Source organism: Hemitrygon akajei, unplaced genomic scaffold, assembly GCF_048418815.1.
Source record: "Hemitrygon akajei unplaced genomic scaffold, sHemAka1.3 Scf000097, whole genome shotgun sequence".
Taxonomy (NCBI): Eukaryota; Metazoa; Chordata; class Chondrichthyes; order Myliobatiformes; family Dasyatidae; genus Hemitrygon; species Hemitrygon akajei.
In genome coordinates, this window is record NW_027331983.1 from 1,879,810 (window position 1) to 1,951,898 (window position 72,089).

Here is a 72,089-nt window from a genome sequence, read left to right on the forward strand (position 1 = left end):
ATTGGTAAGTTCCAGTGTGACAGGGAGGTTATGGAGAGTTACTGGTTCAGGGCATATTTGTATGGAGTTCTGCATTGGTACGTTCCAGTGAGACAGGGAGGTTATGGAGGGTTACAGGTTCAGGGCACATTTGTGTGGAGTTCTGCATTGGTACGTTCCAATGAGACAGGGAGGTTATGGAGGGGTACATGTTCAGGGCATATTTGTGTGTAGTTCTGCATTGGTACGTTCCAGTGAGACAGGGAGCCTATGGAGGGTACAGGTTCAGGGCATATTTGTGTGGAGTTCTGCAGTGGTACGGTCCAGTGAGACAGGGAGGTTATTGTCGGGTACAGGTTCAGGGCATATTTGTGTGGAGTTCTGCATTGGTACTTTCCAGTGAGACAGGGAGGTTATGGAGGGTACCGGTTCATGGCATTTTTGTGTGGAGTTCTGCAGTGGGACGATCCAATGAGACAGGGAGGTTATGGACGGGTACAGGTTCAGGGCATATTTGTGTGCAGTTCTGCATTGGTACGTTCCAGTGAGACAGGGAGGTTATGGAGGAGTACAGGTTCAGGGCAAATTTGTGTGGAGTTCTGCATTGGTACGTTCCAGTGAGACAAGAGGTTATGCACGGTACAGAATCAGGGCATATTTGAGTGGAGTTCTGCATTGGTACGTTCCATTGAGACAGGGAGGTTATGGAGGGGTACAGGTTCAGGGCAAATTTGTGTGTAGATCTGCATTGGTGCGTTCCAATGAGACAATGAGATTATGGGCGGGTACACGTTAAGGGCATATTTGTGTGGAATTCTGCATTGGTACGTTCCAGTGAGACAGGGAGGTTATGGAGGGTACAGGTTCAGGGCATATTTGTGTGGAGTTCTGCAGTGGTACGGTCCAGTGAGACAGGGAGGTTATGGTCGGGTACAGGTTCAGGGCATATTTGTGTGGAGTTCTGCATTGGTACGTTCCAACGAGACAGGGAGGTTATGGAGGGGTACATGTTCAGGGCATATTTGTGTGTAGTTCTGCATTGGTACGTTCCAGTGAGACAGGGAAGTTATGGAGGGTACAGGTTCAGGGCATATTTGTGTGGAGTTCTGCAGTGGTACGGTCCAGTGAGACAGGGAAGTTATGGTCGGATACAGGTTCAGGGCATATTTGTGTGGAGTTCTGCATTGGTACTTTCCAGTGAGACAGGGAGGTTATGGAGGGTACAGGTTCATGGCATATTTGTGTGGAGTTCTGCAGTGGGACGATCCAATGAGACAGGGAGGCTATGGACCGGTAACGGTTCAGAGCAAATTGTGTAGAGTTCTGCATGGGTGCGTTCCTGTGAGACAAGGAGGTTATGGGCGGGTACAAGTTCAGGGCATATTTGTGCGGAATTCTGCATTGGTACGTTCCAGTGAGACAGGGAGGTTATGGAGGGTTACAGGTTCTGGGCACATTTGTGTGGAGTTCTGCATTGGTACGTTCCAACGAGACAGGGAGGTTATGGAGGGGTACAGGTTCAGGGCAAATTTGTCTGGAGATCTGCATTGGTGCGTTCCAGTGAGACAAGGAGATTATGGGCGGGTACACGTAAAGGGCATATTTGTGTGGAATTATGCATTGGTACGTTCCAGTGAGACAGGGAGGTTATGGAGGGTACAGGTTCAGGGCATATTTGTGTGGAGTTCTGCAGTGGTACGGTCCTGTGAGACAGGGAGGTTATGGTCGGGTACAGGTTCAGGGCATATTTGTGAGGAGTTCTGCATTGGTACGTTCCAGTGAGACAGGGAGGTTATGGAGGAGTACAGGTTCAGGGCAAATTTTGTAGAGTTCTGCATGGGTGCGTTCCTGTGAGACAAGGAGGTTATGGGCGGGTACAAGTTCAGGGCATATTTGTGCGGAATTCGGCATTGGTACGTTCCAGTGAGACAGGGAGGTTATGGAGGGTTACAGGTTCTGGGCACATTTGTGTGGAGTTCTGCATTGGTACGTTCCAACGAGACAGGGAGGTTATGGAGGGGTACATGTTCAGGGCATATTTGTGTGTAGTTCTGCATTGGTACGTTCCAGTGAGACAGGGAAGTTATGGAGGGTACAGGTTCAGGGCATATTTGTGTGGAGTTCTGCAGTGGTACGGTCCAGTGAGACAGGGAGGTTATGGTCGGATACAGGTTCAGGGCATATTTGTGTGGAGTTCTGCATTGGTACTTTCCAGTGAGACAGGGAGGTTATGGAGGGTACCGGTTCATGGCATATTTCTGTGGAGTTCTGCAGTGGGACGATCCAATGAGACAGGGAGGTTATGGACGGGTACAGGTTCAGGGCATATTTGTGTGGAGTTCTGCATTGGTACGTTCCAGTGAGACAGGGAGGTTATGGAGGAGTACAGGTTCAGGGCAAATTTGTGTGGAGTTCTGCATTGGTGCGCTCCAGTGAGACAAGGAGGTTATGGAGGGGTACAGGTTCAGGGCATATTTGTCTGGATTTCTGCAGTGGTACGTTCCAGTGAGACAGGGAGGTTATGGTCGGGTACAGGTTCAGTGCATATTTGTGTGGAGTTCTGCATTGGTACTTTCCAGTGAGACAGGGAGGTTATGGAGGGTACAGGTTCATGGCATATTTGAGTGGAGTTCTGCAGTGGGACGTTCCAATGAGACAGGGAGGATATGGACCGGTACAGGTTCAGAGCAAATTGTGTAGAGTTCTGCATGGGTGCGTTCCTGTGAGACAAGGAGGATATGGGCGGGTACAAGTTCAGGGCATATTTGTGTGGAATTCTGCTTTGGTACGTTCCAGTGAGACAGGGAGGTTATGGTGGGTACCGGTTCAGGGCAAATTTGTCTGGAGATCTGCATTGGTGCGTTCCAGTGAGACAAGGAGATTATGGGCGGGTACACGTACAGGGCATATTTGTGTGGAATTCCGCATTGGTACGTTCCAGTGAGACAGGGAGGTTATGGAGGGTACCGGTTCAGTGCATATTTGTGCGGAGGTCTGCATTGGTACGTTCCAGTGTGACAGGGAGGTTATGGAGAGGTACAGGTTCAGGGCATATTTGTGTGGAATTCTGCATTGTTACGTTCCAGTGAGACAGGGAGGTTATGGAGGGTACCGGTTCAGGGCAAATTTGTGTGGAGTTCTGCATTGGTACGTTCCAGTGAGACAGGGAGTTTATGGAGGGGTACAGGTTCAGGGCAAATTTGTGTGGAGTTCTGCATTGGTGCGTTCCAGTGAGACAAGGAGGTTATGGGCGGGTACACGTTCAGGGCATATTTGTGTGGTATTCTGCATTGGTACGTTCCAGTGAGACAGCGAGGTTATGGAGGGGTACAGGTTCAGGGCATATTTGTGTGTAGTTCTGCATTGGTACGTTCCAGTGAGACAGGGAGGTTATGGATGGTACAGGTTCAGGGCATATTTTTGTGGAGTTCTGCATTGGTACGTTCCAGTGAGACAGGGAGGTTATGCACGGTACAGGATAGGGGATATTTGAGTGGAGTTCTGCATTGGTACGTTCCATTGAGACAGGGAGGTTATGGAGGGGTACAGGTTCAGGGCAAATTTGTCTGGAGTTCTGCATTGGTGCGTTCCAGTGAGACAAGGAGATTATGGGCGGGTACACGTAAAGGGCATATTTGTGTGGAATTATGCATTGCTACGTTCCAGTGAGACAGGGAGGTTATGGAGGGTACCGGTTCAGTGCATATTTGTGCGGAGGCCTGCATTGGTAGTTCCAGTGTGATAGGGAGGTTATGGAGAGGTACAGGTTCAGGGCATATTTGTGTGGAGTTCTGCATTGGTACGTTCCAGTGAGACAGGGAGGTTATGGAGGGTTACAGGTTCAGGGCACATTTGTGTGGAGTTCTGCATTGGTACGTTCTAGTGAGACAGGGAGGTTATGGAGGGGTACATGTTTAGGGCATATTTGTGTGTAGTTCTGCATTGGTACGTTCCAGTGAGACAGGGAGTTTATGGAGGGTACAGGTTCAGGGCATATTTGTGTGGAGTTCTGCATTGGTACTTTCCAGTGAGACAGGGAGGTTATGGAGGGTACCGGTTCATGGCATATTTGTGTGTAGTTCTACATTGGTACGTTCCAGTGAGACAGGGAGGTTATGGAGGGTAGAGGTTCAGGGTATATTTGTCTGGAGTTCTGCAGAGGTACGTTCCAGTGAGACAGGGAGGTTATGGTCGGGTACAGGTTCAGTGCATATTTGAGTGGAGTTCTGCATTGGTACTTTCCAGTGAGACAGGGAGGTTATGGAGTGTACAGGTTCATGGCATATTTGTGTGGAGTTCTGCAGTGGGACGATCCAATGAGACAGGGAGGCTATGGACCGGTACAGGTTCAGGGCAAATTGTGTAGAGTTCTGCATGGGTGCGTTCCAGTGAGACAAGGTGGTTATGGAGGAGTACAGGTTCAGGGCAAATTTGTGTGGAGTTCTGCATTGGTGCGCTCCAGTGAGACAAGGAGGTTATGGGCGGTATACGTTCAGGGCATATTTGTGTGGAATTCTGCATTGGTACGTTCCATTCAGACAGGGACGTTATGGAGGATAAAGGTTCATGGCATATTTGTGTGGAGTTCTTCATTGGTACGTTCCAGTCAGACAGGGAGGTTATGGAGGGGTACAGGTTCAGGGCATATTTGTGTGGAGCTCTGCAATGGTATGTTCCAGTGAGACAGGGAGGTTATGGAGGGGTACATGTTCAGGGCATATTTGTGTGGACTTCTGCATTGATACGTTCCAATGAGACAGGGAGGTTATGGAGGGGTACATGTTCAGGGCATATTTGTGTGTAGTTCTGCATTGGTACGTTCCAGTGAGACAGGGAGGTTATGGAGGGTACAGGTTCAGGGCATATTTGTGTGGAGTTCTGCAGTGGTACGGTCCAGTGAGACAGGGAGGTTATGGTCGGGTACAGGTTCAGGGCATATTTGTGTGGAGTTCTGCATTGGTACGTTCCAATGAGACAGGGAGGTTATGGAGGGGTACATGTTCAGGGCATATTTGTGTGTAGTTCTGCATTGGTACGTTCCAGTGAGACAGGGAGGTTATGGGGGGTTACAGGTTCTGGGCACATTTGTGTGGAGTTCTGCATTGGTACGTTCCAACGAGACAGGGAGGTTATGGAGGGGTACATGTTCAGGGCATATTTGTGTGTAGTTCTGCATTGGTACGTTCCAGTGAGACAGGGAGGTTATGGAGGGTACAGATTCAGGGCATATTTGTGTGGAGTTCTGCAGTAGTGCGGTCCAGTGAGACAGGGAGGTTATGGTCGGGTACAGGTTCAGGGCATATTTGTGTGGAGTTCTGCATTGGTACTTTCCGGTGAGACAGGGAGGTTATGGAGGGTACCGGTTCATGGCATATTTCTGTGGAGTTCTGCAGTGGGACGATCCAATGAGACAGGGAGGTTATGGACGGGTACAGGTTCAGGGCATATTTGTGTGGAGTTCTGCATTGGTACGTTCCAGTGAAACAGGGAGGTTATGGAGGAGTACAGGTTCAGGGCAAATTTGTGTGAAGTTCTGCATTGGTGCGCTCCAGTGAGACAAGGAGGTTATGGAGGGGTACAGGTTCAGGGCATATTTGTCTGGAGTTCTGCAGTGGTACGTTCCAGTGAGACAGGGAGGTTATGGTCGGGTACAGGTTCAGTGCATATTTGTGTGGAGTTCTGCATTGGTACTTTCCAGTGAGACAGGGAGGTTATGGAGGGTACAGGTTCATGGCATATTTCTGTGGAGTTCTGCAGTGGGACGATCCAATGAGACAGGGAGGCTATGGACCGGTACAGGTTCAGAGCAAATTGTGTAGAGTTCTGCATGGGTGCGTTCCAGTGAGACAAGGAGGTTATGGGCGGGTACAAATTCAGGGCATATTTGTGTGGAATTCTGCATTGGTACGTTCCAGTGAGACAGGGAGGTTATGGAGGGTACCTGTTCTGGGCAAATTTGTGTGGAGTTCTGCATTGGTACGTTCCAGTGAGAGAGGGAGTTTATGGAGGGGTACAGGTTCAGGGCAAATTTGTGTGGAGTTCTGCATTGGTGCGTTCCAGTGAGACAAGGAGGTTATGGGCGGGTACAGGTTCAGGGCTTATTTGTGTGGATTTCTGCATTGGTACGTTCCAGTGAGACAGGGAGGTTATGCACGGTACAGGATCAGGGCATATTTGAGTGGAGTTCTGCATTGGTACGTTCCATTGAGACAGGGAGGTTATGGAGGGTACAGGTTCAGGGCATATTTGTGTGGAGTTCTGCATTGGTACGTTCCAGTGAGACAGGGAGGTTATGGAGGGTTACAGGTTCAGGGCACATTTGTGTGGAGTTCTGCATTGGTACGTTCCGATGAGACAGGGAGGTTATGGAGGGGTACATGTTCAGGGCATATTTGTGTGTAGTTCTGCATTGGTACGTTCCAGTGAGACAGGGAGGTTATGCAGGGTACAGGTTCAGGGCATATTTGTGTGGAGTTCTGCAGTGGGACGATCCAATGAGACAGGGAGTTTATGGACGGGTACAGGTTCAGGGCATATTTGTGTGGAGTTCTGCATTGGTACGTTCCAGTGAGACAGGGAGGTTATGGAGGAGTACAGGTTCAGGGCAAATTTGTGTGGAGTTCTGCATTGGTGCGCTCCAGTGAGACAAGGAGGTTATGGGCAGTATACGTTCAGGGCATATTTGTGTGGAATTCTGCATTGGTACGTTCCAGTGAGACAGGTAGGTTATGGAGTGTACCGGTTCAGGGCATATTTGTGTGGAGTTCTGCAATGGTATGTTCCAGTGAGACAGGGAGTTTATGGAGGGGTACATGTTCAGGGCATATTTGTGTGGACTTCTGCATTGGTACGTTCCAATGAGACAGGGAGGTTATGGAGGGGTACATGTTCAGGGCATATTAGTGTGTAGTTCTGCATTGGTACGTTCCACTGAGACAGGGAGGTTATGGAGGGTACAGGTTCAGGGCATATTTGTGTGGATTTCTGCAGTGGTACGGTCCAGTGAGACAGGGAGGTTATGGTCGGGTACAGGTTCAGGGCATATTTGTGTGGAGTTCTGCATTGGTACGTTCCAATGAGACAGGGAGGTTATGGAGGGGTACATGTTCAGGGCATATTTGTGTGTAGTTCTGCATTGGTACGTTCCAGTGAGACAGGGAGGTTATGGAGGGTTACAGGTTCTGGGCACATTTGTGTGGAGTTCTGCATTGGTACGTTCCAACGAGACAGGGAGGTTATGGAGGGGTACATGTTCAGGGCATATTTGTGTGTAGTTCTGCATTGGTACGTTCCAGTGAGACAGGGAGGTTATGGAGGGTACAGATTCAGGGCTTATTTGTGTGGAGTTCTGCAGTAGTGCGGTCCAGTGAGACAGGGAGGTTATGGTCGGGTACAGGTTCAGGGCATATTTGTGTGGAGTTCTGCATTGGTACTTTCCAGTGAGACAGGGAGGTTATGGAGGGTACCGGTTCATGGCATATTTCTGTGGAGTTCTGCAGTGGGACGATCCAATGAGACAGGGAGGTTATGGACGGGTACAGGTTCAGGGCATATTTGTGTGGAGTTCTGCATTGGTACGTTCCAGTGAAACAGGGAGGTTATGGAGGAGTACAGGTTCAGGGCAAATTTGTGTGAATTTCTGCATTGGTGCGCTCCAGTGAGACAAGGAGGTTATGGAGGGGTACAGGTTCAGGGCATATTTGTCTGGAGTTCTGCAGTGGTACGTTCCAGTGAGACAGGGAGGTTATGGTCGGGTACAGGTTCAGTGCATATTTGTGTGGAGTTCTGCATTGGTACTTTCCAGTGAGACAGGGAGGTTATGGAGGGTACAGGTTCATGGCATATTTCTGTGGAGTTCTGCAGTGGGACGATCCAATGAGACAGGGAGGCTATGGACCGGTACAGGTTCAGAGCAAATTGTGTAGAGTTCTGCATGGGTGCGTTCCAGTGAGACAAGGAGGTTATGGGCGGTTACAAATTCAGGGCATATTTGTGTGGAATTCTGCATTGGTACGTTCCAGTGAGACAGGGAGGTTATGGAGGGTACCGTTTCTGGGCAAATTTGTGTGGAGTTCTGCATTTGTACGTTCCAGTGAGAGAGGGAGTTTATGGAGGGGTACAGGTTCAGGGCAAATTTGTGTGGAGTTCTGCATTGGTGCGTTCCAGTGAGACAAGGAGGTTATGGGCGGGTACAGGTTCAGGGCATATTTGTGTGGATTTCTGCATTGGTACGTTCCAGTGAGACAGGGAGGTTATGCACGGTACAGGATCAGGGCATATTTGAGTGGAGTTCTGCATTGGTACGTTCCATTGAGACAGGGAGGTTATGGAGGGTACAGGTTCAGGGCATATTTGTGTGGAGTTCTGCATTGGTACGTTCCAGTGAGACAGGGAGGTTATGGAGGGTTACAGGTTCAGGGCACATTTGTGTGGAGTTCTGCATTGGTACGTTCCGATGAGACAGGGAGGTTATGGAGGGGTACATGTTCAGGGCATATTTGTGTGTAGTTCTGCATTGGTACGTTCCAGTGAGACAGGGAGGTTATGCAGGGTACAGGTTCAGGGCATATTTGTGTGGAGTTCTGCAGAGGGACGATCCAATGAGACAGGGAGGTTATGGACGGGTACAGGTTCAGGGCATATTTGTGTGGAGTTCTGCATTGGTACGTTCCAGTGAGACAGGGAGGTTATGGAGGAGTACAGGTTCAGGGCAAATTTGTGTGGAGTTCTGCATTGGTGCGCTCCAGTGAGACAAGGAGGTTATGGGCAGTATACGTTCAGGGCATATTTGTGTGGAATTCTGCATTGGTACGTTCCAGTGAGACAGGTAGGTTATGGAGTGTACCGGTTCAGGGCATATTTGTGTGGAGTTCTGCATTGGTACTTTCCAGTGAGACAGTGAGGTTATGGAGTGGTACAGGTTCAGGGCATATTTGTGTGGAGTTCTGCGTTGCTACGTTCCAGTGAGACAAGGAGGTTATGGCGGGGTACACGTTCAGGGCATATTTGTGTGGTGTTCTGCAATGGTACGTTCCAGTGAGACAGGGAGGTTATGGAGGGGTACAGGTTCAGGGCATATTTGAGTGTAGTTCTGCATTGGTACGTTCCAGTGAGACAGGGAGGTTATGGAGGGTACAGGTTCAGGGCATATTTGTGTTGAGTTCTGCATTGGTACGTTCCAGTGAGACAGGGATGTTATGGAGGGGCACAGGTTCAGGGCAAATTTGAGTGGAGTTCTGCATTGGTGCGTTCCAGTGAGACAAGGAGGTTATGGGCGGGTACAAGTTCAGGGCATATTTGCGTGGTGTTCTGCAATGGTACGTTGCTGTGAGACAGGGAGGTTTTGGAGGGGTACAGGTTCAGGGCATATTTGTGTGGAGTTCTGCATTGGAATGTTCCAGTGAGACTGGGAGGTTATGGAGGGTTACAGGTTCAGGGCATATTTGTGTGTAGTTCTGCATTGGTACGTTCCAGTCAGACAGGGAGGTTATGGAGGATAAAGGTTCATGGCATATTTGTGTGGAGTTCTTCATTGGTACGTTCCAGTCAGACAGGGAGGTTATGGAGGGGTACAGGTTCAGGGCATATTTGTGTGGAGCTCTGCATTGGTATGTTCCAGTGAGACAGGGATGTTATGGAGGGGTACATGTTCAGGGCATATTTGTGTGTAGTTCTGCATTGGTACGTTCCAGTCAGACAGGGAGGTTATGGAGGATAAAGGTTCATGGCATATTTGTGTGGACTTCTGCATTGTTACGTTTCAGTGAGACAGGGAGGTTATGGAGGGTACATGTTCAGGGCATATTTGTCTTGTGTTCTGCAGTGGTACGTTCCAGTGAGACAGGGAGGTTATGGAGGGTACAGGTTCAGGGCATATTTGTGTGGAGTTCTGCATTGGTACTTTCCAGTGAGACAGGGAGGTAATGCAGGGCACAGGTTCAGGGCATATTTGAGTGGAGTTCGGCATTGGTGCATTCCAGTGAGACAGGGAGTTTATGGAGGGGTTCAGGTTCAGGGCATATTTGTGTGGAGTTCTGCATTGGTACGTTCCAGTCATTGGCTTACTGAGAAATAATGGAAGAATAGAATCCAACGGGACTTTGCTTTGTGGATCCAGAACTGGCTTGCCCACAGAAGGCAAAGTGTGGTTGTAGACCTGTGATGTTCTGCATGTAGGTCGTTCCCCATTGGAGTGCCTCAGGGATCTGTTCTGGGACTCTTAGTCTTCGTAATTTTAATAGAAGACCTCGATAAAGAAATGTAGGGAAGTGTTAGCACGTTTTCTGATAACACAAAGGTTGGAGGTGTTGTTAATAGTGTGGAGGGCTGTCAGAGGTTATAATGGGACGTTGATAGGATGCAAAACTGTGCTGAGAAGTGGCAGATGGAGTTTAAACCAGATAAGTGTGAAGTGGTTCATTTTTGTAGGTCAAATATAATGCCAGAATATAGTATTAAATGTAAGACTGCTGACAGTATGGAGGATAAGAGTGATCTTCTGGACCGAGTCCGTAGGACGCTCAAGCCATTTGCTCAGGTTGAGTATGTGGTGAAGAAGGATTTATGGCGCACTGGCTTTCATCAATCGTGGAACTGAATTTTGGAGTCGGAAAGTAATGTTGCAGCTATACAGGACCTTGTTAGACCCCGCTTGGAGTACTGTGTTCAGTTCTAATCTCCTCACTACAGGAAGGATATGGAAGCCATAGAAAGGGTGCAGAGGATATTTACAAGGATGTAGCTCGGATTGGGGAGCATGCCTTATGAGAATAGGTTGAGTGAAGTCGGCCTTTTCTCCTTGGAGCGACGGAGAGTGTGTTACGTACTCGTGACACGTGACAGTGGTAAATTTGTCACGTGACTGGGGTTGAAGTTATACTGGACTTGAGGTAATGGTCTTGTGATGGTGGAGTGACGTCATTTTCCCGCCAGTAGAGGTCATGTGACAGTTTTTTTTTACAGGTTATAAAAGGAAGACGCACCCTGTGGGTTGGGGCAGTTCGTGGCCGGATTTGCCAAGTTGACTTCATGCCACTGCGTGATTTAATGTGATGACGCAGTTTAGTTAAAAAATGAAGTTTTATCTAATGCCTAAAATTTAAAAGGTCATTGCCAGCAGTTTCTTTGCTGGTGGAGAGTGAAGATAAGAATTTGGAAGATGAAGATCGAGGAGAATCGATTTTCGACGGTGGATTGGTTTCGACCTTATTTGATCCTCATTCGGAAGGATTTCGTTGACTGTTCTCGTGTTAATCTCTGCTGGGGATAGCAGGAGATTGAGGACAGAGTGTGGAGGAAGAGTTTAGTGCCTTTAAACCGTTACGTTTTATAAAAATTCGACGTGGGAAGAGTTCGACGCCGGGGATCGAAGGACAATGACCTGGAAGAGAATTTAAATCGCCTTAAAAAGTCTCTCCTTTTAAATGGACTGTGAGCTTTTGAACTTTCGGCATACCGCTTCAAAGAACTGTTTTTTTTTCAATACCGCTTTAAGAACTGTGAATCTGCCGCACAGCATCTGATTTCCGGTTACGTTAGTGTTTGTTTACTTTTGGGGTGTTTGTTTTCAGTGTTTAATAAACGTGTTATTTGTTATAAAAACCCTTGCCTAACTCATATATATTTATTGTTGCCTGAATACGTTACAAGTGAGATAAGACGATGTACAAGACGATGGGAGGCATTGATCGTGTGGATAGTCAAATGCTTTTTCCAAGGGTTGAAATGGTTGCCACAAGACGACACAGGTTTATGGTGCTGGGGAGTAGGTACAGAGGAGATGTCAGGAGTATTTTTTTTTTTACTCAGAGAGTGGTGAGTGTGTTGAATGGGCTGCCAGAAACGGTGGTGGAGGCAGATAAGATAGAATATTTTAAGATACTTTTGGATAGTTACATGGAAATTAGAAAAAATTGAGGGCTATATGTAAGCATAGTAATTTCTAAGGTAGGGACATATTCGGCACAACTTTACTTTTTCTATTAATCTGTTAATTTTTAATCGGGCTGAGGGTTATTTGTTCCGAATTTCGAAGGTCTCCCAGTTCGTCAGCAGGAAGAATTGAAGACAGTTGCCAGGGCCCGGCACTCCTGAGGTTGCTTCTTCTCCAGGAGAAAGGATGAAGGGAGAAACAATGCCGTTCCACTGAGACCGGCTTGACGAAGACACTTTTTTTGTGGTCACGATTTCGCCGAACGGAAATTCCAGCAAATGGGCTGGCCGCGATTTCCATGAGCTTCAGTTGAACATGGCACATTCAAGCCACACGTCTGCCTACGTGGATGTTCAGCTTCTACATCGCATCTTCCTTCGCCGGTCTCTCTGAAGTACCACTTAAGCTATTACAAGTGTATCCTTCACCCACCTTGTCCGGCTGAGAAACAGGATGCTATATCAGCATCTCTCTTCTTGGGACAAAGAGAGAGAGATCAGCTGGGCCTCCTTTCATACGTCTTCCATTGAACGAAACACTTCAAAATTGATAATATTATACAATCTCCACTCCCTGATCACGCTCCATCATATGCAAACGTCACTCCGTACAGTTCAGCCCACAAGCCGTCCGAACCCCAGCCGTCCCTGGGGATCAACCCTCCCCAAGTTCCACACCGTTCGATCCCCAGTGACTCACCCTCCATGAGGTACACACCGGTAGAACCCAGTGACTCATTCTCTGCGAGTTACAGACAGTCCGTTCCCCAAGGTACCATCTTCCCGAGTTATGCCAGCAACGCTCCCTCCTCAATTCACACACTTTCCCATCCCCAAGGACCCACCATCCGCGAGTTACACACCGTCTGATCCCCAGAGACCACGCTCCCAGGGTGCCTGCAAAAGGACTTGGAAAGATTGAGGGAATATGCAAAGAAGTGGCAGATGGAATAAAGATGGAGAGAAGTGTATGGCCATGCAAGCTGACAGAAGTTGTAACGACATGGGCTAATTTCTAAAAGGAGAGAATATTCAAAAATCATAGGTCCAAAAGGTTTTGGGAGTTCTCCTGCAGGATTCTCTCATGGTCAACTTGCCGGCTGAGTCGGCGGTAAGGAAACCAAATGCATTGTTTGTACACATTTCAAGTTCCAAATGCTTGTTATCATTTTGCAGTGCAAAATGATGGTTTGTCCCGATCCACTGCAGCATAAAAAAAGAATGCAGACAGGAAAACAATAAAAAAATAAAATAAATGCAAATAGATTATAAGAGCTTATGAACCCAGACTGATTTATGCACATAAACTTACGCAAATGTTAGGTTAATTTCGAGAGGATTGAAATGTAAAAGCAAGGGCATGGTGCGGAGTCTTTATAAGGTACTGGTCAGACCGTACATGGGGTATTGTGAGCAGTTTTGCGCCCCTTTTCTGAGAAGCCGATGTGCTGCTATTGGAGAGGGTCCAGAGGACGTAGACTAGAATGAACCCAGGAATAAAAGGATCAATACACAAGGAGTGTTTATGGGCTCTGAACTGGAACGCGCTGGAGATTAGCAGCATGAAGGTTCCTGGGGAGTGTGTGGCGGAGGGGGGGGGGGTTGCTGGAACCTATTCTATATTGAAAGGCCTAGATATTGTGGAAAGGATGTTTCTATGGTAGGGGGAGTCTTGGACCAGAGGGTACAGACTCAGGATGGAGGGACGTCCATTTTGAAAGGAGATGAGGGGAATAAGAATCTTCAGCCAGATGGTGGCGAATCTGTAGAATCCATTGCCACAGAAGTCTGTTGGATGCTAATACGCTGGGAATACTTCAAGCGCACTTTGATATTGACTTGATTCATCCAGGTGTCCAACGTTCCGGGGAGAAGGCAGGAAAATGGGGAGAAAGAGAAATAATAAGTCAGCCATGATGTAATAACGGTGCAGACCGGATGGATCGAATGACGTCATACGGCTGCTGTGTCTTAAGAGCAAACACTATCCGATCAGAAGGATGGGAACAAAACAGTGTTCTTGTCTGATGCCATGAAACCGTTGTGCCGTCTGATTAGGTGGTTGTTTCTTCTTCTTCTTCTTCTTCTTCTTCTTCTTCTTCTTCTTCTTCTTCTTCTTCTTCTTCTTCTTCTTCTTCTTCTTCTTCTTCTTCTTCTTCTTCTTCTTCTTCTTCTCCTTCCTCTTCTTCTTCTTCTTCTTCTTCTTCTTCCCATCTCTCCTACTGAGGCGAAGGCCGCCGTCAGCAGCTTCAAAAATGTGCCTGTCCTGGGATGGTCTTTCGGATTCCCCCACAGAGTACATCGCACATAGATATCTGCAGCAGCACATTACAAGGCCGACGGCTCACAATCTTGTGCAGACCATGCAACCTACTCTAGATGTTGGCTAGAATTTCCTTACCGTATTGCTCTCTATATTTCTAAGCTCCATATACCTAGCTAAGCGGCTCTTAAAAGACCCTATTGTATCCGCCTCCACCACCGTCGCCGGCAGTGCATTCCACTTAACCACCACAGTCTTTGCGAATAACTTACCCCTGACGTCCCCACTTGCATCTATTTCTAAGCACCTTAAAACTGTGGCCTCTCGCGATAGGTATTTCAGCCCTGGGAAAAAAGCCTCTGGCGATCGGACGATCAATGCCTCTAACAATCCAATTCGCCTCTATTCCGTCACCTTTCATCCTCCTTCGCTCCATGGAGAAAAGACCGAGTTTACTCAACCTATTCCCATAAGGTATGTTATCCAATCCAAGCAACATCCTTGTAAATCTCCTTTGCAATCTCTCTAATATATCCACATCCTTCCCGTAGTGAGGTGACCAGAACTGAACACAGTACTCCAAGTGGGGACGAACTAAGTTCTAATATAGATGTAACGTTAACTCATGGGTCTTGAAATAAATCCCACATTTGAAGAATACAAACACAATATATGACCTAACAACACTGTCATCCTGCATAGCAGCTTTGAGTGCCCTGTGGACGTGGATCCCAAGATCTCTCTGATCCTCCACAATGCAAGAGTATTACGTTTAATACTATATTCTGCCTTCAATGTTGACCCCCGGCCAACACTCCTGCTTTTGTAACTGGTCTTGGGAGTGGGGAGTTTATCTCATCTTGTGGAGGGAGAGTCCACCAAAGAAATTATATATATATTTGAAAAGATATATGAACAAGAAATTCCGCTGGTTTACAATTTGCATGTGCTTCTGAAGGGCTGAGATTGAATTTGCAATGATTTCTCGATGACAGTGTTAAGAAATGAATGTTAATGAGCTCCCCAGAAACCAGAAGTACTGAGAAAACATTTGAGCAAACTTGTTACAAACAAAACCTCTTTCTACATGAAATGTTGTAAGGGTATGGACATGTTAATTTTCACATGGAAAGCGAAGTCAGTCGAAGGAAGCCTGACAGTTTATGATTTCCATGGAAATTTTGAAAAGAAACTTACTGTTCATAGCTCTGGACGAGGGAGTATGGTGGCTCCACGATCCATAACAGGGCAAAAGTATAAAACATAAAGTTAAGTAACGTAATTCCAGACCTAGCCCGGAACTTATCATGCCTTTCGGTATTTGCATAAAAATGTAGGAGGGTGGATGGCAATATCCAAATGTCAGCATAGCTTGAGAGACAGTGTCGCCCGTACAAAAACGCGTTATCCACTCAAGGTTACACTTGGGAGGAAGGAGCAATGATTTCAAATATCCCTGTTTCTTCTGATAATTGCCTACAGTCAAAGATCTGGTATTTGTCTCAGATATTCCTCAGAAGATCACCGTCCGAATATCTTCACAATTGTTCATTGCTGTATCGATTTCACTTTGTCACCCTTGGTATGTCAGATGTTCTTTTGTAAAGTTTAAAAAAAAAAAAGTTACCCTTTAATTATCATTGACATGTGTCACAGATTATGATATACTAGCAGAAAGGTTGAATCTTTAGTTTTATTCTGAGGTAGCCACAGAGCTTGGATAAATTTGTAAAACTGCTTCAGAGAATGTACTTCAGCTGTAATATTGCATACATTTGTCGGTTTGTTGTCCTGACCAGCGTTGGCTGTTTCAGTTTCAGTTTTCTAAAACCTGCAGTTTAATGGTCACCATTCCCCTGCCTTTCTCGCTTCTAACACCAACACGACTGTCACAGGAGTTCCCCAATGTCATTGTGAGATTAAATGTGTTATATTTGAGCGCAGATGGTAAATTGTGCAGGAGATCTCCTTTCTCACTTTGGAAAGTCGTTGTTTTCAGATATAAACCAAAGTAATAATCCAGTATTCGTCCTCCAAGCGGTCATTTCAAGTGTATGCTCTGCAATATCGATAACTCGTATCAGTACACTCACACTTCTTAAGCTACACCGCTCCCACTTAAACCTACAGTATGTTCTGCTCCACAGTATTACTGCTGATTTGACGCCTTACTGAAACGTCGTACAACGCTTTCACCGTACAGGTAAATGACATTAACAGCAGGATACGCAATGTACAAACTAATATATTTGATGGGACTGGTAGGCTATTTGTTATGAAGATTAAAGATGATTAACTTGGGCAATGGATCAATGAACCCAACCTGAAGATTTATTCATTATGGAGACAGGTTAGTGAGAGGGAAAGAGCAAATTGCTTAATATTCCTAATTCGTGATGTTTCATTATATGTAAAGTGGGAGGTAAAATAAAGGTGAACTAAGTCACTAAGTCTTCCAACACTTTCAGAACTCTGAGGTGTGCAACATCTGGTCCTGATAACATCTGTCTTCAAGGTTTTGTCTTCACAAAGACCTTCTCTCTCGTCATGGTAACTTCACGCAGTTCATGCTCTTAATGCCTCCTGACATCGGCAACTTCCAATACACTTCCAGTGTTTTCCAGAGCGAAGACTGTTGCACAATACTGGTTTAGTTTCTCCGGTATTTCATAGTCCCACCTTGCTACATTTCTTACACCGTTTTCCAGCGGTTCAATATCCACACTCTCCTCTTTACTTGCAGTTTATGTATCTGAAAAAGCTTTTGCTATCCTTGTTAATATTATTCTTCAGTTTACTTCTGTTTTCAATCTTTACCTTAGTAATGACTTTTTAATTGTCTCTAACTGTTTTTGTTTTGAAAGCTTCCCCATCCTTCAACCCCCCATTAATCTTGCTCAATAATATGCCCTTTCTATTTTTTTTCTTTCATGTTGGTCTTGACAGCTTTGGTTACCCATGGTGGCGTCATATTTTCTTTAGAATACCTCTTCTTCTTTGGCATGTATACATCCTGTGCCTTCCGAATTATCTCCAGATATTCCAGCCACTGCAGATCAGCTGTCATTCCTGACAGTTTTCTTTTCCAAACAATTCTGGCCAACACCTCACTCATGCCTCTGTAATTCACTTTAACACTGATATATCACTGTAACACTGATACATCTGGCTTTAGCTTCTCCTCAAGGTTCAGGGGGAATTGGAACATCTTATCAGGCCTGATTCATTGCGCATTGCCCAGTCCATAATAACCAATATTCTAGTGGGCTCAGCCAGGACATACACTCAAAAGCCATCTTGTAAACACTCTAGAAATACCGGCTCCTGTAATTAAGCACCAGCCATGTTTCGCCGATATACCTGTTATTGAAGTCCTTCATGACAATTTTAACATTGGCCTTCTGGCATGCATTTTCTATCACCGTGTAGTCCACATCTATTCCACTGTTTCCGTCAGTTTAATTTTACCATTGCAGTTCCTTAGCCTTATCCAGAATAGTTCAACACCTTCTAACCCTAGGACACTCTGTTCTGGCACTGGTTCCCATTCCTCTGCAACTCTAGTAATCCTTCGTGCAGCACTAACAAACCTTCCCTAGTTCGGGTGAAAACACTCCTCTCAACACTGATCCCACCTTCCCTGGAAGAGAGACTAGTTATCCAGAAATCTTATGCACCTGGACCTACACCAACTCCATAGCCACGTATTAAAATGTATAGTCTTCACTAGATACTCTAGCATGTGAGGCGGGTAGTAATCTTGATATTACACTTCTGGATTTTCTGTCCTTTAATTTAGCAGCTACTCTCTGAATTCACTATGTAATACCTCTTCACTCACCATACCCATGACATTGGCACCCACACAGACCACGACTTCAGGCTATTCACTCGCCCATTTCAGAATGCTGAGGACTCGATTGAAAACATCCCTGACCCTGGCAGCCGGTAGGCAACATACCATCCAGGAATGACGTTCCTGTCCACAAACCCTCCGTTCTATTTCCCTAACTAACGAATCCCCTATCACTCTCGTATGACTCTTCTCCCCCCTTCTCCTCTGGGTCATAAAGGCAGACTCAGCTCCATGGACCAGACCACTGTGACTTTCCTCTGTTAGGTCATACCATCCGACAGTATCCAAAGTGAAATTTCATGTTGTTGAGGGAAATGGCTGCCGGGGTGCTCTGCGCTGGCTCCTTAACCTCGCCTGTCATCTTTACCGAGCTGAGAAGATATAAAGAAGAGTAGGAAAATGAAAACGCGCTTTTCTTTCCATGGCTTTCTCTGAGTCTGGCATCTCTTCGTTTAATTTTCGAAGAGCTAAAGCCTTAAGGCCGCCACTCTGACCATCTCCACTCAGATGCCCGCTCAGCCTTCTTTTAATTTGTTCTTATTAATTAACCTTATTCGCCGTTTGGTCGAAGAGGGACGGGGCAGTCCGCTGAGGTGCCTGTGTGCCTGCAACCACGGTACTTGACACGCAGCTCTGCAAACTCACCAACAGTGGCTATCTGGACAAGTATTCTGTATTGCAGGAAACTAGTGGCATATCCACCTGTATCTCAGTGAGATTACACCCCAAGAAAGCAGGGCGCATGGTGTTATAAACTTGGCAGAAATCAAAGAACACGATTCTCACAGTGCTGCCTGGATGGTAGTCCATATGGGCTTAAGTCTGTTGAAGCAGGAAGAAACTGGCGTATTCCACCCTAAGATGCAGTAAAGCAAACTTCAGGGAGTCCAGTTACGATGGTCCGGATGGGTGACCGGAGCAGTCTTTCTAATGATTTCATAAAATGAGAGGTTACTGCCTCTGGTCTGCATTTACTGGACGTGGTGGGACATGTCTTCTTGGGTACTAGAACTTCACAGGGTATTTTCGACAGCATGGAACCCTCTCCAGACTAAGGCTCAGATCAAAGATGCATTGAAAGACTTCAGCCAGCTGAGCAGCACACACATTGCGTGCCCGTGGACATAATCCATGGCAGCAGCCTTGATTGGCTCATGTCTGCTGTTCTCTCGCCTCACCTGCTCAGCTGTAACAGTCCATCTGTCTGTGGTCGTTGGCTCTACGGTGTCCTTGGAGAGAGACGGAGGGCGAGGGATGGGCTGGGGATTTGGATAGATTTGAGAGGGGAACAGAAGTCTCCTCATTAAAGCTGTTGAAAAAACAATTCAATTCTTTGGGCTGTCCCGGTCCCCCTTCATTCGTTTTCGTGCCAATCCACACATCCGTTGTGTTTTTCTGTTGTGGTAATTGTCTGGGAAGCATCTAGCAATTGTCAGCTTTCTGAATGATTATTCTGTGTACCTTTCAAGGAAACATCCCTTGAAAATAGGAAAACAAGGTGGTCAACAGTTCGTGATTTAGGAGAAGGCGATGATCTCATTTAAGAAGGCACCAGTCAGGTATTGCTGGGATACCGGAGGAGTGACTGCTACAAAATCAATGCAGACACACATTGAAAATTACAAATGCAGGTGAATATATCAAAGAACAACAACAGGAGAAAGACATAGGTAAATCAAATTATATATTTGCATTACGAAACACCAGGGCGACTCTAAATGAGGCTATCTGATGATTTTGCTCAACGTGTTTTGGATAAAGAGGGTAACGTTGATGTTACTGCACAAGGGATGTTAAGCCCTTAGCACAGTTAGAGAGTGAGAACACCGTCAGACGCCTGTAACGATTGCAAATGCTGAGCTGCAGACTGTGCCTTTGTCAGACAGTGCCAGTGGAGAAGGGATAACTGAGACAGTGTCACAGATCGATAAATGCTCATTACGATCAGATGCAGATTGAGGCAACTCGTTGCAGCGTCGTAAAACCCTCAGTGTTATATTCTGTCTCATTTCATTTCTGAAAATATCTGTCTGTGCGCCATGCCTCGGTTGAAAGAGGCTCAAAAGGAGCCCCTCCGCACCAGGAACAACCACGGCGTGTCCTCTGCACAGGGAACACTACAGCCTTCGGGAAAGAATAAAGATTCCCCAATTACAGTTATCTTGGACTCCCGCCTCTTCAGCACCATCACGTTCTACTGCAGTCCGGTCACCTGTAATATTTGACCAGCTTTTATTTTCTTTCCCTGTCAGCAGAGACACAAAATCAGATGAGTTGGCAGCTCTGTGACCGGAAACTCTCTGTTATTTTAAAATGGTGTTTTCACAGCATTTTAACGCTTTGAGAACAAAGGAACCTCTTCTAAGGACCAATTGCCAGTTCTATTGAATCAACCAGACAAAATTGTTTATTGCTCCTGCATGGTAGGCTTCACGTAGACTACAAAAATTCTAATTTTTCTGAAGGTTATATCGACTTGATACATTAACCATCTGTTTCCACATCTTTCGGATGACCAATTGAACTTTTTGAGACCATTTTTCTTTACTTCCGTTCGGACGTATGTAATAATTCGGTAGTCTGACCCGCCACTGCATATTATTCCCCGTGCATTACATCTTCACATTAGGTAGCATTAGTCAAGTCTGTTGTTTACATCCCGAGGACTTAAATGCAAGTACGCCGGTAAAGCAGGTGCTGATACTGGTACGAGCGTGTGCTCAGTGCAGTCAACATTTTCCCCATTTGTCAATCGGCGGGGAATGATTTGACTGAACTTCTCTACAGCTAACCTCTGGTTTCGCTTTATATTTCAGGGAATTTAACGGCGATTGTGATCTTGTCTCGTGGAAAATGTGGGCTCTCCAAATGTATCACTTGCTACCTTATGGGAATGACTGCGGCCGATCTCATTGTGGTTGTCCTTGCAGTTACTGTGCAGGACATCAATAATCTCTACTTGTACGCCAGCTTCTTGCACTTTACGCCGGTTTGCGCTCTGAACGTTCTGTTTAAATGTGGACTCTCCAAATGTATCACTCGCTGCCTTATGGGAATGGCTGCGGCCGATCTCATTGTGGTTGTCCTTGCAGTTCCTGTGCAGGACATCAATAATCTCTACTTGTATGCCAGCTTCTTGCACTTTATGCCGGTTTGCGCCCTGAACTTTCTGTTTAAATGTGGGCTCTCCAAATGTATCACTCGCTACCTTATGGGAATGACTGCGGCCGATCTCATTTTGGTTGTCCTTGCAGTTACTGTGCAGGACATCAATAATCTCTACTTGAACGCCAGCTTCTTGCACTTTACGACCGTTTGCGCTCTGAACTTTCTGTTTAAATGTGGGCTCTCCAAATGTATCACTCGCTACCTTATGGGAATGGCTGCGGCAGATCTCATTGTGGTTGTCCTTACAGTTACTGTGCAGGACATCAATAATCTCTACTTGAACGCCAGCTTCTTGCACTTTACGCCGGTTTGCGCTCTGAACTTCCTGTTTAAATTTCCAAGCCTGGACTGCTCGGTTCGGCTCACAGTTGTTTTCGCATTTGATTGTTACATTGCGATTTTCTGGCGGAAACTTCGGAAGCGACACTGTACAGAAAGAGTAGCTACTGTAGTAATAGTTGCGATTGTGGGAGTTGTGAGGTGTATCCTGTTTTAATTTATAGTGGAGCATGATGTAATAATTAACAATGTACCTTGGCGTTGCGTCCACATATCTGAAAACTTCACTTGATCAGTGTGGAAGGTCTGCGAGTTTGTTGACAGCATCACCTCACCGCAATTAAAGAAAATGTTTAATCTTTCTTTGTAACGGTTTTACAGCGAGACACATTATAGCGGCAAATAGGGTCCGCAAGGGACCCTGCAGTAATACTGAAAATCAAAAAGACCGTGGTGGAGAACCAGAGAAAGTCTATTAATATGTTGTTCGCTCTGTCGGGTAATTTCATTTTACTCTGGATGTCCTATTTAATACACTCTATGAAATGGCAAGCGGTGATTTTTTTCTTTTGCAGACAAATATTTGAGAACTTCGATATAGATCTTGCATCAATGTGGTGTTATGTTAAGGTATCTCAATACCTGCACCAACACTTGCATCTACGGCCTGACGCAGAGGAAGTTCAGAGATGAGCTGAAAAATGGGATGAGATATGCGTTGACAATAAATTGGTTGTTATGTAAGTAACAGTAATAATATCCGAGTCGAACTTGATTGCAGTTGAAAATGAAATTCCAAAGGCTTCTTTATTTTAGTATTTCAAATACCCAGGAATGCAGATTGAGAGAATTCGCAGTTTTGAGGAAAAGCACTCTAAGAAAATTGAAAAGGTAAGTGCATATCTGTAGTGGGAGATTGATAGCTTAACCACTTAATGACATTAATAACGAGGAATGGGTTCTGTATAAGGTGATTTTCCATCCTGGTAACATTAACGACAGCAGTTGAAACAAATTGCGCTCTTTAATAATTAATTTTATAATAATGATAATAGAAAACTTGGTAGTCCAGACTCTGCCCTAATGCCACATTTGCTGACGTGATTGTTACTTTGGTTGAAGTATGTTCCAAACTATCACAGACACTCGACTGTCACAAGGGCAGGGATGGCTTCAGGACTTTCTGTGCTTTAGGGTCGGGTGAAAGAGTGTACCAGAGTGTAAAGGGAGTGCTCTGCAGTTGGTGTAGACGGGCAAGGTGAACACCAAGCCATGGATGGCCGAGGAGGTGCGTGCGCTGCTCAGGACCCGCGACTCCACCTTCAGAGCAGGCGACAAGGCAGCTCTATTAACAGCAAGGGCCAAACTATGAAACTATTCTGCGCTATGAGAGGGAATTTGGAGCTTTTAACGATCTTTACCGAGGAGCCGTCGAACTTGATGATGTGGTTCGAGCTATGTGTTGCAGCACAGTCGTGGGGCAGCAGAGTGAACAGCAGTGGACTGAGCACGCAGCCCTGGGGGGCCCCTGGGCTCAGTGTGATGGTGTTGGAGATGCTGCTCCCGATCCGGACTGACTGCGGTCTCCCATTCAGGAAGTCTAGGATCCAGATGCAGAGGGAGGTGTTCAGGCCCAGTAGGCTCCGCTTTCCAATCAGTCTCTGAGGGATGATTGTGTTGAATGCTGAACTGAAGTCTATGAACAGCATCCGAACGTATGTGTCTTTTTTGTCCAGGTGGGTTAGCGCCAGGTGAAGGGTGATGGCAAAGGCGTCATCTGTTGAGCGGTTGGGACGGTACGCAAACTGTAGGGGGCCCAGCGAGGGGGGCAGAAGGGTCTTGATATGCCTCATGACAAGCCTCTCGAAACACTTCATGATGATGGATGTGTGTGCAACGGGACGGTAGTCATTTAGGCAGGACGCTGAAGACTTCCTCGGCACGGGGACGATGGTGGCGGTTTTGAAGCTCATTGGAACGGTGGCGCTGCTCAGGCAGATGTTGAAGATGTCAGTGAAAACATCTGCTAGCTGGTCTGCACATCCTCTGAGCACTCTACCAGGGATGTTGTCTGGTCCAGCAGCCTTCCGTTGGTTGACCCTGCACAGGGTTCTTCTCACATCGGCCACAGTGAGACACAGCACTTGGTCATTTATAGGAGGGGTGGACTTCCTCGCCGTCACTTCATTTTCCGCCTCAGAACGGGCGTAGAGGTTATTCAGCGCATTTGGGAGTGAGGTATCACCCGCACAGTCAGTTGATGGTGTCCTGTAATTGCTGATGTTCTGGATGCCCTTCCACATGCGCCGCGTGTCGCCACTGTCCTGGAAGTGGCTGTAGATTAGCTGGGCGTGTGCACGCTTTGACCCTCTGATAGCTCGGAATAGTTTGGCCCTTGCTGTTGATAAAGCTGCCTTGTCGCCTGCTCTGAAGGTGGAGTCGCGGGTCCTGAGCAGCGCACGCACCTCCTCGGCCATCCATGGCTTCTGGTTAGCGCGTATAGTGATGGTCTTGGACAGAGTAACATCATCAATGCACTTGCTGATGTAGCTGGTCACTGATGCTGTGTACTCCTCTAAGCTGGTGGAGTCGCCATCAGTTGCAGCCTCCCTAAAGATGTTCCAGTCAGTGTGCTCAAAGCAGTCTTGAAGAGCAGAGATGGCTCCTGCTGGCCAGGTTTACACCTGCTTCTGAACTGGACTGGAGCGTCTGACGAGCGGTCTGTACGCTGGGATTAGCATAATATAAATGAGGTTTGAGTAACCGAGGTGGTGGCGGGGCTCTACCCGGTACGCGTCGGTGATGTTTGTATAAGCAAGGTCAAACGAGCCCCACTCCCCCCGTTACATAGTCCACATACTGATGGGATTTGGGGAGCACTGACTTAAGGTTCATGTGGTTAAAGCCACCGGCGACAATAAACAGTCCATCGGAGTGTGCGCTCTGCAGTTCACTAATAGCCCCGTACAGTTCACAGAGCGCCTCCTTAGCATTAGGAATGTAGACCAAAGGTGAATTCCCGTGGTAAATAAAATGGTCTGCATCTAACAGCCACAAACCTCACTTGCGATGAGCAGTGTCTGGAATCCAGCACAGAGTTCTTACACCATTCCGTGTTGATGTAAATACACACACCACCACCGCGAGTCTTACCGGAGAGAGCTGCATCCGTGTCCGCTCGAAATAAGGCGAGCCCGTGTAGCTGAATGGCAGGGTCCGAAATTCCATGAGTGAGCCATGTCTCTGTGAAAACAAACGCAGCGCAGACTCTGTACTCCCGCAGAGTATTTCGTTGAAGTCGGATGTAGTCCACTTTATTGTCCAGGGAGCGAACATTAGAAAACAGAATGGACGGGAGAGCCGGCCGGCTCGGGTTCGCTTTTGCCTGGCTCGGACCCTTGCCTGCTTGCCTCGCTTCCGCTATCTCGCACATCGGTTACGATGTCTCCATCTCCGGTTACCAGCATCTGGGGAGTCCGCGGAATTTAGGCCCGTTCCCCTCAGCAAGCCGACGTCGCGTAATTCGGCCAGCAGATCTTTGTGGAGGTTTGTTTTTGGGCGATCTCTGTATTGTAGTGGTAGCTGGCGATAGTAGATAGCCGCTCTGTTATCCATGTGCCCTAATCGAAAATTGAGTATTAAACTTAAATTTGAAATTTAAATTAAAGTAACTCAAGGTTTGAAAGGCCGCTGCTGCCGGGCCCCACCTGTTACAAGCTTCAGTAGAGAGATGGGAGAGACTGCACACACAACAACTGTTGTCTGGGTGCTTCAGCTTTTTCTTTTCTTTTCAATAACCTTTTCACCGAGTTGCTTGGAGTGTTCTTTTGTCTTCTTGGTGCAGCTTTTGCCAGGACATTGACGCAACAGGGAATGGTCCCGGTGTAATTGAAACATCCTGACTGCACACAGTGATCTCCATTTAATTAATTATAGGAATTCTAAAACCAATTGGCTGCACCAGTGATGATTTGGTGTGTCATATTAAAGGGGGTGAATACACATAGAATGGATTTTTTATCACTTTGTAGATTTTATTCTCATTTTGACACGAAATAGTCTTTCTGTTATTCAGTGCAAAAAAAAATTAAACCAGTGTGGATTAATGGTGTTAAAAAAAGCATGAAAACTTTGAAGTTGGGTTTGAATACTTTCTGTAGGTGCCGTTACAGTAGGACCGATGTTGTCCTTGATCCTGCTGAATGTGTGTTCTCACTCCTTTATGTCTGCTGCCCAATGGAAGGTGTGAGAAGAAGGAATGATAGGAGCGGGAAAGGTCTTTTGATTATGTTAACTGCTTTCCGAGGGCAGCAGGAAATGCAGCCGGAGTCAATGGAGGGAGGAAAGTTTCTGTGGCAGACTGTACTATGATCACTAAGTCCGTCTCTACTATGACTTCAGAAATTGCCACACCTCTCTCATCTGGACTCAACATCATTTACAATTACCGAGCATACTCACCACGCTGATCAAGAATCCCTTTCACAAGAATCAGAATCGGTTTTAATATCACCGGCATGTGTTGTGAAATTCTACAACTGTTCCCATCAGGTAGTAGGTACGAAAGCCTGAAGACAAACACTCGGCGATTCAGGAACAGCTTCTTACCCTCTAACATCCGATTCCTAAATGGGCACTCAAACCTTACGTCACTTTGTCAATGTTGCGGAAAAGTTATTACTCGGGCACGAAGGGAGATCGCTTTTGAAAGTCTTTATTATAACATGATACGTATTATGGAGCGCTCAACCTCTTACAGCAGAGTTCTTGAGACTCTCCCCAAGTACACAGACTTTTCTCATTGTGCAGACATAGTGTATGCTATCAAAAGCTTCCAAGCATGTTTGTGAAATACAGAATGCAAGCAGATAATTCCTTTACTCAATAATCATGTCTCAGCACAGTACAAAATTATATAATCAGGTTACTATTTTCCTTATCTATTGGAAGCTACTTCTACCTGCAGCCTTGAAGCGAGAACAGTTACACAGTTCAAGTATAGAAGAAACAGAACATCACTCAGTCCAGGAGGAGTTGAAGGCTGCTGTGTAAAAAAAAAAAACCTCTTTAACCCCTTAGTATCTGGCTAATAACAACATTTCTTCAACAGTTCTCCTTGTTGATCTTTTCCAGATCAACAATCCTCACATGGTAATTTCTCCACTTCCTCATAAGTGGGTTCATATACATAGGGGAAGGGTCTTTACTTTGCAGGGTAGAACTTTTCGCCCCATCAGTGTACTTGGACTAGGACACTGGGACACCACCGGTACCTTAGGGCTGGTCGAAGTCCCTTTTATCAACTGACTACAGCCCATCCTCAAGAACCCACATACACAACACCCCAAAATACATACCACAGTCACTATTATAATTCCATGCATGATCGATTTTCCCGATCCGGGAAAGCATTCCCATAGCCCTTCCCACCGGTATCCTCCGCCATTAAATGTTTTCAAATTGTTCTCCCATCTTCCTCATCTCCACAACCTTTTCCAGCACGTGCTGGTTCAAGTCAGTTATATTTTCTGAAATATCAGGGATGTAGGTACAACATTCGTTCCCTATCATATTATCTTAATTGCTTCTTTCTCATACTCCCAAACAGTCCACGCTTTGGTCGCTCAGAAAAATTACAGTGATTGCATTATAAAAACAGCAAGTGAAAAACAGAGTATTTGTCAGGAGTGGGGCTCGAACCCACGCCTCCAGGTGGAGACCAGAACACTCGCGTTTACTAGGAAGCGACTTGCTCGAATTAAGTCAGGCGCATTAGACCACTCGGCCACCCTGACAGCCCCTGCAGTACTCTCTCCACATGCCAGATAAACAGCTGTATTTCGGAATAGTCTGAATGACTGCTTTGATGAGAGGGTATACATACAAGCGCACTCTATATCCTGGGATTTTAAATGAATATGGACGGGATGCATTTTCTCAGGTTGCCGAGCATGTGCGGAATCAAAGCGTACAGCATCACAGCACTGGAATTGTGCTGCACTCCGTTCAGGCCATCCTCCAGAGAAAGGATGACGCGGATTCGGAGAGTGTGCAGAAGAGCATCACCAAGATGCTACCTGAAATAGACGGTTTGTGCAATAACGAGAGTTTAGTCAAACTTGTTCTTTTTCTCTGGAGCATCGGAGATGAAGGGGGATCTGACAGACGTTTCTTAGATTTTCAGGCATAGATATTGGTAGAGCAGCAGATATTATCTCCGCTCCAGGGTTTACATGTCTTAAAACGATCCCCTCTTAGGGCATACATTTCAACCAAGAGGGGATCGTTTTAAACAAGATGTGCCAACACACTATCACTCTATGTCGGCAAGACCAAGGACTGATTGTTGTCTTCAGCAGAGGGAAAACCAAAGGTTTTTGAGCTAGTTCTCCTTGGAGGATCAGAGGCGGGGCGCGTATTTAACTTTAAATTGTTGGTATGACTATTTCCTCTGCTTTCTTAGGAGACTGCGGTGATTCAGCATGACATCAAAAACCTTGATGAGCTTCTATAGTTGTGTCGTAGAGAGTATATTGTCTGTCCGCAACAAGACGTGGTACGGAAATACCATACCTTTGAAGGAAAATCTTTAAAAAGTTAGTGAATTCGGCTCAGTCCATCACGGGAAATCACTCGCAAACATTAAGCAGATCCACATAAAACGATGTAATCGGAAAACAGCATCCACCGTCAGAGGTCGTCACCATCCTGCCATGCTCTTTTTGCGCTGCTGCCATCGGGTAGATGGTACAAGAGCCTCAGGACTCGCACCACCGCGTTCAAGAACAGTTACTACCCATCAGCAATCAGATCTTTCATCAACAGGTGATAATGTACGCTCACATACCCATCCATTAAATAATCTGACAACCAATGATTTGACTTCAGAAACTTTTATATATTGAATAGCTGAGTATGCCAGGAGGAGCTCAGCAGACCAGGCAGCATCTGTGGAAAAGCGTAAGCAGTCGACGTTTCGGGTCGAGATCCTTCACCGTGTATTTTTTTTTTCCTGAATAAATCACTCACCCAGAATTCGGTGTACGGTGACCTGTTGCAATACGATGAACAGTGTCCAAAACATAATCTTATCCTCCAACAGTTTTTCTAATCCACCTCAACAACCCAGGGTTTGTTTACAGAAACAACGTCGCCTCGATTGAACGCTTAAAGACAAATTTTGTCAGGAGTGGGATTCGAACCGACGACCCCAGACGTCGGAAGACTTTCATTCCTTGAGTCTGGCGCCTTAGATCACTCGGCCATCCTGACAACTTTTGATGTGTGTTTGAGAACGGAATAAATGCCTGATTTGTAAGAAACGTCATATCCACTCAACAACATATATCATCCTGTCAATCGGAAATGAAAGCGAGAGTGTTACAGTTTGTTCAGGTTAGGCAACTTCTGTGTAAAGAAAAGCTGTAAAATATTACAATTCGAAGACTCGTGAGACGCGTCTCGGCAAGAATTTGGGAAGGACGTTTGTTGAGATGGATGAGAACGCTTGGAAGACTCATCGCTTTCGCATTTAGGGAAGCGGAGAAATAAACGTTTATAGACAGGACTGAATCTAAAAACTGTGTGGGAATTGATCGCAACAATGTCAACAGAAACTGAACGCAGGAGGTTCAATTATAACCGGCAACGCTGCTTTACAGATGGATGTTGGAAAGTAGACTATAGGGCCCAATAATCTGATGAATTTGGAATAAAGCGAAGGTTCAATGACAGTCAGAATGTTTTTTCAGGTTTGTAGGTCAATGTTTAATCTGAGAATGGAGACGGAAACAGGGTCTTTTGGACGTTAGAGCAGCGGCCTTTCTGAGAGATGGGACGCTTAACAGAACGTAATTCGCTCAGGTTCTCAGATCCAGTGTTAAAGGCACAGAACACATGAAAGTAAGACAGGAGGCGGGGATACCTCCAGAGTTCCTGATGACGACAACCGCGAGAAGTGCACACAGCTGCAGCTTGTAACAATCCGCCCTATGGCGTGATGGACTAGGACAAACAGAGTGGTAGATACACCCACGGTGCAGAACACAGGGAACTGTGGGACAGTCAGGAAGAGGAAAGGATTTAAAGAGGCAGTGCAGACTATCCCTATGGCCATCACCATCAGAAACATCTGGATGCGGTTTGTGGTTGGATGACCTTGTAGGGAAAAGCCACAGCGGTCGGACCTCTGGCACTGAGTCTGGTTTTCTGACTCAAAAGGGAAGGGGAAGACAGATTCCTGGATGGTATGTTACCTCCCGGGTGCCTGGGTCCGGGACGACTTGGATCAAATCCTGAACATTTTTCAGCAGGAGCGTGAGTAGACAGCGGTCGTGGTCCATTTATGTACCAATGACATCGGAGTGACGACTTTCTGCAATGGAAATTCAGAGAGTTAGGCGCTGAGGTGGAGGGCAGGATCCTCGGGGTTGTGACAGCGACACGTGGCGCGTCCTAATGAGGCGAGAAATGGAAATATGATACAGATTAACACGTGGCTAAGGGTTTGGTATAGGAGACAGGCCATACGATTTTTCGAGTACTGATCTCTTTTTCAGGGAAGCTGAGACCTGTGGATAAAGACGGTTTGTGCGTGAACTGGAAGTGTAGTAATATCTTGTCGGATGGTTAGCTAGAGCTGCATGATGAAGCTTAAACTACATTTACAGGGGAATTGGAACCAGGGTGCCAGAACAGCTGGTACAGAAATTGTGCAGACATGTTGATAAGGTCTCACACAAAGTCTGGAATGCAATCATTGAGCAAGGTCCGACTAGTGGCCTGAGCTGCGTATATTTCAGTGGTAGAAGTATCTGAGAATAAGCCGGTGAACTCACTGCTTGGATCAAAACCTGGAATCATGGTATCTTAGCCGATAATGACACTGGGTTGCAGGAGAGTCTTGTCTGGCAGTTCAGTATTTCGGAGTTCCTTTGCTTCAGAAGTGACAGAACGGGATGGACTAAAGGAGGAGAGTAGAGTTAATAGTCAGGGAAAATTCTCGGCTGTCTTCCGTCAGTGCAGATGGAGAATTCGACTAATCCAGGTCCCTCTCCTCCGCGGGGTCGTTTAACGCGCTCAAAGGCCCGGACAGACGCACAATGGGTGAAACCCTAAACAAGGAAAGGTATGATCACGTTAATGGGGATAGATTCTAACCACCCAATGGTCAAGAGTATTTAGACGGCCAACTTTGTGGAGATATCGCTGTGTATTGTAGGAGCATTACGGTTGTGAGAGTAGGTGTTTTTAACATTCCGCACGTTGAATGCTAATTCCACACTTGTAAAGGACAAGATGGGTAGGTAATCGTTTAGGATATTTTTTTTCTTTTGTGCGTTGACGAACCAACGAGAGCGTGCGCGATACTTGATCTGCTATGATGAAATAAATGAGACAGGACAAGAGGTAGAAGGTTGATTTAACGAACACTTTGTAACTCGTGATCACAATGCCTCATTGGGGAAGGTCAATTTGGACGGTATTGAAAAACATTTAGCGATTGAGGCAGGATGTTTTCTGGTAAGTGGGACGCGTTCAGAAATGCAAATCAGAGCGTAGAAAGCTCGTATGGGCCTGTCAGAAATAAAGATAGAGACAACAAGAGTGAATAACCTTTGTTTTCAAGAGTAATGATGTTTTGGCAACTCGCTCCCGATGCCGGCGGAGACGGACGAGGTCCCTCATTGTGATTTGGCTGCTGTTCTCAGTAAAGACACATAGACCTCTGGGGGAGAGTTCGTGGTGTAGAGGACACTAAATGAGCCTAATTCGGCCGGCTTGTTATGTCTTCAAGTCATTCCAACAGATTATTGAGGCCACATTGTCCCCTGACGGAACCATGCTGTCTCTGGTCTACGTTATCATGTGTCTCCAAGTCCCCTGAGACTTCATCCTTAATGATTGACTCCAACATCTTCTGAACCGCTGTGGTCAGACTGAGAGGTTTAGATTTTTCTTGTCTTCTGACTCTCCATGCTTGAAGAGTGAAGTGATATTTGCAATTTTCCAGTCCTCCGAAAAAAATTCTAGAACCGAGTGGTTGTTGCAAGATCATCACTATTAACCCACCATGTCTTTAGCCAACGCTTTTTAAACTCTGGAGTGTACAGCATCTGGTCCCTCCAGTCTACCTTCAGACTCTTGAGTTAGTCACTAACCTTCTCTCCGGTCATGGTAAATTCACACACTTCATACCCCTGAGACCTGGAACTTCCATCACGCGGTTGGTGTTTTCCAGACTGAAGAGTGATGCAAAATACTATTTAGTTCGTCCGGTGTTTCGAGGTCCCACAGTGCTACATCTCCAGCATCGCTGTCAGCGATCCGATGTTCAATCTCGCTACTTTTCGTACTTTATGTATCAGAAGAAAATTTTGGTAACTTTGCTAATATTATTAGTCAGCTTATTTTCGTACTCTATCTTTACCTTCATAATGCCTTTCCAGTACTCCAACTTCCACCTAATATTGCTCAATTGTACTTTTTATTACTCAATTGCTCTTTTGCTTTTTAAGTTGCTTTTGAAATCTCGTATTAAGACCTAAGATGTAGGAAAGTAGTAGGCCATACGGCCTATTCAGTCTGCTTCGCCAGTCAATTATGGACTGATCCCAACTTCCATCATTCTCACGACCCTGTCCCTTCACCCCATAACCTTTGAGGCCTTGGCTAATCAACAACTCATCTATCCCTGACATAAATACACCGAGTAGTCTGGTCTCCATAACTGCTCGTGGCAACAAATTCCACATATTTACCACCCTCTGACTAAACAAATTTCTCCTCATCTCAGTTCTAAATGGTCGTCCTTCAATCCTGAAGTCGTGCACTCGTGTCCTAGAATACCCTACAATGGGAAATAACTTCGCCATTTCTGATCTGTTAAGACTTTTTAAAATTCGGAATGTTGATATGATATCCGGCTCATTCTCCTGAACTCCATGGAATACAACCCCAGAGCTGCCAAATGTTTCCTCATACGGTAACCCTTTCATTTCTCGAATCATTAAGGTGAATCTTCCCTGAACCATCTCCTACAGCAGTATACCTTTTCTAAAATAAGAGCCTCAAATTGCACACAATACTCTAATGTGGTCTCACGAGTGCCTTATAGAGCCTCAACATCACATCCCTGCTCTTATATACTATACATCGAGAAAGTAATGCCAACGGTGCATTCGACTTCCTCAGAAACGTTTCAACTTGGAGGCTAACCTTTAGGGTATCTTGCCCAAGAACCCTCAAGTCCCTTTGATCTCTGTATTTTGAATTCTCTCTCCATCCAAATAATTGTATGCACGTTTATTTTTTCCTTCAAAATGCATGGCCATACAATTTCCAACAATGCATTTCATTTTCCACTTCTTTGCCTATTCCCCAAACCATCTAAATCGCTCTGCGAGCTCTCTGTTTCCTCGACACTACCCGCTCCTCACTTATGCTGCACCGGTGAATCACCACTGGTAACCAGCACCCAGACCAGTCGCGCAGGAGTTTCCTTTCAGAAAATTATACAGTTTTTGTCCTATCTTGTCATGTGCCTGCAGGTTCTCCGTAATCTTATCCCTAACATCGATTCCGACAACTTCCCAACCACTGATAACTGGCTATCAGGCCTTCTTAAATAGTGAAATAACGTTTGCAATTTTTTTTGTCATCCAGAACGCCAGAATCTATGGATTCTTGAAAGATTATTTTTAATGCCTCCACAATCTGTAGCCTTAAAAATGTGGGTGTATAGCTCAGTGGAAGAGCATTTGACTACAGATCAAGAGGTACCTGGTTCAAATCCAGGTGCCCCCTTCAAAAATAAAAAAGTGACCACAGCGATGATATAGAATGTAATTTCATTTATTGAAGTTTAATTGCGCTAAGTGTGAGGTGCCAAATTTTGCTAGGACTGATCAAAATAGACCACACGTGGTAAATGGTCGGGCACTGAGGAATGCAGTAGAACAAAGTGATCTAGGAATAATGATGCATAGATCCCTCAAGGTGGAATCTCATGTAAATAGGTTGGTGAAGAAAGTTTTTGATATGCTGGCCATTATAAATTAGAGAATTGAACGTATTGGAATTGGGATGTTATTTTAAAATTGTACAAGACATTGGTGAGGCCAAACTTGGAGTATTGTGTACCGTTCTGGTCACCGAATTATAGGAAAGATGTCAACAAAATAGAGAGAGTACAAAGGAAATTTACTAGAATGTTTCCTGGGTTTCAGCGCCTAAGTTACCGAGAAAGGTTAAAGAAGTTAGGTCTTTATTTGTTGGAGCGTAGAAGGTTGAGGGAGGCCTTGATAGAGGTATTTAAAATTATGAGTGGGATAGATAGAGTTGACGTGGATGGGATTTTTCCATTGAGAGTAGGGGAGATTCAACCAAGAGAACATGAGTTGAGAGTTAAGGGGCAAAAGTTTAGGGGTAACACGAGGGGGATCTTCTTTACTCAGAGAGTGGCAACTGTGTAGATCGTGCCTCCAGTAGAAGTGGAAGAGGCAGGTACGATATTGACCTTTTTAAAAAAATGGATAGGTATATGGACAGGAAAGGAATGGAGGGTTATTGGCTGAGTGCAGGTCGGTGGGACGAGGTGAGACTAACCGTTCGGCACAGATTAGAAGGGCCCAGATGGCCTGTTCCCGTGCTGTAATTGTTATATGGTTATATGGTTAATCTCACCCGCTACTTTCGTCAGAACCTGAGGGTGCATTCCATCAGGTCCAGGAGCAGGTAGCTTCCTGAGCACCTTCTCAGTCGTACTTTTTCCTGCACAAACTTCACTTCCCTGGCGCTCCTGAATGTCCGGTATACTGCAGACGTCTTCTACTGAGAACACTGATGCAAAATAAGCATTCAGTTCCTCTGTCCTCTCTGCATCTCTTATTGCAATATATCCCGCGTCATTTTCTAATAATCCTATATCTACCCTCGACTCTCTTTTACCTTTAATGTACTTAAAACAGTTATTAGTATCTTCATTGATATTAGTCACCAGCTTCCTCTTGTAATCCATCGTTTCCTTCCAAATGACCTTCTTTATTTATTTCTGCAGGTTCTTAAAAGCTCCCCAAAGTTTTATTTTTCCAATAGCTGTGGTTTCCTTTTACGCCCCCTCTTTTGCTTTTACTTCGGCTTTGATTTCACTTCTCAGCCACGGTAGTGTCCTTCCTCCCTTTGAAAATGTATCCCTATTTTTCTTTCCTGCAAATGTCCCTTTCCAGTCAACTTAGGCCAGTTTCCCTCCCATGCCATTGTAATTTCCTTTATTTCACTGACATATCGACACATTGGATTTTATTTTTCCCTCTCAAATATCAATATGAACTTGATAATACTGTGATCTCTGTACCCTCAGGGTCCTTTAACCTTGAGCTCTCTTACCAGCTCCGATCATTGCACAACACCCAAACCAGCACAGCCGATCCGATAGTGGGCTGAACAACAAGCTGTTGTAAAAAGCCATCCCTTAAACATTCTGCAAATTCTCTCTCTTGTGGTCCAGTAGTGACGTACTTTTCCCAATCCGCTTTCATGTTAATATTTCCAATGATTATCATGACATTACCTTTCTGACACGCATCTTCTATCTCCTGCTGAAATTGGTTAACCAACAGGCTGTTTGGACGCCTGTATATAACTGCCATCAGGGTCCCTTTACCCTTGCCATTTCTTAACTCAACCCGTGGAGACTCTACACCTTCCAATCCTATGTCACCTCTTTTCTAATGATTTAATATTATTTTTAATACACAGAGCCACAGCACCCCCCCCCCCCGCCTACTAACCTATCTTTCCGATAGGCCGTATATCCTTGGACGTTCAGCTCCCGATGGCAGCCATCCCTTAGCCAAGTTTCAGAGATGGCCATAACGTCATGTTTGCCAATCTGCAGCTGAATTTTCAGATCGTCCATTTTATTCCTTATGCTGCGTGCACTCATCCTACTTAACAGCGACCTGTTCAAGCATATCAGCCTGTTCTAGTTTGCTCACATTTGTCAAGGTCTTTCTGAATCGTGAATACTGAGAGAAAGTATTCATTAATGACCTTTCCTACCTCTCCGATACCAGGCCCATGTTTCCTTTGTTATTCCTAATCGGTCCTTTCGTGACACACGTAATCCTTCAGTTCCCACATACGTGGAAAACGCCTTGAGTATTTAATCACCTTCCTAGCGATATCTTAACCCTTTCTAATCGTAGATTCCTTGCCCTCTAACTGTAGTAACGCGTCGCCCAGCGCATTTGTGCCGCCGGTTCTCCACACTCACCCGGCCAAGCACTGCCGCTTTCTGAGATCGGTTCTCTGCTGACCAAAACAATCCCGTCAATAAAGGGACAGCGGTAGCACTGAGGAACGTTCTCCTCACCTCTCTCTGTTTCACCTTTCAGTAACCAGGTCTGGTTCGTTGCCACTGGTGAAATGGATTGCCCACTCATGTGAGGACGAGCCGTGGATCGCCCGCCTTGCTTCGTATCAATCACCGCTTTCGGCACGCTCTCCACTAACAACGTGTTCCCATTCCGCTATTCAGTAATCACGGCACTGGCCTTTTCACCCAGCCTGGCCTCGGCATCCGGTAACCAACACGTGACGGATCATCACCCACTATCACAGTAACCGCAATGTGGCTAGATTAGGAGCCCAGTTCTCGGACTTCCGGCCACCATGGTCCTCCACTGACACAGGAACATCGGCCCGCGTTGATAAGGGAAGCAGCCCTGAGAAAACTGTGCCCATGTCGGGAACAGACAGATGTGTCCTGCCCCGGGGTCTTTTGCATCCCTGGTGCAAGTGTAAGATCCGAAACACATTATAAACCCCGGGCCATGCAGGTTGACGCGTAGGGTTTTGAGGGATGTTTGTGTCTCCTCGGGGATCTCAACTGGGGAAGATGAAGGCCACTGGACACTTCTGTCTCACCGCCCGGGTTGCCGGCGCTGGAGCGGTGCACACACTGGGCAGAACGGGCAGCGGGTGTGCGATGTGATCTGCCTCTGTCTCTATGTAACTACAATAATTCTCCTGTGCTCTGATTATGGGAAAGGGTTACTGTTTTCCGGTGTTCACATTCCCTGGTATCGGAACTGACTATACACTGATCCCGCTGATCGCTGCCCCGCCTAGTACAACCATTACTCCATCCAACTGCATGACTCAATAAAGCTGACGCTGTTTGCATTAAACTGGTCTCTGTTTCTTGACAGAAACTCGCTGTATTCGGTACCGGCGAGCCTTTGGGAAGGTCTGTCAATCTCTACCCAGCGCATAGAATAGCCTGCTCCCAGAGTTGACAATGCAGAGAATGTCACCAGTGGGATTTCTCTCAAGGGCCCGATGGGCTAAACAAACTCCTGCTATGATGATGTCACCTACCGTGGAAGTATTCTGGTCTGAAGCGATGGCTGAGGTGGGCAGAGTTTAGCTGAATATTAGTCGGTTGACAGACAGGGTCTCCCCCATTCCGGGGCAGAAGGCTTTCTCACACTCCTCCCCCTCCAGTCCCACGCATGCAAATCACCACGGGGTCATTCACCGAACCCGTCTTACACGGGGAACCCGTATTACCCGTCTTAGACAGTAACACCAGGAATGCAGGACGGGGCCAGTGGGTGTCTGGGACTCAGGGACATTAATGTTAACTGTGGAGAGAGGAGCATTCACTGCGGGACAAGGAGAAGATAGCTGAGAGTAAGGGCGCTCTGGATGGGGGGCTTTTGAGAGACGGTTGGCGAGCGTCTAGGGAGGAAGTGTCGTGAGGTTGTCGGTCGGATGGATGGAGGTGGGTATGGCCGTGATGGCGTTCGGAGAGACCGATCAGCCAAGGATCAGGGGGAGGGTGGCGTGGGGTTGACAATGGGTAGTGGAGGGGAGTTGGAGGTGGATATTGCGGAGAATGGCATGTGGCTGAAAGTGCGGAGATCAGAATCCGAACTAGGCTTAATATCGCAGTCCTATGTCTAGAATTTATTGTTTTCCGGCAACAGTTCAGTAAAATAATTCCTGAAATGTTTTCGTAAAATAAGTGTTTTAAGGTAAATATGTAGTTCTTAAACAGAGGGTAAATAGTGAGGTAGTGTAGAGGGGTCCATTCTCCAGTTAGAAATCTGGTGCTGGACAGAAAGAAACTGTCCCTGAAACTGGGGATGTGGGTCTTCAGACTCTTTCAACTCCTCAGTGACGGTGGCAATGAGAAGAGGGTATGTTCAGGATTGAATATCCTTAATGATGGATGCCCCGTTTCTAATCATCAATTTTCGAAGATGCCTTCGATGCCGGAGAGGCTCTTTCCCGTGATGCACTCGGCTGAGATTTCTGCAGCTGTTTTTATTATTTTCTTGGAAGTGATGGAAGTTCGGCCGGGTGATCATTGAAGGTTCAGGGCGGAGTTTTTGTTTTGGGAGTTTCACCGCCGGTGAGCACAGTGAGGGGCGCGGAAGTAAGACATAGACTGTGACCGTCAGTACACCGATATCCCGCTCCGACCTGTTCTCCCAGAGCTCACAGTAGGTCTCAGCAGAGGATGCCACTCGAGCCCTCCAAGCAGCCCCGCCATTCTCTGTGACGATGGGTATTCAAACCTGAGCAAAGCTCCTCGTCTGCACAGCTGACTTTGGCAATAAATTCCGCAGTTTCATCATACTCTGGCAGAATAAATTCCACAATTTCATCATACTCTGGCAGAATAAATTCCACAGTTTCATCAGACTCTGGCAGAATAAATTCCACAGTTTCATCACACTCTGGCAGAATAAATTCCACAGTTTCATCATACTCTGGCAGAACAAATTCCACAGTTTCATCACACTCTGGCAGAATAAATTCCACAGTTTCATCATACTCTGGCAGAATAAATTCCACAGTTTCATCATACTCTGGCAGAATTAATTCCTTTTCGTCTCCTTCCTTCTATTTTGAGGATGTTTTCTCCCAAGAATTGGTCCCACTGTCCAGTAATCTGAATCCGTGCGCCCTGCAGAAGTTCCTCAGCCACGTATTTACATGCCAAATTATTCTCTTCTCATCCTCCGTACGGTTCAGGGAGATTTTCAGAGGTAATAATCGTTGATGTCCTGTTCTGCCTTTTTTCACTTAGCATCATACAGTCTCTTTCCCACCTCCTTACTTGGATTATAGGTGTTGACATGTATCAAGATATCTGACTGCCTACACTTCCACGTCAATGCCCGAGACCCAACTGAGTAAACTTGACCTTTGCACCTGGGAGGGAACACACAATCCGGGTGTTTCTATGCACCCACGGAATCTCGACTCTGCTGCTCTGGCGTTTTAATCTCCTTACAACACCGCAGTCCTATTCACCACTCTTCCTAAAATAAATGAGGTAAATGATTGTTCACGGAGAGAACGGGTCAAGTAAGTGTGAAAGCTCGGAAACTTGTTCAGTAACAGGAGAGGTGGGAGTTTGGAGGTGACAGTGGTGGTGATTGGGGTCACAGGCGTTTGAAAAGCCCGATCTGCGGGGGTCCAGGGAAGAGGCGGCGTGTGGTTTCCGGTGGAAGAAGGCCTTGGTGCTGACGGTGGTGGTGATCGCTGGTGGTGGGGTACGTGCGTGTGGCTGATGTTGGGTAGGGGGTGTGGTGAGGATTATTAAGGTGATTATGCGGGTTGGTGTGGTTCGTAGAGATCGGTCAGAGAGGTTCAAGGGAGGGAGTGAAGTGTGGATGACGGTGGGAAGATCAGAATCAGAACCAGGTTTAATATCGCCGGCTCATGTTGGACAATCTGTTGTTTTACGTATGTATTAAAATACATAATTAGGTCTAATATAATTTAAGTATTTCAATTAAATATTTAGTTCTTATAAAGATGATAAATAGTGAGGTAGTGTATATGTGTTCATTGTCCACTCAGAAGATTGATGTTGGTGGGAAATAAACTGAGCCCAAAACGTGGAATGTGGGTCTCCAGGCTCCGTTTACTCCTTCTTGACTGTAGCATCCAAAGTAGAAAATCCTTCATGATGGATGCCGCCTTTCTGATCATCGCGTTTGGCAGATGCCTTCTGTGCTGGAGATGCTGGTGGCCGTTATGGAGTTGGCTGAGATTTCTGCAGTTGTTATTTCTTCCCCGAGGAAGTGATGGAAATTCGGCGGTGTGATCATTCAATGTGCAGGGAGGGTTTGCGGTTTTGGGAGATTCATTGCTCATCCTGCCCATTAATGCAGTGAGGGAAGTGGAGGCGACCGGCAGCTTGTGATTCCCAGTACCCTGACACTGAGTCCCTGCACGGTTCTCCCAAAGCTTGCAGTAGATCACAGCAGAGGACACCACTCGAACCCTGAACGCTGCCCTGGATAATCAAACCTGATCAACGCTCCTTGTGTATTCCGGGACCCCACTGACATCAGTTCCCCATCAGTTAAATATTCAGCTGTCTCCACTTTAACTCTTCCCCATAGACCGTTCCGATAACCACCACCTCCACTAGCTCGGGAGTTAGAAGATTCCGCAGATAAGCCCATAAGATACAGGAGCAGAACTAAGCCAATTGACCCAGCGTGTCTGTTTCGCCTTTTCATCCTGGCTAATTCATTTTCCCTCTCAGCCGCAGTCTCATGTCTTCCCCCGTTTCCCTTCACGTCCTACAATCAATCAAAGTCAGACTTAAATATACTCAATTAACTGGCCTCCATTGTTGATTATCACAATCAATTCCACAATTACACCCAGTTGTGGCTAAAATGAAATTCTTCTCCTCTCCATCCCTCTATTCTGCGGCTGTATCCTCCCAAGAAGAGATCTCACTGCCCTATAAATCTGAAACCCTGTCTCCTGCAGCAGTAACTCAGCCACACATTCATCTGCCAAATTATCCTTTTCTTATGCTCTCGGCCGTGTGGCACAGGAAGGGCTCCAAAGATGACTACCATGGATGTCCTGTTTTACCGCTTTCATACAAACAGATATATAAAACATAGAAACATAGACCTACAGCACAATCCAGACCCTTCGACCCACAAAGTGCTGCCGAACATGCTCCTATCTTAGAAATTACTAGGCTTAAACATAGCCCTCTATTATTCCTAAGCTCTATGTACCTATCCAAAAGTCTCTTATAAGACCCCATCGAATCTGCCACCACCACCATCGCCAGCAGCCCATTGCACTCACTGTCCAATCTCTGAGTTAGAAAGTTACCCCTGACATCTTCTCTGTACCTTCTCCCCAGGACTTTAAATCTTTGTCCTCTTCTGGCAACCTCCAGCCCTGGGGGAAAAAAAAACAATAAAAAACAAACCTCTGACTATCCAGACGGTCAATGTCTCTAGCAAATTAAATTCATCCAGCAATCTAAAATCTCTCCTCAGTACCTCTTTATCTTTTAAATCGATGTCATTCGCACTGATAGGTACGAAGACATCTGGCTGCCGACGCTTCCACTTCAGAACGCCATGGACCCGATCCGAGACATCTCTGCTCCGGGCACCTGAGAGCCAACAGACCATCCGGGAGTCTCTATCGCGCCTGCAGAACCTCCAATCTGCTCCCCGGACGTTTTATCTCCTCCCAACCCTGTAGTCCCCTTCAACACTCTTCGTGCCTGAGCGGCAGCACTAGATTCAGTGCCAAAAACCCGGTCTCTGCGACCCACGTTCCTCCTGTGTAGGCAGTCATCAACGGTATCCACAGTGTATTATCACAGAGGGGAACCGGCACAGATTACTCTGCTGTAGCTCCCATTTCCTTTCATTCTACTGACAATAACCCAGCTACCTCCTTCTTACAATCTAGAGACGCCTACATCCCTGTAGCTCCTACCTATCACCATTCTCTTGTGTGCCAAAATTCATCGAGCTACAGCGCAAGTAGTTTAACGTGTTTTCAGAGAAGCTACAGGTGGTTGCTTTTGATGGTAATGTGGTTATCTGGGAGACCATATCTGACGCACGGAAAAAAACACTGCCACCGGAGACATTCTCTCCGCACTATTGTGGTTACATGGACGAGGAATGAAGAATTATGAAGAAAAATAGAAACACACCTGATAATTAGCTCACCTAATTGCAAAATAGGGAGCAAGAAGACAGCCGAAATTATAAATCTTTATGTCATTCATTTCTGACGTTTCATGAGCTTCAACACAGGATTCCACGGGTATTTCACCGCATTCCTTAGTTCCTTCCGGAATTTGCTCTGGGTCAGGACGTAAATGCACGTATTAGAACAGGAACTGAGAATCTGCAGCATTCTGGATGTCGTTTCTGTGATGTAACGGGGATCAGTAACAGAATAAGCAAAACTCTTTGAAATCGTTTAATAGATAGAAAATATCACTTGTGTTACGCACAACAATATGAAGCTACCGGTAATGCTGAAGAGCAAAACGATGGATTTTCGTCGGTTCTCCATCTCCCGATCCCTCTCATTCTCTCCACTCATTTGTCCCCGGAGCCCCCTGCGGGCTCGACTGGCCGCTAGAATTCGTCTGACAGTCAAAATGTTGAACAACAAAATCAGAAAGAATGGGACTTACGGTGTAAAAATGCGATGAAATATCGCAAATGCAGCCCATGTGAGAGGGTTTTTGTAGCTCGGTGTAAGAACACGATACCAGGGAACACTATTAATTATTACCTTATGCTCTGATCCAAAACCCCAGGGGACATTCTACAAACAGGCCAGCACACTCATTGTCCCGATGACCACAGCCGCCGTTCTCTCGGTGCAATATTTTGTTTTCAGCTTCTTACAGCAAATAGCCAGAAATCGATCGACGGTGAAAGCGACAGTCAGCCAGACAGAGGTCGCAGTTCTCGCAAAAATCAACCCGAAACGGAATGTACACACGGGAGTTATGATCAGGAATGATTGGGGAAAATAAAACGATGCAGTCTACCACAGCAGCGGATCCGAGATAACGACCAGGATATCGGCCACTGCCATTCCCATCAGGTAGCGAGTGACACATTTGGAGAGACCGCACTTTCCCCGATACAAGCTTGCAATCGTCATCAAGTTCGCTGGAACAGAGGCAGAGAAAAGCAAGAACAGATAATACAGAGCAGAAACTAATTCAGCAGTTTGAGGGGATCCTGCAATATTTCCAGTTCATTGTCGCATTTAGTGAAATTGCCAAGAGATTGCACATGTCATCCAGAGACAGAACAGGATTTTGCACTGTAAAATGAAGTCAAAATGATGCCTATACTAATTCCGAAATTTGAAGTGGCAGTGGAAAACTAAAGTCCGGTTTTCACCCTCCTCAGGGTCATTTTTTTTTTTTACCGCTGCCTTCGCGTCACGTTGGATGAAATTAGTAAATCCGGACACTGATGGCGGGATTCATACACTCCGATGGCGCCCCCGTCAGCGGCAGAGCAGCCGGCGTGCGGAACAATGGCAGGCAATGTTCCAGCCAGAACAGAATATGTGAAAAACATTTAAATTGTCTCTTCTCAGAAACACCCACACACACACACACACACACACACACACACACACACACACACACACACACACACACACACACACACACACACACACACACACACACACACACACACACACACACACACACACACACACACCAGCAGAGATACGAAAGAGAGAACAAGGTCGGGTGACAACGGTCAAATGACGATGTTACTGTTGCTCAAACTGAAGAAAATCTACAGAAATGGGAGGTCCAAGGCAACACACAGTGAGAACAGGAACATCTCTGCTGAGAATTGTGTGCGTGATGATGCTGATGTAAAAGAATTTTGTGAGCATGTCAAAGCTGCCTGAGGTCAGACGAAAGTTGTGAAGAAAAATTTCAAGTTGCCAAGTAATGGGCAGTCTGGTTAAATAATTCATCCTGTACCTGTCTGTCTCTTCTACAGTGTGAGAACGTAAGGTTCATACACATTTCCAAATTTCGTCCAGAAATCTGGCACTGAATCATCATTTGTGATTATCTTCATGTTTTCTTCAATTTACATTTTACAAAATTATATTAATCAATGCACCCATGCACACACCCCAAACATGTTATCCCCAAGTACGTTATCACTCCATATCCACGTTTTTGTGGGTGTATCTGGGGGTTCAGGTGGATTTGGCGTGATCTTGATATGTCTACGGATGTGGCGGTCTCCTCATGGATTCTGAGATGCCTGGGGTTTTTGCTGCCAAGGCAGCCATCTCGTGTTTGAAACCATCCTGTGCCTGGATCATCCAATGTGTGGGTTGAGGTGTACATGAATTTCGGGGTGCGCTCTTATTTAGAGATCGGCGAAGATTTGGGGGTTCACACGGGTTTTCGTGATCTGTGCATATTTAGGTGTGTACTGTTGAGTATGGGAGTACACAGGGGTTTGTGGTGAGAAGCAAATTTCAGTGTGTCTGCCAATCTGTAAACAATTTTGGGGCATTTGTGAAGATTTATTTAATGTCGGGTCTGACATTTTCTGAACTGGTTGAAATGATTCCTGCTCTGAAATAATCCATTATGCGTTTGGAAGTGTCAGCGTGGTTTAGGTGCGCACTGATTTAGGGATTGCGCCGATTTATGGGGATGTTCTCGGAATTCTGAGATCTCACAGAGTTTTGGTGTCTGCGGATTTGGAGTTGTGACTTGTCTAAATTTTGCATCATTTACAGATACTTTCATAATAGATTTAGGACGTTACCTACAAATTTGCGAAACACAATAATTTACGAAGACATCATGTGTACTACTCGAAATGATCATTTTCTGGGATTATGTAAAACGCATTTGAGGTTCCCAGCGGGTTTGATGCACACGTGGATTTTCAATGTGCTCTTTCTTGAGGATGTGTGCGTATTTGGGGTGCACATGGGTTTGAGATGTGAACTTAATTGGAAATTGCGCAGACTAAATGGTTTCTTCCCCAATAAAGGAATGCAACCCGATTGGGGGTTTGTACATCTACACTCCATCCGCCGAACAGGCGGTATCTCCAAGTGGTCACCCATTTTATTTCCACTTCCCATTCCCATTCCGATATGTCCATTCATGAGTTCCTCCACTGTCACGATGAGGCCACACTTAGGTGCGAGGAACAGCAGCTTATAATCCGTTTGGTTAGCTTCCAACCTGACGGCATGAACATTGCTTTGTTAAACCTCTCCTTCACCATTTTTCACCCCTTTGTCACTCTCACTTAATATCTCCTTGCCCGCCATAGCCTCCCTATGGTCCTGCTCCCCTTATCCCATTTTTTTCTTTCCTCCATAGCCTTCTGTCTCTTTCAGCAATCAACTTCCTAGCACTTTGGGTCATCCATCCACCTCCAAGATTCACCTATCGTCTGGGGTTTCTCTTTCCCCTCACACCATCTTTCAAATCTACTCCGCTGCTTTTTTTTTCTTCAGTCCTGGTGAAGGACTTCGGCCCGAAACGTCGACTGTGTTCTTTTCCATAGATGCTGCCTGGCCTGGCATTTGGACTAATCCCGCCCACCCCCGCCCCCCTTTTTGATAGGTATTCAGTTATATGGGGCAGTAATGTACAACATACAAGACTGTATATACCTTTGATCCAGCTAATCGCATTCAGCCGACTCAAGGAGTTGGGTAAATCTCCAATTGAATTCCATGGACAGGGGAGGAAGTTAAAATATGGGTGTCTTACGAATGCATTCCTGTGAATGACCGGGACACGCTGCTACATTATCACACTGGTCGGTGTTAAGGCTCCAGGGACAACAACATTATCATCATGGTCAACGATGGTCAAATTCATGTGCACCCTCATACTCAGCAGCAGTATGCAAGTATCTCGAAAATGCGTGTGAGTCCCAAAATCTGCGCTTTCCCCAAGTAAGGACGCACATTCGATGGCCCAGACGAAGAATCATTTCAAACACAAAATGGCTGCCTTGACACTAAAAGCCCCACGCATCCCAAAGGTCGTGAGCATATCACCAAATCCGCCGACACACACAGATCAACCCAAATCCTTATGAACTCCCAGATACACCCACAGAAACGTGGCGACTCCATATTCGCCGACAAACCCCCAAATATACTATCCCCAAATGCGAGCGCATCCCCATATTCAAAAACAAACCCCAAAATCCGTGTGCATCCGTGTGCACCCCGAGACTCTGTGCAACCCATTTTCGCTGACACGCCTAATTTCTGCGCAATCCCCAATGCAGCGTGAACCCTAAACCCGCTGACACCCACACATGCCCATGACATTTTTCCGAGCAAGATACATTCGAAACAGTTGAGAAAATGGCAGACTCGACGTTAACAATCCGCACTCAACGCATTCGTGTGCAAATCTTGATCCGCCAACACACCCAAATCAATGTGTATCCCCAAATACGTGTGCACGGCCATGTCTGAGACTAAATTTCGAGTGATGTCGAAGTTGCTTCCTTAAATCTCACCGGCTGTTCCTTTTTCGCATTCGCTTCAAACTTGCAGAAATTTCTAAAAGCACAGCACAGTACCTTTAAATGTACATTTAAATTATGTTACAGTATTGTTATAACAATAGTCCGCAAAGTTACCCAGCGCTCCCGATGATCGGAATTTACTTTAGCAGAGTCTTTGCACTGATAAATCAAAGCTGCCCGCCATGGATCCACAAATCCTCTGCACATCACCAAATCAGTGCGCACTCCAAACACGCTGATACGCCACATACATAATAAATAATTCCAAAGCAGAATTCATGTCCAACAGTTCAGAAAATGGCTGTTTCGACATTTAAAATTCGCACCACTCGAAATTACGATTGCAACTGTTGATTGGTAAACAAACAGCCCCCGGAATATACGAACATCACAACCTCTAATTACATCCCCGTAATTGACTACAGACCCTCAAATTGGCGCGTATCCTCAAATCCTTGTGCATATTTGCCGCCAAACCCTAAATCTACACACACCCGAAATCAGTGCTCAAATGAGGATTTAACTTAACTTTATTTGTGAACTCAAATCCAAATTCCCAAATCCAAGTTCACACCACAGCAGTGTGCACCCCTTATTCTCCGACACTGTCCAATATCTGCGCGACCCAATTCAGTGCGCACCCCAAAATCACAAACCTCCCGACATGCAGTTAAGAATCCTTTCAGGAATTCAGAAAATGGATGCCACGACATTAAAAACCGCACACAGCCCAAAATGCATGTGCAACTTCAGATCCGCCAACACACTCAAATCTTTATCTCACCCCAAATCCGTGTTTACACCCACTTGTCCACAATCCCAAATCCATGTAATCCTTAAATATGTGAACCACCTCAACCAGGAGCGCACCCTAAAATCCATGTGAATATCATACCCGTGGAGAAACCCACTTGCACATTAGGTTATCCCAGATGAAGTACTTCATGTCAAATTTCAAATTAAATTTATTATTTACGTGATCTAAATGAAACATCTTTCAGAGTCGGCACACCTCCAAACCGCAGACACCCCAAATACGTGAGAAATCCGTGGGCATCTCCAAATGCAAATGCATCCCCTCAACTTCAAAACCGTGGACACACACACGCTAATAAGATTATCTCAAATGAATACCTTCAGACATTCACAAGATGACAAAGTCTGTGTACAACGAGCCCCACAAATGAATGTTGGGGTGTCAGCGTGTTTGGGCTGCGCATGGATTTGGTGATGCGCACCAATTCGACGATGCACATGGATTTGGTGATGTTGGCTGATTTGTGTTGCCTTTTCGATCATGACACATAGATTTGGTGAGATGGCGGATCAAAATTTACGTGCGGATTATTAATGACGAGGCTGCCATTTTCAAAATTGTTTTTATTGATTGTTGCTTCGGGAAAATCTGATGTACAAGTGGCGGAGTTCCCGGGTTTCGGGTGCGCACTGAATTGGCGATTGCGCAATTTTATTTTTTGTCGTCGAATATGGGTTGTTCGCGGTCTTGTGGTTCATATCCATGTGGTGCATGGATTTAGGAGCTTTCTGTAATAAAGGGTTTAGGGGAGTGTTCCGACATAGGGTGCGCACCTTTTCAGGGATAGCAAATTTAGGATAGTTGGCGAATATGTGAGTCTCCACATTTTTGTGAGTGCATATCGATTTGGTGACGTACGTGAGGACTTTGGGATACGTGGTGGTTTTTACTGATAAAACAGCCATTTGGCGTTTGCAATGATTATCCGTCTGGTTCATCTAATATGCCTGTGACGTGCTCTCGTATTTAAGGATGTGCGCAGATTTGGGGGTGCGGACGGATTTTAGTGATCAGTGTACAGTTCGGGATGTACCTAGATGGGTACCTCTCTCACCTAGATGGTGTCAGGGGTGCTGTGAGGATTACATTCCTGGACTTCTCTAGTGCCTTTAACATCATCCAGCCCAAGATCTTAAGGCACAAACTAAGGGAGATGGGAGTAGACTCTCACATGGTGGATTGGATAGTGGACTTCTTGACAGATAGACCTCAGTTTGTGCGGTTGGGAGACTGTAGGTCTGACACGGTGGTCAGCAGCACAGGTGCGCCGCAGGGGACCGTGCTCTCTCCGGTCCTGTTCACCCTGTACACATCAGACTTCCAATATAACTCGGAGTCCTGCCATGTGCAGAAGTTCGCTGACGACACGGCCATAGTGGGGTGTGTCAGGAATGGACAGGAGGAGGAGTATACGAAACTGATACAGGACTTTGTGTTATGGTGCAACTCAAACTACCTGCGTCTCAATATCACCAAGACCAAGGAGATGGTGGTGGACTTTAGGAGATCTAGGCCTCATATGGAGCCAGTGATCATTAATGGAGAATGTGTGGAGCAGGTTAAGACCTACAAGTATCTGGGAGTACAGTTAGACGAGATGCTAGACTGGACTGCCAACACAGATGCCTTGTGCAGGAAGGCACAGAGTCGACTGTACTTCCTTAGAAGGTTGGCGTCATTCAATGTCTGTAGTGAGATGCTGAAGATGTTCTATAGTTCAGTTGTGGAGAGCGCCCTCTTCTTTGTGGTGGCGTGTTGGGGAGGCAGCATTAAGAAGAGGGACGCCTCACGTCTTAATAAGCTGGTAAGGAAGGCGGACTCTGTCGTGGGCAAAGTACTGGAGAGTATAACATCGGTAGCTGAGCGAAGGGCGCTGAGTAGGCTACGGTCAATTATAGAAAACCCTGAACATCCTCTACATAGCACCATCCAGAGACAGAGAAGCAGTTTCAGCGACAGGTTGCTATCGATCCAATGCTCCTCAGACAGGATGAAGAGGTCAATACTCCCCAATGCCATTAGGCTTTACAATTCAACCGCCAGGAGTAAGATATGTTAAAGTGCCGGGGTTGATTGTATTTAATGTATTTAAGTAAACTACTTAAGAACTTTTTAAAAGCTATTATTAATGCTTTTTGAGAGGGTGATTTAGATGCATATCATATTTTTACTGAGTTAAGTATTGTATGTAATTAGTTTTGCTACAACAAGTGTATGGGACATTGGAAAAAAATGTTGAATTTCCCCATGGGGTTGAATAAAGTATCTATCTATCTATCTATCTATCTAGTTCTGAATATGGTGCTGCACACGGATTTGGGTTGACACGCAGATTTGTGTGTGTCGCTGATCTGCAAAAGGATTTTGGCGCACATATGGCTTGCTAACCTCGAGACGGTCATTTTCTGAATTGATTGAAATGTTTGCATCTCGGGTGTCAGCAGGTTTGGGATGCGCGCCGATTTTGGGTTTGCGCAGATTTAGGGCTGCTTCGCCATATATGGGTGGCAACTGATTTGCGATGCGAACAGCTTACATAGGAATAATGGAACTGTATTCACAGATCCCTCTGCTCTCCCTCATTCCTCAATTCCCTAACAATTATTGTATATGTCTACCCAGGTAGGTCCGGGTAAGTGCAGCGGCTCTTGGTCCCATCTAGATGGAATGTCACATTAAATTCCAACTGCAAAATGTTCGGTCCGTTTTTCCACCTGCTTCACTGACGCTGAAAGATTTCATAAACTACTTTGCTGTCCACTTACGCTCTGAACCCAGGTGTCACCTGCAAATCAAGTTTCTCATATTACAATGGACTTATATATTCTGTTCCTTAGAATGTTTTTCAATAAGTTTTTGGCGCACTCATATTTGGGAGTGTCGCTGGATTTGAGGTGCACACTAATTTGATTTGCGGGCAGTTTGCAGATTTGGGGTTGTACGCATATTTTGTCATTTCCTGAAAAGGTTTTGGGATAATCTAATTTTCAAGTCGATGTGTCCACGGGTTTCAAGTTGTACATAGACATGAGGGTACACACGGATTTGGAGGTGCGCACGGATCTCAGATTTGTTGTGTCTGCGGATTTGAACAGGTGGTGAATCTCAAAGTTGTTCCATTTATCGATAGAGCAACAGAAATGTCATTGAAGTTGCGTTCTTATTTAGTGACGTGCGCAGATTTGGATGTTCACACGGATTTGGTGATGTGTCTGGATTCAGCGGTGCATCGTCTAATACAGAGATGTACACTGATTTGACGATGTGTACAGATTCTGCGGTGTGTTGTCCAATACAGGGGTGCACACTTATTTGGGGATGTGTATATATTTAGGGGTGTACAAGCCAATACCGGGATGTTTACCGATCTCGGACTTCTCACAGATTTGTAATTTTTTATCGATTTGCGGTTGCGACGCATTTCAAGATTTTTTTTCTTTTATAGATACTTTTAAAATAAATGCACCTTGAACTTTCAACAGTAATCTTGTTATTTTATGCTGCAACCTGCAATTTTGTGAACCGTTTGAAAAAGCTCTTGCTCCACATATGGTATGCCTGGATTTGGAGCTGCACACGCATTCTGGGCTGCGTGCCGATTTTTAATGTTGAGGCCCATATCCTTACCCAGTTATATTCCGGCTGGATTTAGTCCTAAAACTGCTGGAGAAAGTGCGGAAAGTACAGAAGCTGTTTTCTCCCGGCAGGCATTAGTTTTTAGGGCCACGTGCTCCGGTCACGTTTTGTCATCCTACAAACTGATCCTTCAATCTCTTTGAATTATGGAGGACAGCAGGTGTACAAATGTCTCTCTCCAGCAGACTTCATCATGATCATCATAACTCCTGTATTTCTACTATTTTTTAATGCTTTATAATTGTACATTTCGATTTTTTATGTTTTATCGCCAAGCAGCAGTGAACCATCTGATTGGCCTTGCAGAATTCTCTTTGGGAACAAGTTGACTTGATCAGTATTTCTGATCGTGTGCTCACGATCACACTTAATAATAAAAAAAAATGGGCCATATTCTGAACAGTTTGAAATGATAACCTCATGATCAAGTGGATGTGTCAGCGGGCTTGGGTGCACAATGAATTGTGAATTGCGCAGATTTAGGGCAGCATCGGCGAATATGGAGGTGCATGCTGCTTTGGTGTGCCCATGGATTTGGAGATGCGCACGGATGTGGGGGTGTTTTATCAAATATGGGGGTGAGCACTGATTTGGGAAATGCGCAGATTCAGGGGTGTGGAGTGCAAATACGGGTCTGCAATCAGTATTATTGAGTGTACATGGATTTGGCGAGTCGCGCAGATTTAAAAGTGTTTACCTGAGTATTTACTCGTGTTGGGCACAGATTTGGTGATGTGCACAGATTTAAAAGTATGTTGTCCAATTTGAGGGGGCACACACATTTGGGGCACACATTGGAGTTGTGTCTGTCGCCCAATCGGCAGTTGAAATTACATTTTGGTGTGCGTGGGAATTTTAAATGCCCAAACTGACATTTTCTGAACTGTTTGAAATCATTCCTGCTCTGGAATAATCTATTTTGTATGTGGGGTGTCAGCGTATTTGGGAACGTACTGATTAGGTGAGGTTGCCAGACCTGGGGATGCGTTTTGGGTGTGTTGGCGATTCAGGATTTGTAAACGAATAAGTTTTGGTTTTCATGTGGATTTTTAACGACTAGGCTGCCATTTTGTGAACTGGTTGAAATGGTCTTTGCTTTGGGATAATCTAATGTGCATGTGGAGATGCCAGTGGGTTTGTGGTTCACACTGTTTTAGGGACTTTGCAGACAGGGCTGCCTTCACTAATATGGGGTTCACACGGTTTTGGGAATGCACATGAATCTGGGGATGCGGCATTTAGGGATCTGTTCTCGAATTTAGGGTCCACACGTATGTTACGATGTGTGCAAATTTAGGCATGCCTTGTCGAATATGGGGGGGGACACACGTATTTATTGTTAAACTGAGAGTTGCGACTCTCGGCCGATCTACAGTTCAAATCGTATTTTGGGGTACATGGGAATTGTAATGTCGAAACAGCCATTTTGAACGGTTTGAAATGATTCTTGCTCTGGAAAAATGTAATATATGTGGCGTGTCAGCGTGTTTGAAGAGCTCACTGATTTGCTGATATGCGCAGATTCCGGGGTGTGTTTTCAAAGATGGGCGTGCACATGTGTTTGGAAGACATATAGATTTGGCTGTGTTTGGCGGATCAAGGTTTGCGTAAGAATATTTGCCTGCGTGCAGATTATTAATGACGAGGATGCCATTTTCACATCTATCTGAAGTGATTCTTGCTCTGGGAAAGTCTGATGTGCATGTGGGAGTTTCAGCAGGTATGGGGAGCGCACTGAATGCGGATTGCGCATATTTAGTTTATGTCGGCGAAAACGGGAGTACACACGGTCTTGGTGAGGGCATGAACCCGGGGATGCGCACGGATTTAGGTGAGTTCTCTAAAATTGGTTTGCACACACATTTGCACACGTGCGCCGATTTAGGGGTGTGTGCTCCGATATGGGGCTGCGGATCTATTTGGGGATTGAGCAGATTTAGGGGTGTGTCGACGAATATGGGAGTTGCAAGGTTTTTGCGGGTGTATTTGATGGTTCAGACGGATCTGGCTGTGTCAGACCTTGGGATGCGTGCGGATAATTTAAAGTGCAGTTCGCCATTTTGTGTTAGGAGTGAATCTTCGTCTGGATAATTTCATGTGCATATGGGAATATGCGCAGATCTGGGGGTGCACGTGGAATTTAGTGATGTCCGCATTTTTAAGGGGGCATTTTAAATATGGGGGTGCACACGAAATTGGGTGACAACCAGATCTGGGTATGTAGGCCGATCTGCAAACGGATTTTAGGGGGCCTGAGAGCTTTTATTGCCGGGGCAGCCATTTTCTGCGATGAACCAGATCTTTGTAATAGCTGGCTCACTACGTTACGTACTAATCCAGGTTCGAAGTACGTCTGTCTTAAGTGTTGCAGACCTTTTGTGACATAAACTGACCTCGGCCTCGGAGCCACCGGGATAATTAACTGTGTCCAGTCTGGCCTTCAGTTTGGCGTTCCTTGTCCTCGTCTCTGCCTTTTATTCAATGCTACTTGATCACCTGTGGTTCTAGTTCCTTCTCCATCGCCCATTCCCCAACAGCAGGCATGCGCATACTACATGTTAATGCCAGGGCAGCTGCATCAAACTCCTCAGTTAGAATATTAAATCTCTTTCAGTACATGTATAAAACACGTGCTCCTTACACCAGTCGCACCAAATGTTGCAAGAGAGTCCAATAACGTGTGTATACGATGACCTCCAGCACAAATCGTTAGCCACGCATTTACCTGTACTGCCTTAGCATCTCTTCCCTCGTCAGATCACTAATCCGGAGTTGCTAGTTCTTAAGCCATGGGGCTTCGGAACCACTAAATTAACTTATTTGGAAATGTTGGGGGATCTATAGGCTTGCATAGCACGAATCCCCTGTTCCTCCACACTGCGATCAAATCTACCATATGTACTCTTTAATTCAGTTTAAAATTTTATTGTGTATGAACTTTTTATTGTGATGAAATTCTACGCTGTCCACAATATCACATAGGTGTCATTGATTCATTTAGAGATAAAGCGAAGAATAATGAGCCACGGCGCCCAGTAACCTCAATTTTACCCCAGCCTAATCGCTAAGTTGTTTTCTTTTTTTTTTTGTTTACCTTGTGAGAATACCCATAAATATCAGGGAGAGGATGTACAAATTCCTTCCAGAAAAAAAAAAACCGGAATGAACTCCGATTTCATTGCCCCGAGCTGGAATCGTCTGATTCTAACTGCTGTGCTACGTGGAGCCTCAAACTGCAAGTTACCAACCCACATATCCACTTCTTCTCTCAAGTCATTTACAAATATCAGAAAAAGCAGGGTTACAGAACAGATCTTTTGGAAATGCCCCATCTACTGCCAGCCCCATACTCACCTTGCCTCCCGACGTTCTGGATAGAGCTATTGTGGGGGCTCTTGTCAAACGCCTCACTCAATTCCATACACAGATCATCCATCTCCTTAATTTGTTTTGTCTCTCTCTCAGAAAGTCATTCAGGTGCGTAAGGCATGACCGTCCCCTCACAAAGCCATTTGACTGCCTGTGATTATGCTTCTACAATTATTTGTCAAACCTAACGTGAAGAATCTCCGTCAAACGTTTAGTCTCCATTGATGGCAGTAGTCACTGTTTTACAATTCCCAGGATTATCCTTACAACTTATTACCCATCTTAACCAAGCTTATATTTAGAGTTAATACTTCGGTCTTACCCGCTCATGATTAACATTAATAAACATCATTGACCAGCCACTGAAGGACTCAGATTGATACCTCAATTCAGCTTTCTCTGGATACTGTAGTATCTGAATACAAACTGCCGCTACCCCCAACATCTTTCTAATTGTATAAATAATTTACCCCCGATCGTGTTTGTTTAGAGAGACCCTCTAATTTCCCAGTTACGTCAATTCAAAATTAGCAGAACCTTTTTTCCATTAATTGTCAAGTTTCTGTTTCTATCACACTGTCTTTTTCAACCATTCGTTCCTTGTTCTTTGTCCAAGGTCAGTTCTGCGTTGGTATAGTCGAATATCTCGTTGACACTGACTAAGATTAGACCAGTCAGAAGCAAGAGACAACCTACAGACTCTAGAATTCCAAAGTACTGGAGGAGCTCTGCAGGCCAGGCAGCATCTGTGGACAAGTGTAAACTGTGGACGTTTTGGGCAGAGACCTTTCATCAGAATTGGATTTTTTTTCCCTCTCTCTCCAATTCTGCTGCCTGAGCTGCAGACTTTCGCCAGCACTTTGTGTCGGATTAGTTCATATCAGTTCCCATTTCGCTTCGCTATGCCTTTTGTTCTTGGGTTCACAGCATCGCCTCGTCCACCTAACACCGCTCCTCCACTTTCCCGATGAAAGCTAACATTCTGTTACAGGAAGTTAGTTCAAATCGGAAAACAGAAGGAAAAGCTACGGGTAGGGATAGAGGAGAAAATCAGGGTGTAGTAAAGGACGGGTAATGATGGGAGCAGGAGTGGTTACTATCGACGAAAGTATACTCCATATCAAGCTGTTTTGTCAGAATCGTGAAGAAGGGTTGACAGGTTCGCCTCAAGGCACAACTTAAGCGGGACGAGGGTGAGATGCAAAGGGGATTTTTCTGGGATGTTGAGTCTAGTGGTGCCGTTGCGATCGACTGTACATATTTGTGTAACTGTAAGGCAACACACACAAAATGCTGGAGCAATTCAGCAGATGGATGGCAACTTTGGAAATGAGTAAACATTCAACTATTCGGGCCGACAACCTTCATGATTGTGTGTGTGTGTAGTTCTATAGTTCGATCATGGACAGATTTTCTACTGCTTTGTTTGAAACTCTGTTCATCATTTAGTTTCTGTTATTTACAAGTGGGAGTACAGAATAGGAGCGTGAAGGCAGCTGAATTGTACTACTGCATGACATTTATTTCTATATTTTAATGATTTTCAAAATCCGATTCAGTGGGTATTTCACCACATTCTTGAGATCCTCTTGGAATTTGCTCTGAGTCAGGGCGTAAATACACGTGTTAGTGCAGGAACTGAGGATCTGCAGCATTCCCGCTGTCTCATCTATAATGTAAACGGGATTCATGACAGAATAATAAACAAAACTCTTAGAAATCCGTTGATAGATGTAAAATACCAAACGTGTTCCCCACAACAATATGAAACTACCGGTTATGCTGAAGAGCAAAACGATGGATTTGCGTCTGTTCTCCATCTCCCGGTCCTTGTCATTCTCTCTACTCTTTTGTCCCCGGATCCTCCTGCGGGCTCGACTGACCACCAGAATCCGCCTGGCTGTCAGAATATTGAAAAACAAAATAAGAAAGAATGGGACAAAAGGGGTTAAAATGCGGTGAAACATCTCAAATACCACCCACGAGGGAGAGTTTCTGTAGCTCGGTGTAAGAACACAATACCAGGGGATACCATCAATTATTATTGATCCCTCGTATACAAAGCCCCAGGGAACACACTCCAAACAGGCCAGAACACTCACTGTCCCGAAAAACACAGCCGCCGTTTTCTCGGTGCAATATTTTGTTTTCAGCTTCTCACAGCAAATAGCCACAAATCGATCGACAGTGAAAGAGACAGTCAGCCAGACAGAGGTCGCAGAGCTCGCATGAATCAGCCATCTAGCGATACTGCACACAGGAGTGATGAACAGGAATGATCGGTGAAAATAAAGCCAAGCAGTCCACATCAGGAGCGGACGCGAGATAACGACCAGGAGATCGGCCGCAGCCATTCCCACCAGGTAGAGAGTTACACATTTGGAGAGACCGCACTTATCCCGGGACAGGATCACAATCGCCATCAAGTTCGCTGAAGAGAGAGGGGAAATAGGAAATTGAGAAAATACTGTAAAACCCATTGCCGCAGTTTTCGGGGATCATGTAATATTCCCATTTTATTGCTGCATTTAGCGGTAGAAGGGTGAAGAGAGGGTCAAGAGCTGGCTGCTTTTACACATTAAAATAAAGTCAAATGATTTAAATTCGGTTTCCTTTCTGATGACCAGAAATATGAAGAGGCAGCGGACAGATAAAACTCGGTACCCTCAGAGTCATTTTTATCGGCTTCATCCGCGTCTGATATGAATGAAATGAATCAATTCGGACGCCGATGGCAGGATTCTTGCATTAAACAATCATCAGCTTCCCTGTGACTCCCTGTCCGCGACAGAATAGCCGAAGGGCACAACAGAAACAGGAATTCCCGGAACCACTCATCCAGACAGCAATAGAATATGTGGGAAAGCAGTTAACGTGTATTTTCTGAACTGTTTTCAGAGAGCCCCCATGACACGACTTTCTCTTACTCTTTCTATACAAGCTGCCTGAGGCTTTGTGTTTCTAGCATTTCCCGTGTTTGTTCCAATTCCAGCATTTGCCACCTCGCCGACTTTACAGCAGAACTTTGACTGAGGCAGCAGTCACAGCCTAGTCTGATACAGCTCTCAGATATACTTGACGCCCCCGACTGAATCCATCACAGGGAAGCCGGGAGAATAATTCAACATCCAGTAGCAGGCACGGTGACACAGTCAGATGTCTGTAGCGGTGTCAATGTGGATATATTATAATACATTTTACAGTATTTATAGTTATATGGATAATATAATACATTTCACAGTGTGGGTAGTTATGAATCAACACGTCGGTTTTGTTAATTGATCAGTAATGACGTCATTGTGTTGTCCTGCAACTGCTTCTCTTTCTGTCACATCGCTCACTTTTACTGAAAACCCTCAATCTTCCTGCTGCAACAGGGAGCTCCTCAAATTTGCTGAATCGTTACCACTAATCGATTGTTTGATCATGACTCTTACCTCACACAACCGCTCACATACCAATGCAGACAATCAATTAGCATCATCTCCGCGGCAGTATAAACACAATATTTGCAAATGCAGTGTAGCTGCTTCGAGACCAATAGCACAGAGACCAGAGCATCACATTATTGAACACAAACCGCTGGAGGATATCTGCCTGTCCCACTGAGGTCTTCCGATGTTGGCGGATTCGCTGAATTCTAACAGCGGTTTATTTTTAGTTCCATATATCAGAATCCACAGTCGCTGCTTTGGTTCCATTCCTAGAATGCCGAATACTAAGACTGGACATGCGGCAGTGGAAACCAGCGACAGAAACAATCACTATATTGGCATTAACTTCAATTCCCCCCTCCCCAACGGCAGCCGATACCGCAGCTTACCGAGAATTCCAAAGGCTGAAATAAAAGGATAGTAAACTTCTCCTATCCGCAAAAGGACTGGATAACCCATTTCCGTGATAAACTGCCAATTGTGTTGCTCCTGAATTCACAGCTCCTTCAGAAACTCTGAGCGAATGTATTCAAAACGGCCTTGATTTATAGAAATGGTCAGTCTCCGGAGATACGGTTATGCCGCTGACTGATTACAGTCACTTGAACAATCATGGTAATTCAACACCATTCATTGTCTCTGATGTAAATATTGGGCCGACAGAGACTAGTACTTCTAAATTCCTAGGCATTACCTCAGCGGTTGCTCACCTAGTGGAAAGAATGTCGTGTCTCCATTGACAACACCCGAAGCAGTCACATTTACAGATACCTTTTTTTTTTGTCCGCCAAATATCAATTTGTTAAAAGAGTTCAACGACTTCCGACGCCTAGCTTTTCTCCCTGTAGTTTTCCATATTCAACACTATAGATGTGGTTTCCTTTTACGCCCCCTCTTTTGCTTTTACTTCGGCTCTGACTTCACTTGTCAGCCACGGGAGTGTCCTTCCTCCCTTTGAAAATGTACCCTTATATTTCTTTCCTGCAAATGTCCCTTTCCAGTCAACCTTTGCCAGTTCCCCTCCCATGCCATTGTAATTTCCTTTATTCCACTGACATAGCGACACATTGGATTTGATTTTTCCCTCTCAAATATCAATATGAACTGGATAATAATGTGATCTCTGTTTCCCTCAGGGTTCCTTAACCCTGAGCTCTCTTACCAGCTCCGATCATTGTACAACACCCAAACCAGCACAGCCGATCCGCTAGTGGGCTGAACAACAAGCTGTTGTAAAAAGCCATCCCTTAAACATTCTGCAAATTCTCTCTCTTGAGGTCCAGTAGTGACGTGCTTTTCCCAATCCGCTTTCATGTTAATATTTCCAATGATTATCATGACATTACCTTTCTGACACGCATCTCCTATTTCCTGCTGTAATTTGTAAACCAACACCCCGGCTGTTGTTTGGAGGCCTGTATACAACTGCCATTAGGGTCCTTTTACACTTGCCATTTCTTAACTCAAACCGTGGAGACTCTACACCTTCCAATCCAATCGTATATACCTTGGACGTTCAGCTCCCGATGGCAGCCATCCCTTAGCCGAGTTTCAGAGATAGCCACAACGTCATGTTTGCCAATCTGCAGCTGAATTTTCAGATCGTCCATTTTATTCCTTATGCTGCGTGCACTCATCCTACTTAACATCGACCTGTTCAGGCATATCAGCCTGTTCTAGTTGTGCTCACATTTGCCAAGGTCTTTTTGTATCGCGAATACTGAGAGAAAGTATTCATTAAGGACCTTTCCTATCTCTCCGATACCAGGCCCATGTTTCCTCTATTATTCCTGATCGGTCCTGTCGTGACACACGTAATCCTTCAGTTCCCACATACGTGGAAAACGCCTTGAGTATTTCATCCCCTTCTTAGCGATATTTTAACCCTGTCTGATCGTAGATTCCATGCTCTCTAACTGTAGGAATGCGTTGCCCAGCGCATCTGTGCCGCCGGCTCTCCACACTCACCCGGCCAAGCACTGCTGCTTTCTGAGATCGGTTCTCTGTTGACCAAAACAATCCCGTCAATAAAGGGAAAGCGGTTGCACTGAGTAACTTTCCCCTCACCTCTCTCTGTTTCACCTTTCAGTAACGAGGTCTGGTCCGCTGCCACTGGTGAAATGGATTGCCCACTCATGTGAGGACGAGCCCTGGATCGCCCGCCTTGCTTCGTATCAATCACCGCTTTCGGTACGCTCTCCGGAAACAACGTGCTCCCATACCGCTATTCAGTAATCACAACAATGGCCTGTTCACCCAGCCTGGCCGCGGCACCCTGTAACCAACACGTGACGGATCATCACCCACTCTCACAGTAACCGCAATGTGGCTAGATTATAAAGAATAGACAATAGACAATAGGTGCAGAACAAGACCATTCGACCCTTCGAGCCTGCACCGCCATTCTGAGATCATGGCTGATCATCTACTATCAATACCCGGTTCCTGCCTTGTACCCATATCGCTTGATTCCCCTATTCCCCTATCTAGCTCCTTCTTGAAAGCATCCAGAGAATCGGCCTCCACTGCCTTCCGAGACAGTGCATTCCAGACCCCCAAAACTCTCTGGGAGAAGAAGTTTTGCCTTCACTCAGTCCTAAATGACCTACCCCTTATTCTCAAACCATGCCCTCTGGTACTGGACTCTCCCAGCATCTGGAACATATTTCCTGCCTCTATCTTGTCCATCCCTTATTAATCTTATAAATTGCAATCAGATCCCCTCTTAATCTCCTTAATTCCAGCGTGTACAAGCCCAGACTCTCTAACCTCTCTGCGTAAGACAGTCAGGACATCCAAGGAATTAACCTCGTGAATCTCTGCTGCACTTCCTGTATAGCCAGGATGTCCTTCCTTAACCCTGGAGAACAAAACTGTACACAATACTCCAGGTGTGGTCTCACCAGGGCCATGTACAAATGCAAAAGGATTTCCTTGCTCTTGTACTCAATTCCCTTTGTAATAAAGGCCAACATTCCATTAGCCTTCTTCACTGCCTGCTGCACTTGCTCATTCACCCTCAGTGACTGATGAACAAGGACTCCAAGATCTCTTTGTATTTCTCCCTTTCCTAACTATACACCGCTCAGATAATAATCTGCCTTCCTGTTCTTCCTCCCAAAGTGGATAACCTCACACTTATTCACATTAAACGTCATCTACCAAGTATCTGCCCACTCACTCAGCCTATCCAAGTCACCCTGAATTCTCCTAACATCCTCATCACATGTCACACTGCCACCAAGCTTAGTATCATCAATAAACTTGCTGATGTTATTCTCAATGCCTTCATCTAAATCATTGATGTAAATCGTAAACAGCTGTGGTCCCAATACCGAGCCCTGTGGCACCCCACTAGTCACCACCTGCCATTCCGAGAAACACCCATTCACCGTTATCCTTTACTTTCTATCTGCCAACCAGTTTTATATCCATGTCAATATCTTCCCCCCCAATGCCATGAGTTCTTATTTTACCCAACAATCTCCTATGTGGGACCTTATCAAATGCCTTCTGAAAATCGAGATACACTACATCCACTGGATCTCTCTTGTCTAACTTCCTGGTTCCATCCTCGAAAACCTCCAATAGATTAGTCAAGCATGATTTGCCCTTGGTAAATCCATGCCAGCTCGGCCCAATCCTATCACTGCTATCTAGATATGACACTACATCATCTTTAATAATGGACTCTAGCATCTTACCCACTACTGATGTTAGGCTGACAGGACGATAGTTCTCTGTTTTCTCCCAGCCTCCTTTCTTAAAAAGTGGGATAACATTAGCCACTCTCCAATCCTCAGGAATTGATACTGAATGTAAGGAACATTGGAAAATGATTACCAATGCATCCGCTGTTTCCGGGCCACCTCCTTTAGTACCCTAGGAAGCAGACCATCTGGACTTGCCGATTTGTCAGCCTTCAGTCCCATCAGTCTACTCATCACCGTTTCCTCCCAAATGTCAATCTGTTTCATTTCCTCTGTTACCCTATGTCCTTGGCCCATCCATGCATCTGGGAGATTGTTTGTCTCTTCCCTGAAGACAGATCTAAAGTACTTATTAAAATCTTCTGCCATTTCTCTGTTTCCCATAACAATTTCACCCAATTCATTCTTCAGGGGCCCAACATTGTTCTTAACTGTCTTCTTTCTCTTCACATACCTAAAAAAGCTTTTGCTATTCTCCTTTATATTCCTGGCTAGCTTGCGTCCATACCTCATTTTTTTTCTGCCCGTATTGCCTGTTTAGTTAAGTTCTGTTCTTCCTTAAAAATTTGCCAATCATCTGTCCTCCCACTTACCTTAGCTCTGTCACATTTCCTTTTTTTTTTAATGCTATTCAATCTCTGACTTCCTTTGTCAACCACTGTGGCCCCTTTCCACCCGTTGAATCCTTCCTTCTCCGGGGGATGAACTGATTCTGATTATTCCCAAGAATGCCTGCCATTGCTGTTCCACTGTCTTTTCTGCTAGGATATCCGTCCAGTTAACTTTGGCCAGCTCCTCCCACATGGCTTCATAGGTTCCCTGTTCAACTGCAACACTGACACCTCCGATCAGCCCTTACCCTTCTCAAATTGCAGATAAAATCTTATCATATTATGGTCACTACCTCCTAATGGTTCCTTTACTTCAAGATCGCTTATCAAATCCTGTTCATTACACAAGACTAAATCCAGAATAGCCTTGTCCCTGGTCGGCTCTCGTACAAGCTGTTCCAAGAATGCATCCCGTAGGCACTCTACAAACTCCCTATCCTGTGGTCCAGCACCAGCCTGATTCTCCCAGTTCACCTGCATGTTGAAATCCCCCATAACTACTGCAACATTACCTTTGCCACATGCCAATGTTAACTCCCTATTCAACATGCACCCATTATCCATGCTACTGTTTGGTGGCCTGTAGACAACACTCATTAGGGTCTTTTTGCCCTTATTGTTCCTCAGTTCTATCCACACAGTCTCTACTTCTCCTGATCCTATGTCCCCTCTTGCAAAGGACTGAATCTCATTCCTCACCAACAGGGCCACCCCACCCCCTCTGCCCACATTCCTGTCCCTACGATAGGACGTATACCTTTGTACATTCATTTCCTAGGTCTGATCTCCCTACAGCCATGTCTCTGTTATCCCAACATCATCATAGTTACCCATTCGCACCTGAGCTTCAAGCTCATCCGCCTTATTTCTGACACTTCGTGCATTCAGATATAGAGTTTTTAGCCCATTTCTCCTCTCTCTGTTTAAATCGCTGCCTATTGTGCTTAACCCAGCTCCCCGAACTCCCTTAGGGCTATATGCCCCTTGAATTTTGTTGTCCTTTCTAAATTTACTTATTCTTTCAGCACGTTTAACTCCATGTTCCGTCAGACCATCCCTCTGTACATGTGTCCTCCTTATCACTTGTTCCGCCTCACCTTACTCTACTACACACTTAATGTTCCAGAACCGTGTAGTCCCCACCTGTCCTTAGTTCTTCATCTCGCTATCTTCTCTCTAGCATTCTGGATCCCTGACCCTGCAAACTTAGTTTAAACCTCCCCCCCCCCCCCCCCCCCCGAGAAGCACTAGCAAACTCTCCTCAGTTCTCGGACTTCCGGCCACCATGGTCCTCTACTGACCCAGGAACATCGGACCGCGTTGATAAGGGAAGCAGCCCTGAGAAAACTGTGCCCGTGTCGGGAACAGACAGATGTGTCCTGCCCCGGGGTCTTTTGCATCCCTGGTGCAAGAGTGAGATCCGGAACACATTAAAAACATCGAGTCACGCAGGTTGATGCTTGGGGGTTTAAGGGATGTCTGTGTCTCCTCGGGGAAAGCATTGGGGAAGATGGAGGTCACAGGTCACTTCTGTCTCACCGCCCGGGTTGTCGGCGCTGGAGCATCGTCTAATACAGAGATATACACTGATTTGACGATGTGTACAGATTCAGCAGTGTGTTGTCCAATACAGGGGTGCACACTTATTTGGGGATGTGTATATATTTAGGGGTGTATAAGCCAATACCGGGATGTTTACCGATCTCGGGCTTCTCACAGATTTGTAATTTTTATCGATTTGTAGTTGCGACGCATCTCAAGGTTGTTTCATTTATAGATACTTTTAAAATAAATGCACTTTGAACTTTCAACAGTATCTTGTTATTCTATGCACCAACCTGCTATTTTGTGAACCGTTTGAAATAACTCTTGCTCCACATATGGTACGCCTGGATTTGGAGCTGCACACGCATTCTGGGCTGCGTGCCGATTTTTAATGTTGAGGCCCATATCCTTACCCACTTGTGTTCCGGCTGGACTTAGTCCTAAAACTGCTGGAGAAAGTGCGGAAAGTACAGAAGCTGTTTTCTCCCGGCAGGCATTAGTTTTTAGGGCCACGTGCTCCGGTCACGTTTTGTCACCCTGCAAACTGATCCTTCAATCTCTTTGAATTATGGAGGACAGCAGGCGTATAAATGTCTCTCTCCAGCAGACTTCATCATTATCATCATGACTCCTGTATTTCTACTATTTTTTAATGCTTTATAATTGTACATTTCGATTTTTTATGTTTTATCGCCGAGCAGCAGTGAACCATCTGATTGGCCTTGCAGAATTCTCTTTGGGAACAAGTTGACTTGATCAGTATTTCTGATCCTGTGCTCACGATCATACTTAATAAAACAAGGCGGCCATATTCTGAACAGTTTGAAATGATAACCTCATTTTCAAGTGGATGTGTCAGCGGGCTTGGGTGCACAATCAATTGTGAATTGCGCAGATTTAGGGCAGCATCGGCGAATATGGAGGTGCATGCTGCTTTGGTGTGCCCATGGATTTGGAGATGCGCACGGATGTGGGGATGTTTTATCAAATATGGGGGTGAGCACTGATTTGGGAACTGCGCAGATTCAGGGGTGTGGAGTGCAAATACGGGTCTGCAATCAGTATTATTGAGTATACATGGATTTGGCGAGTCGCGCAGATTTAAAAGTGTTCACCTGAGTATTTACTCGTGTTGGGCACGCATATGCTGATGTGCGCAGATTTAAAAGTATGTTGTCCAATTTGAGGGGGCACTCACATTTGGGGCACACATTGGAATTGTGTCTGTCGCCCAATCGGCAGTTGAAATTGCATTTTGGTGTGCGTGGGAATTTTAAATGCCCAAACTGACATTTTCTAAACTGTTTGAAATCATTCCTGCTCTGGAATAATCTATTTTGTATGTGGGGTGTCAGCGTATTTAGGAACGTACTGGTTAGGTGAGGTGCACAGACCTGGGGATGCGTTTTGGGTGTGTTGGCGAATCAGGATTTGTAGACGAATAAGTTTTGGTTTTCATGTGGATTTTTAACGACTAGGCTGCCATTTTGTGAAAAGGTTGAAATGGTCTTTGCTTTGGGATAATCTAATGTGCATGTGGAGATACTAGTGGGTTTGTGGTTCACACTGTTTTGGGGACATTGCAGACAGGGCTGTCTTCACTAATGTGGGGTTCACACGGTTTTGGGAATGCACATGAATCTCGGGATGTTGCATTTAGGGATCTGTTCTCGAATTTAGGGTCCACAAGTATGTTACGGTGTGTGCAAATTTAGGCATGCCTTGTCGAATATGGGGGGGGGGGCACACGTATTTATTGTTAAACTGAGAGTTGCGACTCTCGGCCGATCTACAGTTCAAATCGTATTTTGGGGTACATGGGAATTGTAATGTCGAAACAGCCATTTTGAACGGTTTGAAATGATTCTTGCTCTGGAAAAATGTAATATATGTGGTGTGTCAGCGTGTTTGAAGAGCTCACTGATTTGCTGATATGCGCAGATTCCGGGGTGTGTTTTCAAAGATGGGCGTGCACATGTGTTTGGAAGACATATAGATTTGGCTGTGTTTGGCGGATCAAGATTTTTAGGTAAGAATATTTGCCTGCGTGCAGATTATTAATGACGAGGATGCCATTTTCTCAACTGTCTGAAGTGATTCTTGCTCTGGGAAAGTCTGATGTGCATGTGGGAGTTTCAGGAGCTTTGGGGTGCGCACTGAATGCGGATTGCGCATATTTAGTTTATGTCGGCGACAACGGGAGTACACACGGTCTTGGGGAGGGCATGAAACCGGGGATGCGCACGGATTTAGGTGAGTTCTCTAAAATTGGTTTGCACACACATTTGCACACGTGCGCCGATTTAGGGGTGTGTGCTCCGATAGGGGTCTGCGGATCTATTTGGGGATTGAGCAGATTTAGGGGTATATCGACGAATATGGGAGTTGCAAGGTTTTTGTGGGTGTATTTGATGGTTCAGACGGATCTGGCTGTGTCAGACCTTGGGATGCGTGCGGATAATTTAAAGTCCAGTTCGCCATTTTGTGTTAGGAGTGAATCTTCGTCTGGACAATTTAATGTGCATATGGGTATATGCGCAGATCTGGGGGTACACGTGGAATTTAGTGATGTCCGCATTTTTAAGGGGGCATTTTAAATATGGGGGTGTACACGAAATTGGGTGACAACCTAATCTGGGTGTGTAGGCCGATCTGCAAACGGATTTTAGGCGGCCTGAGAGCTTTTATTGCCGGGGCAGCCATTTTCTGCTCTAAACCAGATCTGGCTCACTACGTTACATATTAATCCAGGTTCGAAGTACGTCTGTCTTAAGTGTTACACACCTTTTGTGACATAAACTGACCTCGGCCTTGGAGCCACCGGGATAATTAACTGGGTCCAGTCTGGCCTTCAGTTTGACGTTCCTTGTCCTCGTCTCTGCCTTTTATTCAATGCTACTTGATCACCTGTGGTTCTAGTTCATTCTCCATCGCCCATTCCCCAACAGCAGGCATGCGCATACTACATGTTAATGCCAGGGCAGCTGCATCAAACGCCTCAGTTAGAATATCAAATCTCTTTCAGTACATGTATAAAACACGTGCTCCTTACACCAGTCGTACCAAATGCTGCAAGAGAGTCCAATAACGTGTGTATACGATGACCTCCAGCACAAATCGTTAGCCACGCATTTACCTGTACTGCCTTAGCATCTCTTCCCTCGTCAGATCACTAATCCGGAGTTGCTAGTTCTTAAGCCATGAGCCTTCGGAACCACTAAATTAACTTATTTGGAAATGTTGGGGGATCTATAGGCTTGCATAGCACGACTCCCCTGTTCCTCCACACTGCGATCAAATCTACCATATGTACTCTGTAATTCAGTTTAAAATTTTATTGTGTATGAACTTTTTATTGTGATGAAATTCTACGCTGTCCACAATATCACATAGGTGTCATTGATTCATTTAGAGATAAAGCGAAGAATAATGAGCCACGGCGCCCAGTAACCTCAATTTTACCCCAGTCTAATCGCTAGGTTGTTCTCTTTTTTTTTTTGTTTACCTTGTGGGAATACCCATAAATATCACGGAGAGGATGTACAAATTCCTTCCAGAAAAAAAAAAAACCGGAATGAACTCCGATTTCATTGCCCCGAGCTGGAATCGCCTGCTTCTAACTGCTGTGCTACGTGGAGCCTCAAACTGCAAGTTACCAACCCACATATCCACTTCTTCTCTCAAGTCATTTACAAATATCAGAAAAAGCATGGTTACAGAACAGAGCTTTTGCAAACGCCCCATCAACTGCCAGCCCCATACTCACCATGCCTCCCGACGTTCTGGATCGAGCTATTGTGGGGGCTCTTGTCAAACGCCTCACTCAATTCCATACACAGATCATCCATCTCCTTAATTTGTTTTGTCACTCTCTCAGAAAGTCATTCAGGTGCGTCAGGTATGACCTTCCCCTCACAAAGCCATTTGATTGCCTGTGATTCTGCTTCTCCAATTATTTGTCAAACCTAACGTGAAGAATCCCCTTCAAACGTTTAACCTCCATAAATGGCAGTAGTCACTGTTTTACAATTCCCAGGATTATCCTTACAACTTATTACCCATCTTAACCAAGCTTATATTTAGAGTTTGTACTTCGATATTACCCGCTCACGATCAAAATTAATAAACATCATGGACCAGCCACTGAAGGACTCAGATTGATAACTCAATTCAGCTTTCTCTGGAGAATGTAATATCTGAATACAAACTGCCGCTACTCCCAACATCTTTCTAATTGTATAATTAATTTATCCCCGATCCTGTTTGTTTAAAGAGACCCTCCAATTTCCCAGTTGCGTCAATTCAAAATTATCTGAACCTTTGTTCCATTAATCATCAAGTTTCTGTTTCTATCACACTGTCCTTTTCAACCATTCTTTGCTTGTTCTTTGTCCAGGGACAGTTTTGCGTTGGCATAGTCGAATATCTCATTGACACTGACTAAGATTAGACCAGTCAGAAGCAAGAGACAATCTGCAGACTCTAGAATTCCAAAATCCTGACGGAGCTCTGCAGGCCAGGCAGCAGCTTTTCCTCTCTCTCCAATTCTGCTGCCTGAGCTGAAGACTTTCGCCAGCACTTTGTGTCGGATTAGATAATATCAGTTCCCATTTCGCTTCGCTGTGTCTTTTGTTCTTGGGTTCACAGCATCGGCTCGTCCACGTACCACTGCTCCTCCACCTTCCCTTTGAAAGCTAGCATTCTGTTACGGGAAGTTAGTTCAAATAGGAAAACAGAAGGAAAAGCTACGGGTAGGGACAGAGGAGGACATCAGCGTGAAGTAAAGGACGGGTAATGATGGGAGCAGGAGTGGTTAATACCGAGGAAAGTATTCTCCATATCAAGCTGTTTTGTCAGAATCGGGAAGAAGGGTTGACAGGTTCGCCTCAAGGCACAACTTAAGCGGGACGCGGGTGAGATGCACAGGGGATCTTTCTGGGTTGCTGAGTCTAGTGGTGCCGTCGCGATCGACCTGTTCATATCTGTTGTATAACTGTAAGGCAACACACACAAAATGCTGGAGCAATTCAGCAGATAGACTGCAACGTTGGAAAACAGTAAACATTCAACTATTCGGGCCGACAACCTTCATGATTTTGTGTGTGTTGTTCTGTATTTCGAGCATCGACAGATTTTCTCCTGCTTTGTTTGAATCTCTGTTCATCATATTATTTCCGATTATTACAAGTGGGAGTACAGAATAGGAGCGTGAAGGCAGCTGAATTGTACTACTGCATAGCATTTATTTCTATATTTTAATGAGTTTCAAAATCCGTTTCAGTGGGTATTTCACCACATTCTTAAGATCCTCTCGGAATTTGCTCTGAATCAGGGCGTAAATACACGTGTTGGTGCAGGAACTGAGGATCTTCAACATTCCTGATGTCTCCTCTATAATGTAAACGGGATTCATGACAGAATAATAAACAAAACTCTTTGAAATCCGTTGATAGATGAAAAACACCAAACGTGCTCCCCACAACAATATGAAACTGCCCGTTATGCTGAAGAGCAAAACGATGGAATTCCGTCGGTTCTCCATCTCCCGGTCCTTGTCATTCTCTCGACTCTTCTGTCCCCGGATCCTCCTGCGGGCTCGACTGACCACCAGAATCCGCCTGGCTGTCAGAATATTGAAAAACAAAATCAGAAAGAATGGGACACAAGGGGTAAAAGTGTGGTGAAACATCTCAAATACCACCCATGATGGAGAGTTTCTGTAGCTCGGTGTAAGAATACAATACCAGGGGAAACCATCAATTATTATCACAGGCTCGTATACAAAGCCCCAGGGAACACACTCCAAACAGGCCAGCACACTCACTGTCCCGATAACCACAGCCGCCGTTTTCTCGGTGCAATATTTTGTTGTCAGCTTCTCACAGCAAATAGCCACAAATCGATCGACGGTGAAAGAGACACTCAACCAGACAGAGGCAGTAGTGCTCGCATGAATCAGCCATCTGGCGATACTGCACACAGGAGTGATGAACAGGAATGATCGGGGAAAATAAAGCCAAGCAGTCCACGTCAGGAGCGGAAGCGAGATAACGACCAGGAGATCGGCCCCTGCCATTCCCACCAGGTAGAGAGTTACACATTTGGAGAGACCGCACTTTCCCCGGGACAGGATCACAATCGCCATCAAGTTCGCTGAAGAGAGAGGGGAAATAGGAAATTGAAAAAATATTGAGTAAAGCGCATTGCCGCAGTTTTCGGGGATCATGTAATATTCCCATTTCATTCTTGCATTCAGCGGTAGAAGGGTGAAGAGAGAGTCAAGAGCTGGCTGAGTTTAGACATTAAAATAAAGTGAAATGATTTAAATTCGGATTCCTTTCTGATGACCAAAAATATGAAGAGGCAGCGGACAGATGAAACTAGGTACCTTAAGAGTCAGTACTGTTTGGAACATTTTTATCGGCTTCATCCGCGTCTGATATGAATGAAATGAATCAATTCCGACGCAGATGGCGGAATTCTTGCATTAAACAATCATCAACCTCCCTGTGACTCCCTGTCAGCGACAGAACAGCCGAAGGACACAACAGAAACAGGAATTCCCGAAACCACTCATCCAAACAAAAATAGAATATGTGGGAGAGCAGTTAACGTGTATTTTCTGATCTGTTTTCAGAGAGCCCCCATGACACGACTTTCCCTTACTCTTTCTATACAAGCTGCCTGAGGCTTTGTGTTTCCAGCATTTCCCGTGTTTGTTTCCTATTCCAGCATTTGCCACCTCGCCGACTTTACAGCAGAACTTTGACTGAGGCAGCAGTCACAGCCTAGTCTGATACAGCCTCTCAGATATACATGACGCCCCCGACTGAATCGATAACAGGGAAGCCGGGAGAATAATTCAACATCCAGTAGCAGGCACGGTGACACAGTCAGATGTCTGTAGCGGTGTCAATGTGGATATATTATAATACATTTTACAGTATTTATAGTTATATGGATAATATATTACATTTCACAGCGCTGTTAGTTACGAATCAACACATCGGTTTTGTTAGTTGATCAGCAACAACGTCGTTGTGTTGTCCAGCAACTGCTTCACTTTCTGTCACACCGCTCACTTTTACTGAAAACCCTCAATCTTCCTGCTGCAACAGGGAGCTCCTCAAATTTGCTGAATCGTTACCACTAATCGATTGTTTGATCATGACACTTACCTCACACAACCGCTCACATACCAATGCAGACAATCAATTAGCATCAGCTCCGCGGCAGTATAAACACAGTATTTGCAAATGCAGTGTAGCTGCTTCGAGACCAATAGCACAGAGACCCGAGCATCACATTATTGAACACAAACCGCTGGATGATATCTGCCTGTCCCACTGAGGTCTTCCGATGTTGGCGGATTCGCTGAATTCTTACAGCGGTTTATTTTTAGATCCAGATATCAGAATCCACAGTCGCTGGCTTTGATTCCATTCCTAGAATGCCGAATACTAGGACTGGACATGCGGCAGTGGAAATCAGCGACAGAAACAATCACTATATTGGCATTAATTTCAATTCCCCGCAACGGCAGCTGATACTGTAGCTTACCAAGAATTCCAAAGGCTGAAATAAAAGGATAGTAAACTTCTCCTATCCGCAAAAGGACTGGATAACCCATTTCCGTGATAAACTGCCAATTGTGCTGCTCCTGAATTCACAGCCCCATCAGAAACTCTGAGCTAATGTATTCAAAACGCCTTTAATTTATAGAATGTAGCAGTCTCCAGAGACACTGTTATGCCGCTGACTGACTACAGTCACTTGAACAACCATGGTAATTCAGCACCATCCATTGTCTCTGATTTAAATATTGGGCCGACAGAAGACAAGCGCTTCTAAATTCCTGGGCATTACCTCTGCGGTTCCTCACCTGGTGAAAAGAATGCCGGAGCTCCATTGATAAACACCCGAAGCCGCCACATTTACAGATTTCATTTTTTCTCCTCTAATTAACCACTTGTGAACAGAGTTCAACGACACGTCCGAACCCAAACTTCTCTCCCTGTGGTTTTCCATTTTCAACATCATCCTGGACGCGCGCACACACACGCGGGATGGCGGTGTTCGGATGACCACGATGCTGATGTACTAAAGATGACAAAATTTGCAGATGCTGGAAATCCTCAGGGGAAGGCGACACACACAAAGTGCTGGGAAATTAATTTTGAGATGTTGCTGATGTAATTGGATCTTAAGAGCATCTGAGACCTGCCAGAACTCAAAGAAAGAAATGCTTCGATCTGCAAAGGGAATATTCAATAATAAATATTAAACATAGGACTCTATATTGCGAGATGAATCGACGTAGGATGGATGAAAGTGAATGAAAGAGAGACAAGCATCATATGCTATATTATAACTGTGTGAAAAAGACAGAGGGTCAGACCGACAGATTGAGAGTGGCACACGCTGCAACGGCCGCTTCACACAACCGTCTGGCATAAACCCCTCCCTCACTGACCGACTTTCCTTCTCCTACCAACAGAGAAATAAATGGACCACGTTCAAACATTTAGGTAACTCAGGGTTTGTGGCTGAAACCGCAGCTGTTCACAGTCTACAGTGGAGATCTGGATGTGAGGACGAACTATATTATATTATATCCATGTCGGCTGTTGTACAGAGCTGAATGGCAGGGTTAGTAGTGAGAAGGGCACAGTGAGGGTTTCGGGATTCAGACAGAAGTGAAGGAACGAAGTTGTGGCAAACGGATAGTATATAGGGTTATGTGAGGCCATTCATTCCCGGGGGGAAAAATGAGAACATCAATATTTACATGGGGCCAGATTGAACGGTTCGAAGGGACCTGACGTTCCTTGTCAACAAATCACTAAGAGTTAACATTCAGGTACCGCAAATAATTATGGAGTCAAACATTTTTGTGTTGTGATACAGGAGGATTGATAAGAGTTATAGAGATGTATTACTAGGAGGTGTCCTGCAGGTGTGGTGGGAATGCACCCTGAATGTTAGATCCAGGTCTTGTCACACTTCCTTATGAAAGTTGTCACTAGTAAAGAGAGGGTGCCGAAACTATTCCTCACACTGACAGTATAGTTCCGTAGATGGCATACTTGCCGTGTGAGGGGAGAGCGAGTC

The 72,089-nt window shown here is 45.4% G+C and overlaps 2 non-coding genes across 2 annotated transcripts; one reads left to right on the top strand and one right to left on the bottom strand.

Annotated features, from left to right (window-relative positions):
- Positions 1 to 27,155: 27,155 nt before the first annotated feature.
- Positions 27,156 to 27,271, bottom strand: trnal-uaa (transfer RNA leucine (anticodon UAA)). Its single transcript has 2 exons — positions 27,234 to 27,271; positions 27,156 to 27,201 (listed from the first exon to the last, which is right to left on the bottom strand). It is a non-coding gene; the product is annotated as a tRNA-Leu (tRNA).
- A 5,938-nt stretch (positions 27,272 to 33,209) lies between these two features.
- trnac-aca (transfer RNA cysteine (anticodon ACA)) lies at positions 33,210 to 33,281 on the top strand. Its single transcript has one exon. It is a non-coding gene; the product is annotated as a tRNA-Cys (tRNA).
- The last annotated feature ends 38,808 nt before the right edge of the window (positions 33,282 to 72,089 follow it).